Below are 57,208 nucleotides of genomic sequence, written 5' to 3'. Positions count from 1 at the left end.
TTGATGAAACTTGCTACAGATGTTGATCTGATAAATATCCAATTGTACTGAGAAGCATTGAGCAGTGTCAAGTTAATAATTAGCTCATTTGCATATTTCATGAAGTTTTACAATTAGTCATATAACTCCGAAATAACTGCATCAAATGTGATGAAAACTGCTGCATATACTGATCTGACAGATATCTAACTGTGTTGTAAAGCATTTAGTAGTGTGAAGTTAATTAAGGGTTCATTTGAATATTTTATAAACTATGTAATTAGTGATATTACTCTAAAAAAACAGTATTAAATTTAATGAAACGTGCTACAAATGTTGGTCTGATGGATATCTAATTGTCCCATGAAGCATTGAGCAGTGTCAAGTTAATTAACAGCTCATTTGCATATTAAATAAAGTTTTGTAATTAGTGATTAAAATCTGAGAGTACTGTGCAATGTTGAAAAAAACCTGCTTCATATAGTGATAACATATATCTTATTGTTCTGTGAAGCGTACTACTATTAATGAACCTGTTGTAAAACACGTGAGCATATTCAGTTCATATCTGGTTGGTCAAAAAATTGTTTCTCAAAAACAACTTGTCTGATATCTTTGGTATTTAGTAAATCGGAACCTAGGGGTATCTTAGTAAGATATATTGAAACTGTGATGAAATCTTCAATTTTGTTCTATCCATAGATTGACACTTTTAACACCTGTAACACAAACCAAATGTATGGAACTGGTGTGTACAATTCTTTCAGACTGTGTATTCGAAATATTTTCAGTATTATTCTTTAAAGTATTATTTTTGAAATAAACAGGTCATCCATGCATGCACTTACTTTGTGAAAGACAGGATGGTGAATTTGGATGAATCCTGGAGGAATGAAAGACAGGATGGTGAATTTGGATGAATCCTGGAAGAATGAAAGACAGGATGGTGAATTTGGATGAATCCTGGAAGAATGAAAGACAGGATGGTGAATTTGGATGAATCCTGGAAGAATGACTGAAGTCAAAATATTGTTGTCCACAGTGTTCGCCCAGGTAAAGTGTTGAATGAAATGTACCTAATCAAAATGAGTCAATTACTTCTGTCCGCCCAGAAAAATTGGCAAAAAAGTAATCAAATTTACAAAAAAGTTAAAGCACCAGTTATTAATGTGGTGGATTTGTATTATCCAAACTTCATCCACAGACATTATAATATGCATATCGATATATCCATAATTATATCATTTACATATATGATATGTATGTAATTATAATAATTTGAAAAACTGACATGTGCATGTTGACACTGACAGGCAAATGTTATCAAGTTTGTGTATCTTTGAATCCCTTGTTTTTTATCTGTCTGTCCTTCTAACAAATCCTGTGTGGAGTTTGAATTGCTTCAAGCTGAGAAATAAACTGTACGAACAAATGTGTTGCTTCCATGTTAATCCAAGATCTAGATGCTGCATGGAAATATCTGCTAGAAGATACAGACTTGCCATGCTCACGTTGGGTACTTTGTGAAGACTGAGACACAGTGTCTCTGGCTGTGCAAAGCGATACCCATGGCAACAGACCACTTGTAAGAATAGTGCAGCTTCTTTTCCAAATGCCCTGGACTAACAAAGACCAATGCTGTTTTCTACACACCATTGCTTCTACTGTGACTACTGGTTTTGTTTTGGTACAGTTGCCATGCAATGCACTGTAATACAATGCACTGCACCGCAATGCACTGCACTGCATTGCAGGTTGTTGACATGGATGTTTGGATGTATGACTATCATAGAATACATATGTACAGACCTGACAACATTACATCCTGTATCTACAGACCTGACAACATTACATCCTGTAACTACAGACTCTTTTATCAAGCACACAGTTCAACATCAATACCATACACCATCCATATCCTTGAATGCTCTGCTATATGTACATGTTACATTTATAAAGTTTCTGACCGAGGTTTTGAATCGATTCATTTTTATGTGAACCGGGTTGAAATTAATTTGGGATAATTGGATTTTCATATTTTTCAAATTTCTCAAAAATGTTAGGTGTCCCATACCTGAATGTTGCAATATTACAAATTATTCAGAAAAACAAGTGTATAACTTAAAAACAAAAGCTGATGAGCTTACATTTGCAGATTAAAGGTATACTGTCACCTGTTCCAATTTTGCTACAGTTACCATGGCACGAGAAAATCTAACCAATCACAGATTTTCAGCGGATGACAGCTTTTAAAAACAGCGCCGGCACATGGGCATTTTGAATATATGACCATTGACCAAATATGGGCTTATTTAGATTACAGGTGCCTGTATACCTTTAAACAAACAATACTTCACCATCCCATTATCCTAAATTAGTTCCAATCGTGTTTGTGACATCCAGTTAGACGAAAACAATATAAAAGACTATTCTATTAATTCAATATTGGATCTGAAGTACTTCAATTTTCCAGTAGAAAATGACTGCAACATATTTGATAATTTGAAGTTTAAAATGTTCAAACAGGTTAAAATATCATTACTTCGGATCAATAAAAGCCTTGGGATATCTAATTAATCCCAAGGGCAGCTAATTTCCGTTCATTTATCAAGGTGTTCGCATTTCATATTAGTACTGTAAAGAAGTCAACGCATGCAATCATACCATGGTTGTGAAAGAATACACTGCTCTCCTACAATGACTTGCTAGCCCTATCTACATAGAAACCTATCAGTCCTTAATTCAATCGACGTGAAATATTACTCTGAAAGGAAACTAATCCAATCTCAATCATAACTAGGTTCTTAGTCTAGAGAAGGGACATTTCGAACATCTTACAGATAACTATCATCAATGTCCCTTACTTTTGTTGGTTATTTATACTTGATACATCCAGACTTATGCCACTGTATTTTAACGTTAATTTGAGTTGTCTGTCTCCATATTTTTATAGCCATTCAGATTAGTACATGTCAATATATCTCTTCTGTCTAACCGTTTCAAGCTCTTCCATCATGCTGTCAACTCAACATGGAACTCCATGTCCAGTAACGTGTGATCCAAATCTGCAGATAGAAAATTTAAATGTTGTGTATTTAGAAGTAATTATTACTGTTACAAATAAAAGCACTTTAATGTAAGGCGTATTTTTCGGTTATAGTGGCATAAAAAGAGCATTTTGTCATTGGAATGAATGGAATTTCTGTACATAGCGTGAATCCCAGAACGACTGGATCAGACTAATGGTTCGTATCTATGAAACTCTATGATTACTACAGGAGGCTGTAAATTGATACTGTTTTCAGGAAGATATCCAACGTTATATGAGTCATGACTTTTATGAATTTTATAATAGATCATGACAAAGTATTATTTTATGCAATGAATATTTCATGGAAATTATGATTCCATTGTAGAAAAATTCGGATCTTTGGCCATGACCTCCTCAACGATCTCGCCGTTAGCAGTTACAAACGTTGCTGGGAGACAAATTCTGACAATATGGAACCCAGCGGATATATATAGAGTTTCAGCCGGTCTTCTTCTACGTATGAACGTAACAATGTTAAAAATATAATGATAACATTCATTAGTGAGTCTGTTAGTCTCAATAATCCAAAAGATATTTTCTTCTTCAATATTTATACCTTGCTTAGAAACCGAACAGAGTCATAGAATTATTCAATATGATCTGCAGGATTTGTAGTTGAGCGAGTACAATCGGATTATTTTGAATTTCTCATTATTGGATATTAAGATAATTCAAAGATATAAATTGTTACATTATCATATGCATATACCGAACGTCGCGCGTGCCCAATAAGATTCAATGGTAACTTGTTGATGACGTAGCGGACCGCATAGTCATCATTTAACTGAAAGTGAACCTGAACTGTTTTGAACTTGACAAGTTCGGGATTTATAAAATATGAAATTACATGTTTTACATAGAAAATTCTTTTTTTACGAAATTATGCATAAAACATTCGATAAACCGCATGACAGTGATTTTTATATCAATGCGCCGTTCTATGATGAAAATAGGTCTGCTTTTAACGGATTTTCGTCTATCATGAAAATAAATCATACATGTCATTTGCGTGTAAATCCAAGTTTGGAGTGAAAACTATGTAAAAGAGGTATCTAGCTAAGACATGGCCGAAACAAGACACTATGTACCCTCGAGGCCAAAGGTCACCTGCCCTCGTGCACATAGTCCCTTGTTTGGACTATAATATATATTGTATCAATAAATTAGTAATATATGTTCATAAGGAGAGGGTTCGTTGAAGTAGAGATGCATCGAAAACACGTCATTGTCATTTGCATAAATGTAAGACATTCTGTACTTGTGCCTGACAACGTACAGTATGTTCTTACAGAACCTAAGGTCAAACCATGATTATCTAAAATTTGAGAACTGGCACTAAACATTTTTGCTGGAGAAGGATTTCTAGAATTTCTTGTCGTCTTACCTTCCGTGCTTAATCATTTGACATTTGCCTCTGTTTGTTAATGGTAAGGTCGATAAAACGATCAACATTTTTACGAGATTCTTCGAATTTGTCAAGTTTATCTGAATTAAAAATAAAAAAGACATTATGTGTGGTACTTGAGGTACACAGATTGATCGGACACTGACATTCATCGGAAACAGAGAAGTTCCTAGAAGACAAATATATGTACGAGTATGTGTAAGCTTATCCTGCATGAGTAACACCTACACGAATACCTATTGATGCGCAAAGTGATGGAATCTAAAAATTTAAGGAAGTACCCTGGATGAGGTTCTTTGAATTGACCCGACAAAAGTAATTAATGAACTCGATCGGAACTAATTTGGGATAATTGGATCTTCATATTTTTCAAATTTCTCAAAAGCTGATTAGCTGAATGTTGCAATATAACAAATTACTCACAAAAACAAGTGTGTAACTTAAAAAGAAAAGCAGATGAGCTTACATTTGCAAGTGAAAACGACCTTATTTCACTATCCAATTATCCTAAATTAGTTCCAATCGTGTTAATGGTTTATGTACCTGACTTTCAGTGCATGACTAATAGCATATACCGTATATAATTTCAATTATATTATATCAATCCGCAGTCACAACAGTGCGTTGTTCTGATTGGACGAGGGCTCACTGCGGCCGTGGTGAAAAAACAAGTTTTAGCGGTGCTGAAACTGGTCCCTCAACTAGCACAGAAACTTAAAGGGAAGTGGTCGTCGGAATTGCCCATGTGCAAATTTCTTGTTTACAAACAATGTATTTCATGCACTATATATAGATGCATCATGTCAAAATAGCTGCAACATTTAAATTCTATGATGCACATTAAGACAAACATGTTTTAACTTTCATCAGTCGCCAACGTTTCTTGGATACAGCATTTATATCGGTCTTAGGGGTCCCTAGCGACCTTTGAGCGCCGTTCCGACGACCACCGCCCTTTAATACGGAAACAGCATTTTAATAGTAGGAAAATCAGCGTTAGAATGAGTTAAATGATTGAATACATGGAGATAATTGCAAGAGCAGAGTAAATGTTTAGAATGTCGCTATTACAACTGCCGTAATAGAGCATTTGGCTTACACTGAGCCAAATCAGCGATGTCCGTGTTTGTCATCTCCCGGTGGTGCGGCTCTTTCAGGGAACATGGTACCCTTGCGTACCGTGTTCCCGGAATCACGGAAAAGGGTTTTTTCTTCATCACGTAGGTCCGTGAAAACATGGAAAAGGGGTACTTTTTTGCAAAAGCTGGTCCGTGAAGAATAAGAATACTTTGACACCTGGTAAATAATTTCTTAGATGTACAGCCATGCCATCGCTAAGTTGAAAATGAGATATTTTTAATGAGGACGTCACCATGTAACTCTTCTCCCGAAAGTTACCATGTTACTCTAGCCAGTCCATCTACTGACTACCTTGCATACTGTAGACTGTATTGGGGGTAGGCTGGTACAGACAACAACGCTACACTACATTGATGTGACAGGCAATGTTGAAATGACAACAATAGGTACAAAAAAATCCGAATAATTCCTTGTCAAATATATAAACAGACTCAGCAAATATGTAGAACTGTAGGCGAGTTCCTACTTGCAAATTAGTAAAATCTAATAATGATGATAACCTGAATTCGTGATTAAGAACTTTTGTGCAAAATTGGCTGTTAATCTTTTCGCGTGATCATATTCATTACTATAACAAATACTTATCCTTGCCTTCAAAGCGATCTCATTGTCAAGTAAGTATCGTACCTTTTGGCCATGAATCATCCAACGACGTTTCAACACTTTCCCTTAGCGAAGGTTTCAACACTTTGCCGAACATTATGACTTTGAAGAGAGTACGGAAATATTTACTTCTCTGTGACGACGATCGCTCAGTATTTGATTCTGCTTGATCCTCTTTCCCTTCCTCCTTTTTCCCTGCCTTTGGCGGATTTATTAATGGCAAACAGATAACCCATGCCATTGGACGAATTATTAACCATTCTAGAACATTGAAGGGTATTGGCAATATTGGAAAAGCAAGACATTCTTCCACCAAAAAACATTCGATATATCCAGCAACTTCTGACGATTGTTTTGCTATTTCACTATATCCTTGGCTGTGGGGATAAAAACAAAGCAGAAATTCATGACATTCGTTGATTCAATTACAGTCACTCATTACATTGCCATGGTATAAAGTTTTCGACATAGCAAAGAGATGTATGTATATTTTTAAGGTCATCGTTCAAGCCAATAGTGATTTTCAATGTGCTTTTTGACGGCAAATGTATCTTTTAAATGTATGAAGCGCGTTCAGCAATAGCCCTCTACAATTTCTTTCAGAAAAATCCATGTTTATTTTTCAATGAGCATAGAAAATGTTTGACAGTATGATTAAACATTACTGGAAAAAATAGCCAAACTTAAGATTTGCCTACAACACAAACTTCCTATTGCAAGAGCGAGGTTTGATACCCTTCCATAATATATTCCATCATTAGTTTTGGTGTACAAATACTGGATCATTCATAATACTTGCATCTCTTCTCCTACTAAGTATACTTACTGTACACGGGAAACTTTACTTACTTGAAAACAGCAATTAAAAGATTTAACAGCAGGATATTGGAGATTAGCATATAGACAGCCGTTAGCATTGGAACCATATACGGATGTGTGCTTGTTGCTGGAAAAGATCAAATAATTCTTCGTATTTGCCATGAACATTTGCCGAATATGACTGGGCTAAAATGCAAAATTGTACAACTTCTAAGTTTCTTTTAGCTTCATTGGACATTGATGACATTTTCACCGATGGAGCACTTCTAAAACTTAAGTCTGAAGCAAAGCTACATAATCTATTTACAAGTAGGGCCTAATCCACGTCATTTGTCTTAAAAAGTAGGTGATGAATGATTTCAGAAAAAATCGATTATGTTTTATTAACCTTCAACATCAGTAATCTCTTCCAACTGTATTTCTCCGTATAATTGCCAATACGGAAGTGACAGCATATCAAGCGTACTATTTAAGGATAATGCCTCATTTGGATGCAGGAACGCATGGTACGTCACTCCAAATCCAACGACGAAGACAAAAAATATGAAGATAAATGGCGGCAGATCAGGAGCCTAAGTGTAAGATATTATACAGCAAATTTTAAAATGAAATTGATTCAAATTTTAGTCAGACTATGTGAAAACTTTTACCATAGTGAAAAGGCCAAGTAAAACATTTTGTGAGTTGAGAGAGACGACAGCATAACTTACTTTATATTCTTATATAATTTTATTAACTTTTTATCATTCGTCGACGAAAATCAAATACAATTATAAGTCAAAAAACAGACTTGTGCATTTTACAGTCATGATGTAATACCATCAGTGAAAAAATCTACGTTGTCCGAGAGCGCAGATCTGGATATTACTAAGAAGCACTAGTACTTATTACGGTATATTGAGAATTATATCATGCCAGTATATTGATGACGCAAATACAGCGATCTGATTGGTTGAGAGGTGATATTTAACCGTGCTATATTCGCGATTTATACCACTCTTGGCCACGTGACCCTTTGTTTTCGCCGTTTATTTAATTCCGTAAATCCAGCAGTCTTTATTGCAGTCAAAATCTCGTGGTATACCGTAGCTAGGTGTGGTTTATTGCTTAAACAGTAGACCAACTGATGTTAATGACAGTGCAGGTGTTCCTTATCATGTACGGGGTGTCACTTCTATCGCTGGCGTTTTGGCTGAGTTCACAAATCTCTGGATTTGGGGGGGGGAGGGTTGAAGGGGACTTGAAAATTCAAGGCTACATCATGGGGGGAACTTGAAAATATAATGGGGCTTGATAAATCTGCTGGTTAGAGAAATCATGAAGGACCACCCCTAATTTCTAAAGAAAATTGCAAGCGTCGGACCCTGGGCGCGGTAATTCTTCACATATTACAAACCGGTAATTTCTCTTACCCATGGAGAATAGCACAAATCACATAAAACTGCTCAGCCACTTTGTCAAGAGTGGGCTACATGCGTGTTTCTAAGTACAAACAAAGTGAAGATCTAGATTCCAGTAAACATCTTGTCTACCGCTTAATGTCCCGGAATTATAGTTGGAGTCTGTACGCGTTCTATAAGGTATATGATAAAACCTTTACGGCTTGGGTCCGCGTAGTCTGTTTCCGCATCACAGGGATAGCTCAATGGTTACCAGGTATGCCGCGAATCGACGAAGAAATTGCACATAAAAATAACGAAAATACATGAATATCTTTGAGGATGCCACTATCATATATCCAACTAACAACTGCATGAATGACTCACAGTTTTTACCATGTTTTGATACCTAAAGATGAGAATAAATTTACACGTTTACAAATTACGTGAAAACAGCTGTCTCCACATAAATACGCGACGTCGGCTCCCACTCTCAGAACCAGAGTTCTTATACGATATAAGGTTTTATAGGAAGAATTTTCAGAAGCGATGAAATGTATCTCTTCGATGTCCGTGCTATTTTGTATCGACTATGATGCTCTTAAACGGCTTGCACTTTTCTCTTGTTTCAGTGTTCTGCAATATTTTTATTACATTTTATTTTGTGTGTATGTGTAGAAATGGGAACAAATAAACTTACCAGCATCATTTGTATCATGCTAACTTTCTTGCCCATGTAACGATGAATGGCGGAAAATTGAATGAAACGTATGTACATGGCTATCAGAGCCAAGCAAAACACAAATTTTGTCCAGTGGAGATGATCAGCATCAAGGGTAAACCGTAAGATGACGCCCAAAGCGTAGAGAAATATTATTGTCCAGTCAAGTGTATTCCATTTTGAAAGATGACTACTGTATGAGAATGAGTACAGAAACTGAAACATGAAACATACAAAACTCAGTTTGGGCTAATATGTTCCGCGTTTCCCTTTACAATTACTGTTAATTGCTCAAATAAAGGTTGGGCAAGCCTACAGTTGAGATAAACTTAAAACCTATGTGGCTCTTTGGTGTTGCATTTACTTCCATCGTATAAAGTTTACCAAGGCTTTAATAACATTTTATTCGTAGCATTATTTTATTTTCAAATCACTGACTTCAGAAATCTGTAACATATCTCAGAGGCAGTATTGGGATAAGACTCGTAATCTTTAGACGAACAACCTTTTCGAATTTACATGTATGCTTGTCGTTAAAAGGTAATCTTTGATATCGTGAGCATTCTTTGTTTCTCTAAGAACGAAGGTAATTACCTGTCGTAGTTCTTCGACAGTTATGCCGACCATCATCAAAAAAGCGATTTTTTCTGGTAAACTGACTTGGGTCCAGTCTTTCACGTGATGAAAGTCTGTCATAAGAAAGTAACTGACCACCACTATGGTAAACAAATACACCAGCTACAAACATGAAATAGGATGAATTAATTAGTTTCGTTATGAGAATAAGTTATAATTATCTTGTTGCAATGCACAATTGCGGCCGATGGGATGAAATATGACATCGTACTTGTAACGTCAACATTATTGAACAAATGCGGATTGATGGATGGATGTAAGTTTGTATGTAACAAATACAACAACTTGCAAAAGTACAATACCGTGCTACACGTTTGATTACGATAGACTTGATCAGTAACTATACCACTCTATTAAACTAATTACAATGGATTCCACTGCACATCAGACTTTAATTACAGAAGTGTAATACTTTATAAAATTGTGTGCAATCATATTGATATTCCGATTCATCAGCATTTTACATTATCACCTGTTACAAGAACTAGACATGCTCATGATCTCTCTCTACAAATACCAAGAGCTAGATCAGATCTACTTAATTATTCATTCTTTAGGGACTGGTCAGTTTGTTCGGCCTGGGGGGTGGTGGTGGATTATTTTTGTCGACGTCAAAAAGTGGCTGACTCCCCCTACTCCAACTTTCGAAAACAGGGTGACCCCCCCCCCCTGCGCTATATATATAATATATATATATATATAATATATATATATATATATATATATATAATATATATATATATATATTTATTTATATATATATATATATATATATATATATATATATATATATATATATATATATATAATTTCGGGGTTTATTTAAAACATTCAGTCATTCTGTGTTTTAATGAAATTGTTGTCATGTCAATGAAATTGTTGTCATGTCAGTTGTAAGATAGGGACTTAAAAGTGTCAATTCTAAAGTTTGAATACAGTATTTTGAATGAGCTGTACGTATTCCAACTCTCTTTATGCATAACCAAATGTCCCAAAACTGTTATAAGAAAAATGCGATTGTGAAATTTTAGTGCATATTGCTTCCTAATTCTAATACTGAATTCTCATAGAGAAATCAGAAAAGTATCAGGAACTTGTCATGCTTTTCATATGAACTGCAGATTTCATAATAATCAGTACACTTTGCAAAACAGACTTTCAATTTACAGACATCAAGATAAATTCTGACATATATCTCTGATGTATTAAAATACTGCGCCCGAAGGGCGTGCAGAAAAATATTAAACATCCAGATATCTCTGATATATATATCTGATGTATGAAAGTCATGCAGATGAAGGGCATGCTGAAAAATATGTTTTATATTTTAAAGTAACGCACCCGAAGGGCGCGCCGACAAATTTAAAACATACAGATACTTCTGATATATATATATATGTCTGATATATCAAAGTTTCGCGCTTGGGGGCCTCTGAAAAATATGTCTTATTGTTATTAAAGTTACACGCTCGAAAGTCGCGCCGCAAAATGTGACTAAGTCATAAAATTTGTGGCTGGCAAGATGCATTCTAGGCAAGTATGAGCCCGTGTCGAAATTCAAAACACACTGACTCCATTGGGAATTTCAAAAACATGGTGAACCCCCCCCCCCCCTCACCAAAGTCAAAAAGAGGGTGACCCCCATGAATCCACCGCCCCCCCCCCCGGCTGAAGAAACTGACCAGTTCCTTAGCATGACAGTTTCTGAGTGGAACTCCATAGTTCAGTGGTCAGCTCACAATCGCTGTTGTCTTTTAAATATAATTAGCTCAACCATTACAATAGTTTGTCGATAGTCTCACACGCACAAGTCCAATTTGCATTTTTGTTGGTTTCATTAAAGGGACAAAATCGGCCATTTTTCATGAATTTTGTTTGATACGAGATACTACTTGTATTGTTTGACATGTTGAAAGATACTGATTGAATGGGTGACCATGCATATATTCGACCCCAGTTTTAGACACGATAAATGAAACCATCGCGAGAATGAATATATGGTCATGTCTATTTATTCTTTCTCGCGATTGTTTCAGGAACTAATCTGCCTGAGCTGGGTGTTGGCAACTCTACAAACATTTTGGACATGAAGTGAAATATTTAAGGTTCCACGACAAGAAATTGACCTTTTTAAGTTAACAATTACCTAGTGGTGAATAAGCTCAGAACCCCCGTAAATTATATATTTTCGGAAAGCCTAGATATAGGGGAACATTTTGGTTACCAGAGTGTCACAATTTTTTACATAAGTATCATGTGACGGGTAATTTGCATGACCTTTCTCAAATTGGTTTTCCCTATGTTTTGTTTCAATGCTTTGAGATATGTGGCTGAAATTTGTGTGAGTGCAAGCTGTCCATAGGATCTTCCAAAATGTCTCAGAATTTTTTTTTAAACCTTCTTAAACATTTTTTATGCCAGAAAAACTTCCAGAGCGGTGAATTTAATCTTAGTTTATTTCTTTAAAATTGTGCTCCAAAAAAACTAAGCAAGATATAAAAAATCTGAGACATACTTTGGAAGGGCGTTGTAACAGCTTGCATTCCAGAAAGTTTGAGTCAGATATTTTGAAGAATTGAGACAAAACATAAACCGATTTTTGAAAGGTTATGCAAATTACCTGTCACATGATAGTTATGTAAACAATGGTGACACTGTTGTAACCAAAATATTCCCCTATATCTAGGCTTTCAGAAAATGTACAATTTACGGGGGGTTCTGAGCTTATTAACCATCAAAGAATTGATAAATTAAAACGGTCAATTTCTTGTCTTGGAACCCAAAGTGACAATGAAAAGTGACACTAAGGTTTTTGACATTGCTAACCGATTGTATATGTGAATTCCCGACATGCACAGAAGTTGGAAGCGATTGTGAAGATAATCTTGGGGATTTGACTATCATTGCTTCAGTTTTGTTGTCATTTCACTGAAGTTTGTAGTGGATCATCCAAGTTTTGACATTAGTAATACAAGTTTGCACACCATCAATTGAAACCTGAATGAGATCAATTGTGCTGACTTTATATAGTTGGTTATCATCTGCAAAAGCATGGTGCTGAATTCCATGATTTCTGACAATTTCAAAGAGAGGTTCTGTATACATAACAAACAAGATAGATCCAAGTTCTGAACCTTGAGGAACTCTTAATGGGAGAGTGGACGAATCAGATCTAAAACCATTAATAGTAACAGTTTGAGTTCTATCAGAAAGAGAGGACTCGAACCAAGACAGAACAGATCTGGTTATTCCAAAAATGTGTTGGAGTTGTTGTAAGAGAATGCTATGATCTATAGTATAAAATGCAGCTGAAAGATCTAAAAGAGTTAGAATGCCAACATTGTCAAGGGCAGTCAAAAGATCGTTTACATTCTCAGGAGAGCAGTTTCGGTACTATGTTAATAGCAGATATCACTGCCATGTTGGATGTCGGTTAATAAATGAAGATAGAGATAATTACATTTGAACAACACGCGGCGCATTTACAGGCAATGGACAACACTACAAGATATTTAAATGAGGGACGCGTGCAGGTTGTGCGACGACTTGGCTAAATTAAGCTTTGAACTTTGACCAACCATACATTCTTGACTTGTTAAATGACAGCTGCCTGGACAGTTTGCATATTCTTTGTTGAAACAGAACAATAGACTCTGAATATATTTGTTTCATCCGTGTCTGAGTGTAAATGTTCCATCGAACCCATATTTGCAAAAAATCTACAAATGCTCGTAACTGTCACTCACAGTTTTTAAAACCATCGGTTTTACTTCACCGTGTCTTCCCAAAATTCAAACAAAACAAGTGAAACCATTTCAATAAATACTTTGAAAATTATTCCGTTATTATAAATTGTTAGATATTAATATTTGATGAGTTTGGCGGAATATGACACTATTAGAGAAAGTGAAATGTACTTTGAAAATTACATCCCTGGTGTACTATGCCGCAGGTTTTGCTTGGTAAGCTGCGACATGAACAAATCCTGAAACGGTCATTTGGAGAGAGATTTTATGATGCAAAAAAATTTATGAGAACAGCTAAATTTGATATTGGAATTTATAATTATACTGGAAAATCATTTCTACTGTTTCACATCGGATAGAAACAAGAACCATTAATGTGTAAACATAGTCACTTCCTACACAACGGAAAATGTCATTCATCAACGGTTGAGGAATATAAACACCCCGGATGCGAAATGATGATTATCCCTTAAAAGTGTCACAGTTACTTTTTCCCTCAAAAACCCTTTCACCGTTCCGAAGTAGACCAATTTTGACGGTTAGGCCAAAAGTGGCTGAGATGTCCATTTTCGGGCGTTTACACCTTATTGCAAGCTTATTCAAATTTCTACACTCGACAGCTGCCTTCGATTACATTTACATTGCTGATTTGTTGATGTTGGAAACAATTTTAGCGTCAAATAACCTGTAAATCGGTGAAATTTGGTCTTAATTTTCAAATATTTGGGTACAAATGATTGGCAGTGGGGGCGCACTCCATGCTGGTTCAAATTAAGGGACCGACAACATTATCACTTACTGCGGACAATCTCTACAACTTAGAGTATAGAGCCTCTACAGAGGGAATATGCAATGGCAGTCTTATACATGATCAGAGGTATTATAAAATAGATCAGCGCAACAATTTCTAGGACATCTGACCGTATATGTGGATAGTTAAAACTTTGTTACGTGCAGAGAAAACGAACAAAAGGGTGAACTCAGCAGTTAACGTTTAAACAAATTTATTACGAAAATAAAACTAATTGCTAAGTCAGGGATAGAGTACAAGCTTTAAAAGTGTACAGACTACTTATCTCAGCTGGGACGGCAAAGCTCCAGTCTCAGAGTTGTAACAGTCAGTTGGATGAATGAACAGTCCTTGCAGGCTTGAAGCTGCACAAAGTCCACAGTATAAATCCAGCGTTGGCAGTGAAGGTCTTGAAAGTCTTGAGAATGACTACTGCTGGAGTTTAGTAACACACAAGAGACACGATCCCAAAAGTCTGACTGGAAGCTGTGCACGTCCCTTTTATAAAGGCATATAAGAACAATCTAGAACTTTTATTGACATGCTAATTACTGTTCTAAAATTATCTCCCTTACACAACTAATCAACTTTCCAGAACATTCCAAACATGACTAATTGATTCAAGGTTGTGAGGTCATCAAGGGCAGTGACCTTGGGAATGTTCTAGACTAATTGAACTCAGGTCATGATGAGTGTGGGGGAAATGACCTACATAACACACCCCCTCTTCAAAAAAGAAAATTTTTCAAAGAAAAATCTTTCTTTTACAAATGTTATCTTGAAAAGGATTTAAGTACTCAAATTTTGTTTTACTTTAAAGTAAAATTTCTTGAAAGTGAACAACAATAAAATTTCTTGAAAGTGAATAACAATAATTTCTAAATACGAGAGAGACAGTCTGCAATTAAATTGTCTCTGCCTTTGATATGTCTAATGTCAAGATTAAACTCCTGTAACATTAAACTCCATCTTAGCAATCTCTGATTTTTGCCTTTAAATTTCTGCAGAAAAACAAGAGGGTTGTGATCAATATAAACCACTATTGGCTGATTTGAAGAAGTAACATAAACTTCAAAATGCTGTAAAGCTAATATCAAAGATAAACACTCTTTTTCAATTGTAGAGTAGTTTCTCTGGGATTTGTTAAATTTGTGTGAAAAGTAGCAAACAGGATGTCCCATGACTATCTTCTTGCAATTTGTTGTTGGAAAACTTGAAATGGCACTGAATTTGGCATAAAGTATGCATTGTAAAGTCCAGTTATTTTTATTGAGTTCGATAAAGTCATTGTTCGCAAATACTTGGCTTCCTCCTGGAGATATTCCGCTTTTGCAGGATTCAGTCCGTCTGGGTGTTGTTCCACTGGATTACTGTCGCAGACATCTTCGTTGTGATGGGTGATGTTTGTCCTCGTTGGAACATCTTGAAATAGGTGTTTATATTCGTGGAGCAGTTCTTTCACCTGTTGTTGTTGTTCTGGCTGGAGGTGTGCCAACTTTGTAGACTCCAGCTTCTCCAGGATTTCTGAGTTCTGAAGCTTGACCGAGCCCAGCTTTGAGTTTAGAGTATTTTCACTCAAGTCAGTTTCAGTATCACTATCTTCATAATGGTTTGAACTGACTGCACTGACAGGCTGAGTTATAGTAGGATTATCCCTATCAAAATATGGCTTAAGCATATTTATGTGACATAGCTGTTTTTGTTTTCGCCTGTCAGGTGTTATTATGATGTAATTTAAATCACTCAATTTCTTATCAATTAGGTATGGCCCAAAGTAACGAGCATGGAGTGGTTTGCCAGGAATTGGAAGTAGAACAAGAACTTTTTGACCTGGTTCAAACTTCCGTTTTGAGGTGCTTTTATCATATTTGGTTTTCATTGACTGCTGAGATGACTCAAGATTTTCTCTGGCTAATTCACATGCTTTAGAGAGTTTCGTACGAAAATCTGACACATATTGCAAAATATTCAGACAATCATCATCGTCTGATAGGAATTTCTCTTTAACGAGCTTAAGTGGGCCACGGACTGTATGTCCAAATACAAGCTCAAATGGGCTAAAACCAAGAGACTCTTGAATTGACTCTCTGACAGCAAAGAGCAGAAAATGAATTCCTTCATCCCACTGCTTCTCTGTGTCAAAACAGTAGGTCCTAATCATGTTTTTCAAAGTTTGATGAATCGCTCAAGAGCACCCTGACTTTCTGGATGATAGGCGGATGACCTATACTGTTTAATGCCTAGCTGATCCATTACTTGTTGAAAAATACCAGACATAAAGTTGGAGCCTTGATCGGACTGGACACATTTAGGGAGGCCAAATAAAGTGAAAATTTGACTAAAGCTCTCACTATAGTCTTTGTCTTTATATTTCTCAGTGGTATGGCTTCTGGAACCGAGTTGATGTACACATTATTGTCAGCATGTACTCATTTCCTGATCTTGTTTTTGGTAGGGGCCCAACACAGTCTATTAGTATCCTACTAAATGGTTCTTGAAATGCAGGAATTGGCTGTAAAGGGGCCTTTGAATAGTCTGATTTGGCTTTCCTACCATTTGACATGTGTGACAAGTTTTACAGAAATGTGCTACATCCTGCCTGAGGTTAGGCCAATAAAAGTGACTGAGAATTTTATGATAAGTTTTCCTGACTCCTAAGTGACCAGCCCAGGGCGTTTCATGGGCCAGGCGCAATATTTCAGCACGATAGGGCTTTGGAACCACAATTGATGTTTTATAGCCCAGTCGTCATCAACCAAGACATCTGGAGGTCTCCATTTACGCATGAGAATACCAGATTTTGTATAATAGGAAACAGAGCTATCTGAAGTTTTACCTTCATCATCTACCCTGTCAAACAAAGACAAAATATCTGGGTCTTTGTGTTGTTCTGCAATGAGATTTGATCTAGAAAATGTCTGACTTTGGTCAGCAGAAGTTTTACTGGAAGTTTCAAATCCACGAGGGATAACGGAATGATCCGTGTCAAACACCTGACTGAGAAAGGTGTCATTTAAGTCAACATCTGTGACATTATTTTTGAGAGTATTTTGATTCTCAGAAGTTTTCTTTGACATGGCTCGAGTAATGGCACATGAAGGAAATAAATCGGGTATCTCTTGTTCAATTGGCTCTGGATCCTGATCTAAACTAGGATTATCAGTCACAAGTGGATTAGTAATGACCTTGTCCCCAGCAAGGTCGTTTCCGAGAAGAAGGTGAATCCCTTCAAAAGGCAAAAAAGGCCTAATACCTAAAGCCACAGGTCCAGAAACAAAGTCCGAAGACAATAGACATTATGGAGAGGAACAGGAATAAAGTCATTGCAATCTACCCCCTTAATAAGAACTTTAGAACCTGAAAATGACTTTTCAGAAAACGGCAGGGTATCTGCCAACAAAAGAGACTGGGAAGCCCCGGTATCTCTTAAAATTTTGACAGGGGTAGCGGAAGAGAAATCACTAGAAAGTGATATAAAACCATCATGAATAAATGGTTCGAAAATACCCATAATGCTATCTTGATAAGAATTGACCTTGACCTCATTAATTGGGGATAAGAGGGGTTTAACCTCAGAAAATGTGTTGCACACATTATTAGACTCTAATTGAGTTGATGAAGAAATAAAGCCGGTTGGCTTAGATCCACTTTGACCACTTTGACCTTCACGTTTTCTTTTCAATTTGAAACACTCTGACATTAAATGGCCGTCTTTCTTGCAATAATTACAAGAAAGTGTACCGAACTGTTTGTCAGAAGGAGATTGAGACTTGGGATCTGATGATGTGGGAGTGTTACTTGAATTTGTGAACTGTTGTCATTTGATTTTCTACTGTCCTTTGAAAAATTCTTGGATGAAAAGGAGGAGTTAAATTTACCTGCATTGTTTCTGTAGGAAAGGACTGGGATGGTTTGCTGAGAAATGAAGATTTGTGGGTCAATGAATAATCATCGGCCAAACGTGCAGCAACCTCTAATGTATCTGCCTTTTGTTCATTGATAAACGTCTTGATGTCACTCCGGATGCACCTTTTAAATTCTTCAATCAAAACAAGCTGTCGTAATTTGTCATAATTCTGGCTGACCTTTTCAGAAGAGCACCAACGATCAAACAGTTGTTCTTTTGTTCGAGCAAATTCAACGTAAGTTTGATCTTTCACCTTCTCACAATCCCTAAATTTCTGACGGTAAGCTTCAGGCACCACTCATAGCCCTTGAGAATTAATTCCTTCACAGAATCATAATCTGAAGCCTGCTCTACTGACAACTGAATGTAAATTTCTCTGGCTTTACCCACCAAAGCACTCTGCAAAAGCATAGACCAGGACTCCTTAGGCCAATTCAGACTCTGAGCAATTTTCTCAAAATGGAGAAAATATTTATCAACATCCTTTTCTTGGAAAGGGGGAACTAACCTGAAATGCTTAGTGATGTCAAAATTGTCTGAAGGGAAGAATTTTCCTGACTTTCCAAGCTCTAAACGTCTCATTTCTAACTGCAGTCGGTGTTCAGCTAATTCTCTTTCCTTTTCTTTTTCCTCTCTTTCTTTCTCCCTTTGTCTTTCTTCCATTTGCAATTCTTTTTCTTTCATTTCCAATTCCCTCTCTTTCTGTCTTTCTTCCATTTCTAATCTTTCCTGCCTTTCTTTTTCTTTCTGTCTTTCTTCCATTTGCAATTCTTTTTCTTTCATTTGTAATTGCATTTGTATTTTTTCTTTTTCTAATGCCAATTTTTTAAGCTCCAAATCTGCCTGAATTTCTAATTCTAATTTTTTGAGTTCGAAGGAAGACTCAGGCTCATAATCTTTTAAGGCAGACTCTTCAAAATGGCCAGAATTAACTAAATGTTTTGCAATCTTGAATTGAATTTCTCGCTTGCGCATAGATCTTTTGACATCTACTTTAAGGAAATTTGCCAGTGCTATGAGGTTGTCTTTTCTGAGGGAATTAAATGTGTCCTGATCAAGGTCATCCATAAATTCGTCTGGCTTGAATTCCGCCATGATTGAATTTCGCTGAGTTCACAGTATACAGTAGTTTTGAAAAGGCTGTCAAAATGTTGTCAAACGGCTCAAAATATTCGTATCCCGGACAAGCCCCAATTTGTTACGTGCAGAGAAAACGAACAAAAGGGTGAACTCAGCAGTTAACGTTTAAACAAAATTTATTACGAAAATAAAACTAATTGCTAAGTCAGGGATAGAGTACAAGCTTAAAAGTGTACAGACTACTTATCTCAGCTGGGACGGCAAAGCTCCAGTCTCAGAGTTGTAACAGTCAGTTGGATGAATGAACAGTCCTTGCAGGCTTGAAGCTGCACAAAGTCCACAGTATAAATCCAGCGTTGGCAGTGAAGGTCTTGAAAAGTCTTGAGAATGACTACTGCTGGAGTTTAGTAACACACAAGAGACACGATCCCAAAAGTCTGACTGGAAGCTGTGCACGTCCCTTTTATAAAGGCATATAAGAACAATCTAGAACTTTTATTGACATGCTAATTACTGTTCTAAAATTATCTCCCTTACACAACTAATCAACTTTCCAGAACATTCCAAACATGACTAATTGAATTCAAGGTTGTGAGGTCATCAAGGGCAGTGACCTTGGGAATGTTCTAGACTAATTGAACTCAGGTCATGATGAGTGTGGGGGAAATGACCTACATAACAACTTAACCGATGCTGCATTAGTGTATAGGCCTACTATTACCGAAAACAAATAGCTATGAAATATTCCTCAATGCAATTGAGTTAAAAAGTTCATAAAATACAGTTCGGTTTTTTTCGGGGTATAAAAAAGGTGGGTAAACATTGACTTTTATAAAATACTGTAGGCTTATTTGTGTAGAATGGTCTGCAGACTCACCGAGTATCTGAGATGAAAATGAATAAACATGTTCTCGTTGAAAATCTAAATAAAAAGTATAGGAAGTGATATAACTGTCTGAAAAAAACAACTGTTCCCGATGAAGTGCGTACCTTTACACAAAAAACTCCGTACTAATATATTTATATGGTTATCCTATCCATCACAAAATATCTTTTAGTTGGTATTTGAATAAATGCAAGTTTGTTTGTTTCTCACTTTTGTGCAGTATAAACTGTGTTCTGTATACGGTGGTGCAGGGAGGCCTTGATTGATGCTGTGATCAGTAAATCTCTTTATAAGGCCAAAGAAAAAACATTGTGCTGTTCCAATTACCCGACCTACACTACTTTTTGCCTGCCGACCCTAAACATTTAGAGCTACGTAAACACGTAAGTAAAAAATGAAAGAAAACACCCGTAAAATCACGAGTTCGTTACTTGGCATTTGATTTTTGCTTGAACGAGGACGTCTTTTATGTTTTCATTCCTTTATACATGTATGATACGTTTTTCTTGAAATGTTGTGGCTAGTGTTTGATCGCCCTGAACTCCTGAAAAGTGCATATTTAAAAATAAATTTTAAAATATTTTTGGAAACAAAATCCCTGCCGACCTACCTACCCTACTTTTGAAAACCATGTTTTCGGAACATCACAATTTATTTATTTATTTATTTATTTATTTATTTATTTATTTATTTATTTATTTATTTATTTTTGTATTTATTTTGTATTTATTTTTGTATTTTTGTATTTTATTTATTTATTTATTTTTTATTTTTTGCCTTAGGTCGATAGGCAAATTGAATGGGACTAAGAAGCTTACTGGAGTAAAGGTGGTCGTTTAACGACTTTTTGTGAACAAAGGTTTTAAAAGCCCTTGATCTTCTAACTGCAGTTTACACATGTTTGTGGCCCAAACTCGGGTTTTCGTCCCGATGGAGTGGTCGAATACAGCACATTTGCCTAACCTTTGTTTGCTTTGCCATTAGAGATCTTGCCTCGTACCTGACGATATACTTACCACATGAACAGAGAATTTGAATATGGGGGCCGTATAATAGGCTTGCCATCTCTTGCCATATCTATACCATGGGGTGTCTTCTTTAAGTTTCAGGACACAAGCAAAGATCGGTAAGAGTGCTATTAATATCTGTAAGATAAAAGTGACAATATATTTCTATCATTCAGGTGGAAAAATTAAAGGTAATAATTAATACAAGTAACCAAATACCAGCCTGCCAGACATTACACATTTATATACTTACTCGAATATGAAAATAGCTTGCGTCATACTTCATACCGCCAGCCCATGTTTCATTCAGCAGTTGTACAAAAATATTCTTATGAGGAGTTTTCTCTGCTGTGAGGCAGCTTGATTTGACCATGGAACTCTCCTTTCCCCATTCATGACGATAACGAATCAACATAGACTGTGTGTGTACTGGCACTTTGTCAACACAAACTGTGGTCGTGTGGATGGCAATTGATTCATACTGGCTGAAACGAAATCAACAATATGTTAAGGTGAATGCACATTGGAGATGGACTCTCAAACGCATGTAATACATTTTTGGTCTACCATTTTTGGGGTACGTTTCGGAACTCACTAGGGAAATTGAACCATTAGAGTTTATTTTGTGGGAATCGAAAATTTTATTTTATTTAGCAGTGTTAATGCAGGGATGGTGGCCTGTTTGAATTTCATTTGTCGATTAATATTAGGTAATTTGTTTCTCTGCTACCAAATTTTGCACGTTAATCCCTGATTCTTCTTGCGCGTCCTACCTAAAATTTGTAATGTGTCCTTGTGGCCTTTTCCCCATTCCATTCATTTGAATTGATAATCTTGTCATTCTGAGCTGTCAAAATGGGTTCAATAGATTTAATTATCTTTCACATATAAAACCACAAAAAACTCGATGATTCTGTTTAATGAGATGTACTGAATACAGAAAGGTGTTGTTGTCGATTTCCTTTAAATTAAGGCTGCGTTCACAAATAACGATTGGGGCGAGAACTGGAGGAATCGCGATTGAAATCTTATTTTTTTCAGATCCCCCTCAATACCCTGAAACATTTCAAATCCCTCTCTATATGATCAAAATTTTTCAACCCCCCCCCCCCCCCACTATAACAAGCCCGTATATCAGTAAAGGATGTGCGGGCAGAAGAATAAACACGTATCGCACCGTTCTGCTCGCAGATGTTCAACACAACCTGTTATTAGCAGTTTGTAAAGTCACATTCCTAAGGCAAGTTCTTAATTGATTAATTTTTAAACGCGTCAGTGAACTTTTTAGATTTGTCGGTCTAAGCCAACTTGAGTTAATCCAACTCCAGCCAGGTCAATTGCTCCTGCCGAAGAGCACACAAAATGACGATCACATACAGAGTGGGCAAATCGTGAATTCTGGCTAAATGTCATATTGTAAAAAACTGAGCACAGTGACCTACCAAAAATTTGTTTCAAAAGTTACAAGTACAAGACATATATGAATTAGATGCTACTCAAAACTGATAATACTGGAAGGTTAAAATATTCCATCAAACAAATGTTTTAATCTTTAAAATTTTGGGTGTAATAATGGCAAATTTGGTTTAAAATAAATAATTCCATTAAGTCACATATTTTTTCATTTAGTCTTTACTGTTCAAAGTTTCGCTTTTGTATTATTTTATGATGAGAATGTGAAAATTTAGAAAATCAAGCATGGTGACCCTAATCTCATAAGTCAGAATTCAAAAATCCCCGACTTTTGAAGTCTCCTGGTCTTCCATGTGTTGCTCTCCAGCCTGATCTTGTGTGCAAGTATGTTTCACTATCAGGAACGTCATTTGAATGACATTTGACCCAAACTCTTCTTCAACTACCATGTACATCAGAGTCAGAGCTATCTCTTTCACTGCTCAGGTATGCAGTGACAGTGACACTACAGTAGCAGGGCTGTACCTGATAGTGACACTGCCCGTAGGGTAACTTTGATAATTTTGGACATCTGTGTTCTTGTCCTACTCCCTGCAACATGTTGTTGCAACTGTCCAGTATTCAGCTTACTAACACAGCCTGTGTATGCGTACCATGCATTTGTATCACTGACAATTGACTGTCAGTCTGGACTCTAATTAAATTATCAACTAATACATATTTATATGTACAGGTTTTATCGACAAACTGAATATTGTGTGTTTGAGGATGCTGTAGGGAAACAGCAAGAAATGGAGTTGATATATTGCACAGAAATATTGCAAAAATCATCAACAGTTGCAGCTTCTGCCGTGTTACTAGGCTCAAAGATAAAAGTTATGAAATGTGACAAAATTGTTCTAGATTTTGTTAAACTATTACAAACATTACAACAATCGGATGACATAAAAATGGTATTCATTTTTTCATGGAATTACCCACAAAAACTTGAAATTGGAAAATGTAAACCGTAAAAGGGAACTACAAAATTTTCAAGTCCCCCTACAGGCAGAGCGAAATTTTCAAATCCCCCCGTACTACCCCAAAATTTTCGAATACCCCCTGAATTCCTCCAGCCCCTCTAACAATTTTTTTTGAACGCAGCCTAATGGATAAAAAAAACGTCAATTGATTTTAATGATATGATGGACGTTTTCATACTCTCTTTATGCATCATGTGAAGATATTTGGACGACGCATTATGTTCATATGTGAGTTTGGTATAGACCGAGTCGTTCCTTGCCCGCGATGGATTTGGTCCAAGTTGGCATTTGCCCTGATAATTGCAATTCTTTCGAACATTGTTGACGATAAATCCCAACCAATGTGCAAAATATAGCTTTGACGTTGTATTCTATTGCCGTAAGCATAGAAAATTAATGAACTTTTTAAATTACAAACACATTTTGCAAAATGAATACATAATTTACATCACAGCAAACACTAGAATCATGTTAGTTATACATGTAACATTTAAAGGCCAGGGCCGGGTATAAATAGCTAGCTGCCCCCGTTGGAGTTAGTTCATGCAAAGCGTGGCTTGGGTGGCGTCATGCTCGATCGCTCCGTAAAAACCATGCCGAAATGGTCACAGGTGAAGAAATTCAGGCGTCCATGCACCTATACCTAACTATGAATGTCTAGTGATTGAATGTATCGATAAAATTTTATGATTTGAGCATAAATAAAGCTGATTTTGATCGATGAAGGTATTTCTCTTTGTCTTCAACTAGCGTGGCAAGCGGCCGTAACAAAGGTCTGCAAGCTGTCACTCAAAAAAGGACGCGATACAGGTGTGAATCGGTAAACGTTTGCGATGTCAATATGTTAGATACGGCACAGCATTGTAATTAGATGGAGCGACCGCAGTGCAGGCGCTATGTAGCTTGGGAGTCTGCTAATAGATCGATTTTCGGCTCGATCTATCGATCCCGTAGTCGATATGCCCACGACTGCAACCTAAACACTCATTTAGGTTGCAGTGCAGGCATGTCGACTACGGGATCGATAGACCGAGCCGAAAAGCGATCTATTTAGCAGACTACCCAGCTCGAGCGCCTGTGCCCGCTAGTATGTCACTCAAGCCATAGCGCGTTCTGGCGTAGACGCCGTACCACGACACGCCGCTATTTCCAATCGTTTCTTCCATAGAACTGTCATGTAAAGTTCAGATTCAAGTTCTTTTAGATTTTGCTGTCGTACGGTGAAAAGTATTATTATTATCGTCTTGCCGTATTAAAAGATTTCTGAGGACCTAAACGACATCGTGTGTTGCTCCATTGCCATGGAATCCGATGTCAAGGAAAAGCGGTGACTTTTTTCAAGTTGAATATAATTTCCTTTCTGTTTGCATTAGTCAATTCATCGAAATTCTTTTGTTCACAATTGAGTAAACTATAGACAGTGGACTCTCTCGATTCTCCCGACTATGATTCGATATTCACTGACTCATTCTTTCTCTTCTTTGTCGATCGATGAAAGTAATTTCATCTTCAATACTCTGTCCTAATATGACAGATGTAATATCCAAACCTATATTGTCATTTATTTTTGACCAACGTACAAAACTTGGTCCGTTCGCCAAAGCACATACGAGATGTTTGCGAAACTGTGAAAAATATATTGGATGAACAGCCGTACTCTATGATTAGGGGATATTCATGTTGCAGTCTCTTCGAAAAAAAAACCGGGGATGTTTAGGCGATAACAAAGGCGGTGACCCAGTATATAGTTGAATAAAAAAAATTTCGGACATCATATTTTTATCTATTAAAAGCGTAAGCTTACACTTGTCGGTTTGATGTGCGACCGTACGCAGATCGCCCATATTCCCCTAAAACTAGTCAAAACAATTCTGTGACAATGATAATGTCTCTTCGTTCTTCGTGAACGTCCTTGAACCCGTACCCGCGACCATTGTTTTTTATGTGTTTCGTGCATGGTTGATGATTGGTAGAATTCATGTATCAAAATTTGAAGACACACGTGATTGAATCCTGTGAATATTAGGCAACTGACGGTGTGTAGGGACAGCAACAGTTCACGGACCATGGGAGTATCAGCAGTACGCAGTACATTGCATGCTTTCTAAGAATGAACAGCGTGTTTCCATAGCTACCATGCGAAATCCGGCTTTGACCAATGTTCCTGTCCTGTCGTAGGATAACTTTCGAGCTGCGTAGTTACTGTTGAGGTTCAGATATCCGAATCTTTCGTGTTCGAAAGGCTTATCGATTTACAGAAAATGCTAAACTTTTGTTGTTAGTTTACATGTACGTAACCCAGCACACGGGGCAAAGCTAAATACTTACCAGGTTGGAAAATTTCTGCGAGTCGCTCTCACCAGCGGTCGCGTGGAAAAAATAAGTCGATATCATCGATCCGCCAAGTTTATTGTTGTTTGTACGTCTAGTTTGAAAGTCATAGACTTTCTCAACTGTGAAATTCATATTGCAATTCAATATTTTACGCACGAAGTCACCTGTGCATTTAAATACGTCCATTCGGGAGCAGAAACGTTTACAGACTGTCGATGGTGACAACTAGCTCCATGTCGTGACATGTCTCCAGTTAAGAAGTTTATCCGGTAAACTTCGTCAAATCGAAATCGACATTAACATTGAGCGGTGATCGTGAAGCGTTAAATAAATGTCGGCGAAATAAAACATCAGATGGCTAGACTTGGAAGAGAGAGAGAGAGAGAGAGAGAGAGAGAGAGAGAGAGAGAGAGAGAGAGAGAGAGAGAGAGAGAGAAGTGGTTTATGCACTCGCGAACTGATCATGGTCTATAGGATGGATGGATGCTGTGTCGGTTTACACATTTGCGCTGCACAGATATCGAAAATGTACAGATACTTTCCCGAAATTTGACTTATTTTATAACAAGAGTAGAACAAAACCAAAAGTGTTGAAGATACTCTTCAGATACTTGATTCGCAAGTTTGCTAAAGTTATAATATACTTACTGAAAATAGTCGCTACAGTCTTCTCTTCAAAGAAATATGTTCTTCAACACCACGTTTCTTATGATCGGTGATGTTACATTTTATTATTTCTGTTAATAATCTTTTATAGATTAATGCACCACGGTGTCAATTTCGGATTAATTCAACTATTTCAAACCGTAATTATTTTTTTAGTGAGAGGGCTTTTAGTAGTTCTGTGGACGAAACGATCGGTAATAGCAGAGTATCTTGGCAATGGCACGACGTCTACGCTATCGTTTAGCAGTGTTTAGCTGCAGCGATTGTACAGTTGCAGCCCGCGCCCGGGCCCCGGATAGGCCTAATTCGGAACGTAATAAAGCCGTCAGTTGAAGCGGCGTCGTGCTGTACCTTTGTCATTACTGTTGAAGTACACCTGTTATTGCTAAAAGCATCGCGGGCCGCTTCATGAAACGTTTCTCAGTCTGCTCAGTGTACTGGTCTCGCCGTTATATTCAGTTACGTATAATCTGTTGTTTGCATGTCAACACATTGGTCTGTTTACAACCTCCTGTGCACACTATAAATGGTGACCGTAATTTACAAAGACATACCTAAACATTCGATCCCGCCCGTGAATGTCAAAGGTGAACGGGATTAAGTTGATCCCGGGTATCAAGTCCCTGGCAAAGCTGTGGGGAATTGTGTTCAATGTGTACAAATTGCTCGAGAAATACATTAACACTAAATGTGGTTCTCAGATTCACATTAGAAACGGCTAGATCGCATCGGTTTTCGATGTGTTAGGTTTATACATGACGATGGAGTTCTAACTGAAAACGTGGTAGGTACGTTTTCTGTTTGGTGAAGTGATAAGATTTATTTGTGATAACATTCACGGAGAGAAGAAGCATATTTCAACTGTGTGCAATTTGTTGAATCGGTGTGTAATCTTACAATGATAATTTTATAATAAATCTTTTGCTGATAAAATTATCGAAACAAATGCATATCTCTTATTTATACAGTTTATGGTATGATACAAGGTAAACACTATTGTCTACATGTTGCCATGTAATTTATTGCTGAAATTTATTAATGTGTTATCAGCTTCCTGAAGTGATATAGGCCCTACCAACAATTATTTTGATTAATATCTTTGTTTGCATAATATATCGACCGTGAGTGATGACAGAGGTGAATAACCAATCGGAAAGATTGATCCAATGACCTGTATATCTATGTAAATATATGTAAATCATATGGATAGGCCTAATGCGTACAAATGTTGAGTCGTGTTGCTTATCAGTGTCCCGGGATCAGTGTTTGTGGACTTTCAGTGCAAAATGTCAACCTGTATTGATTGGTACGACAGTACATGTAGACGAATGCTGTCAAAACAGGGACAGGGACATGCTCAGTGAAGAGACCAGATTTTTGTTGCTGTATCATGACCGTAATAAAGATATTACGGTCCAACAACCAGTTTTACAACCAGATGTCCCCTTGACTACCTTGTACGCCGGATATATCCGGCGCCATTTTGAATAAACCATAATAATCCCTTTTCCTGCCAAGTCGGTGAAAATCCGCTTGAAATTCGGTGTAGCTAGAATCTGAGCAGCCACGGCCGTTATCCTGCCAAGGCGGTGGAAATCGGGCTACTTTTTGGTACCCCCTTTCCTGCCTAGTCGACGGAACTACGTGTAGCAAACCCTTGCTCGCGCTAGGGGTCGTTCGAGGACAGGTTTTGGGCGAGGAACGGCGTTTGCTCTCGAAATGGGTTCACAGAGAGTCCAACGACAGGGAAAGGTGCGGAAGCTACCCAGCCAGTCCCCCACCCCGTTGGGGGACTGGTTTTTTTTGGGGGGGACGAGTAGCGTACTTGGCAGGTTAGCACGGTGACGTATCCTAGCGGAGTTTGAGCTAACTTGGCTCTGAGGCACTACATAGATTGCGGCCGAAATTGACCGTCTCGGCAACGCTAATCTGTAAGGCAACCGCCTAAGACCGCCTCAGCAGGCGGTGCAATTTTTTGCCAATGGTGCGAGACGAAAATCACGGACTCAGTCCTGATTGACGGGAAGTGCGGACGGATTTGACGGACTCGGTTTGATTAGTCCCTGACATGGAACTGATCCGAACGGACTTGAGCGACATTTGTGAAGGGTAATCACCGCTTTTAACTGACTTGTTACCTTCTCGAAAAGACTACCCACTCAGATGTCGGACGTTGTCGGCTGCACTTGGCTCTAGACGTTCAAGCCGTGCAACGAAACACATCGCCTCAGCCTTGCCATTCACGAACATGGCCTCAAATTTGATACCATTGTTCACCGACTTGGCGGCTGCGGTTAGGTGCGTGAACCGTTGTTCACCGACTTGTTACGCCTATGTTGTCCCTGTGAAGTTCGGCTAACGGCCGAGTCTAACGGGAGTTGGCAGACCTGTGTTTGGTTTATACCGTAGTATGACCGACTCAGGTAGAGGTACCTGTCGGTATATTCCGAGTTTTACGCACTCGGGCGTCAATGACGGGTCGTCATCACCGCTGATGACGTAGTGCTGGCCACGTTATTTGAAGGAGCCATGTTTGCCCAACGGACGAGGCCGAGACAGCTGTTGACAATTTTGGCATCCTTCATCTTTGACCGCCTTAGTTGGGTAAGCCGCTCGGCAGGCGACGGTTATGACCTAAACAAGCCGCTGAAGCACTGTTCGTTGCCGTACAAGAACGAGACGGCCAGTCCATTACTGCTTAATGGGCGATCTGTCGGGTTGGCTTGTCACCGACTTGGATGACAATACGCCCTGCGCAGGCGTACTTAGAAGGGACATGAGGTTAAAGATACGGGTTTTCCACCCGTACTAAACATGGGCTTGGGCCAATGTCCTTGGGTGGCAGGTGCGCATGCCACGTACCCAGCTGGACGGAATGTCAAGTTGAGATGCTAATGACATTGACTATGTTATGCTAAGTGCTCGAGGGATTTGCATTGCAAATGAGTATTATTAGCATATCAAATGGTGCGGACAGGCAATTTACATGACGGGTAGGAATGTCAGCGCCGGTTGGTGGACTGATTGCCGTAGGTCCATTATAATAACAGGTGGCTGCATATATAAACACCCTGCGTCCAATCATGTCCAGGGCTTTGTTTCCCTGTGGCTTTAAAGGGTGGGACCTGCTAGTCTGTCAACACTGTTCCAGACATGAGCTTGACGGACCGCAAAAGTTTCTGAAGGCGAGCAGACGACTGAAGCTCAAAGATGCAGAGTCTCCGGGCGGTAGTGGTAGCGATCGTTGTGATGTCCCAAACGTTCTAAGAAGTCGGGCAAGAAACGCTCCCGTAAGGCGAAGCTATCTCCGGCTGAAAAACCCAGTGGTAAGCGTAAACGTAAGACTGATCGTTCTGCCGATGAGGATGATGATGGGTCACCGGTTGCCAGTGGTTCTCACCCGGCTGCTCCGGGAGAGACTACTTCACCTGCAGAGACTACATCTGCTCTTGTGGGAGATACTTCACCTGCACAGACTACGTCTGCTGCTGCTAGTGAGACAGTGAGTAACGAGACGGCTGATGCCATTGGTTCTCCCCCGGCTGCTCCGGGAGAGACACCACCTGTTGCGTGCACCATGAGCCCTCATCCTGCGTCAGGAGAGGTTCCTGTGCCCAGTGCGAAAGAGCTTGAGTCCTCGTCATCAGCAGAGGCTGCCCAGCCCGCTCCTGCCATAGTTTCGTGTGCTGCAATGTCCCCGCCGAAAAAGATAGTGCGGAGGGTTCGTTATCAGGATAGCCACCTGATTTTGAGCCAGATATGATCCTTGATGCCGCTACGGGCGAGTTCAGGCCCAGACGCCCAGACGACGGTGATATCACCGCTGAGTCCGACTCGGAGGTTGACGAGGATGCGGCAGAGGACGATGACTTTTATGACAGGCAGTATGTAGGTGAGGCAAGCTCTGACGACGATGATGACGTTGCTGCTGTGTTGGCGGAGGACGACACCCCTCCTGTCTGGCGTATGTCGGAAACTACCGATGCTAATATATTTGAGGAGACCGATTTTGACCATGAGAGAGGACCGACTTTCACCTTGCCCAGCCACTCCCGTGAGATCGATTACTTTTTTAAGTTTATTCCAGCTACACTGATCAGATTGGCAAAGGACGAGACTAATAAATACGCCAAATTCCACCAGCGATATATCGCTAGGAAGATAGATAAATACTGGCGTAACGCTGACTACCGAGAGGTGCAGGCGTTCATTGGCGTCTTAGTCTGTATGGGTATCGACCGTAAATCATCAGTGGAGGATTATTGGTCTAGCGATCCATTTCTGAGAACCAGGGTATTTGTACTGTGATTACCCGCAGTCGCTTTCAGCAGCTTATGCGATATTTTCATCTGGCAGACCCAGAGAACGATCCACGTCGTGATCCTGATGAGGCACGCCGCCAACGTCGGTGTCAGGAGGATCCCCTTTATAAAATCAATCCATGGATGGAGCCCATAGTTGACAGGTGCGTAAATAATTATAAGATGGGTAGAGAGATCTCCATCGACGAGGGCATGGTGCGATTTAAGGGCCGTTCTAAATTTAAGCAGAGATTACCGCATAAGCCTGATCGAGACGGTTTTAAGATATGGCAGCTGTGCGACTCCACCACTGCATACATCGCTAACTTTGCACCGTACCTCGGTGTGAAATTTCGGGATCGGACTGATGGGAGACGGCAGGAGCGAGGTGTGGTGAAAAGAATTACGATGGAGCTGGTCCAGCCATTTTGTGGATATAATCACAGCCTATTTTGTGATAGCCTGTTTAGCACGGTCGTTACTGCTAGAGAGCTGATGGAGACCGGATCTACATGGTCGGGAGTTTAACCGCCGTAATCGTCGCACCATGCCCCCTCAATTAATTCCGCCGGGTAAGAGGAAGCGCCTTCCTCTGTCTGTTGGGGATATGAAAGCCACGACCAGAACGGACTCTCGTCTTAACATCACTGCTTATCAGGATAGTAACGCTCAGGTGCTTATCTTGAATACGGTCTATCCACCCTTGGAGTGCGTGCCAGTGGGGGAGGGAGACGAGCAGCGACAAGTGCCTCTGTCGCTGTATAATTATCGCCGGTACATGGGAGGTGTCGACCGAGCCAACCAGAAGCGCAAGTACTTTCACACTGGGCGCAAGAATCACAGATGGTGGACATATCTGGCATGTTACCTGATTGATGTTGCCCTGGTAAATGCATATATATGCTTCAAGCATGTACACCCTGATAGTAAGCTGACCCATAAGATGTTTCATCTGCGTGTCGGGAAACAACTCATTGGCGGTTATTGTGGGCGATCGCAGCCCAGTGTGAGAGAGGTCGAGGCCACCGTTTCTCTTGCCTCGTACATAAATCCACAAAATCAGCCGATGCACGTTGTCAGCCGTTTGGAGGGGTGGCAGAAATGCTGTAAAGTGTGCAGCAGAGAGGGTAAGACCACTGCGAGCGGACGACTGTCTGAGACGTCCAAAGGATGTAGTCTGTGCGGGGTTCATCTTCACGAGGGCGAGTGTTTTGCGGCTTTTCATCATCGCATGATGCTACGAGGTAAGAGGAGCGTTGGCGTGCAGACCTCTACTCACACAGCCCCGACGACACCCATCAGCAAGAGAACCCGACGTAAATAACGGACAGGGGACAGCTTCGCCTAACAGTGGCTTGACTGTATTCTTAACACGGACCATGATCACATTTTGAGCACGGTTGTGCCGTTTGTTTGTGCTTTACGATCCCGCTGATTGTAAATTGAAACACGGATTATTTTGTACAATCCCCCCGATTGTAATCTTTGTAACACGGACCATGCACTCGGACGTCGAGACAGACTCTGAGATTTATTATTCGGCATAATGTAAATTATTCCCGAATAAAATACTATCTATGGATCACATATTTTCGTTTGTTTTGTTTAGACGGATTATTTTGTACAATTCCCCCTATTATAATTTTTGTAACACGGATCTGCCACCCCGATTGTAATTTTTGAAACACGGACCATGCACTCGGACGTCGAGACAGACTCCGAGATTTATTGTTCGGCATAATGTAAATTATTCCCGAATAAAATACTATCTATGATCGCATATTTTCGTTTGTTTTGTTTTTACACCCCACTTCCGTTTTTGGCTGATCCGTAAGGACGCTATAGTAATGGATGAACGTGCGTTGTATCATGTGGGAGGGGCACAGCCCAACGGAGGCTGTGCTCGTGCGACGTAGACGTTGTACCAACCATCTGTCGTTTGGGTTAGTGCATAGAGCAGTTGCACTGTCCAGAGCTAAGGTGGTACAAAACTGCACCTTAGTAACAACTGCACAACTAACCTGTTAGGAAACGGTAACACTAACGAGCTAAGTGTGCACTGAACTGGCCAAACTACGTACACGCCTTCCTTCAATGGCGAAGCTATGTCGTTGACACTACGTCAAAGCAGACTGCACTGTGCGACTCTTCCAAGTCGTTCAAAGTACGTGGCCAAGTGACACAACCCAGGGGGAACAGGACAGGTTTGACGGTGCTGCCGCACCCATAGCACTAACCCCTGGGTCTTCTACTAACCCACGAGCGAGGTGATGTTTCCCGGTGTGGACGTGCGTGCCGGCGAACGAGCTTTACTTCAGCAAAAGTAAGCTAGAAAAGGGCATAAAAGTGCACGTCCCCCGGGGCAAACAACGCCCGAGACCTCGTCATTTTCTCGACACAACCTCATCAGCAGTTGCCCCTCTATACGGGCATGCAAAAATTTTTGAAGTCTAACACGTATATGGTCGGTAATCGTACCCCGAAAATGCGGTATTTTCCCGCCAAATGCCTGGCAGGAAAGCGTGCAGGAGAGCCTATCTTCTGAAGACACGGAAAAGGGGGCCGGTTTTGACCGACTTGGCAGGATAACGGACAGGGGCGCTCGGCAGGAAAAGATATACCTAAGTGCCGGAAATATCCGGCACAGTTAAATAGGCGTATTTGCTTCGTTTTTGTCCCTAAAAATCCCGTAATTTCGGCATCGGCACGCAGCGCGACTAAGATAGATGTATTCCGACCTGGCCTGAATGTGATTGCGCCTCCGCACGTCCGAGTACGGCCAAAATCCGAAAGCAAATGTCGTGACCCATGACCTCGACCCTAAAAGGTCAAGCTGATCACAGAAGCATCGCGCTGATTGTTTAGTTTCCAGAAGCTTGTTGATGTCATTTACTTGCAAGATTTTTATGGTTTGTTGTTTTAAGGAAATGAAATGTTTATTTATTGAAAACAAATAATTCATATGTAAATATGTATTAGGGGTGGACCATTTGATATCCTGGGGGGGGTCTGGAAGATTTTTTGGGGGCATTATTTTTTTTCACATGTTCCACTGAATGTTTTATTTTTTCCTTGTGAATCCTGGCAATTTTTTTTTTTTGCATTCTTCCTTAAAAATTTTTTTTTTAATGCAGCGATGTTGCAAAATCAATCTGTTTTTCATACATCAACGGACTTGTACATAAGGGACTGGTGAGTTTCTTTGCCCTGAGGGGACGGTGGATTATTTTTTGCCGACGTCAAAAAGTGGCTGACCCCCCCCCCATTCCAACTTTCGAAAACAGGGTGACCCCCCCCCCTCTGGGCACAACAAAGGTAAAACAAAAAGTGGAATATAAATTGAATAATTCAGTATATATATATATATATATATATATATATATATATATATATATATATATATATATATTATATATATATATAATTTTAGGAGTACATTTTAAACATTCAGTCATTCAGTGTTTTAATGAAGTTGTTGTCATGTCAGTTGTAAGATAGGAACTTAAAAGTGTCAATTCTAAACTTTGAATACAGTATTTTGAACGAGCTGTGAATGTACACCACTCTTTTTATGCACAACCAGTTGTCCAGAACTGTTGTAAGATTGTGATTGTGAAGTATGTTGCTTTCTAATACTGAATTCTCATAGAGGAAACAGAAAAGTATCAGGAACTTGTCATGCTTTTCATATGAACTGCAGATTTCATAATGATTAGTACACTTGGCAAAACAGACTTTCAATTTACAGACATCAAGTTATTTCTGACATATATCTCTGATATATTAATTTACTGCGCCCGAAGGGCGCGCCGAAAAATATTAAACATCCAGATATCTCTGATATATATGAAAGTCATGCAGCTGAAGGGCATATATATTGTTTGATATTTTAAAGAAATGCGCCTGAAGGGCGCGCCGAAAAAAGTTAAACATACAGATATCTCAGATATAAGTATGTCTGATATATTAATTTTTTGCACTATGACGGGGCTCTGAAAAATATGTCTTATTATCATTAAAGTTGAATACTTGCCCGAAGGGTGCGCCAAAATGCAACTAAATAATGAAATTTGTGTCTGGCACAATGCATTTTATGCAAGTATGAGCCGTGTCGAAATTAAAAAACACACTGACCCCCCTATTCGGCATTTCAAAAACATGGTACCCCCTATCACCAAAGTCAAAAACAAGGTGACCCCCCATGAATCCTCCGCCCCCCCCCCCAGGCCGAAGAAGACTTTATGAATTGCACCCGTTACAACCTGATCCAAATCTTGACCTTGAAGGCGTTTGATATCATGTCTGACATAGCGTTCTACATTCGCACCATAAATCGGAAGAAAAAGTGTTGACATTGCACTAAAACGGTCACTACTCTGACAATTTGATGTCCCAGTCAAGAATGTAAGATGTATAATAATAAGATTATCAAAAAAATACCTCAAAGGATGCACTAGCGATACGCTGCGCAAATGTCCTGGTGCATCCTTTGCGCTATTTTCATAATTAATAACCTCATATTATTAAAGATACGCGCCCCAAGGGCGCGCCAAAAAATGAAACTGAATGATGAAAGTTACATCCCAAAAGGTTCTTGCGGATACTGTGATAGATTTTTTTTCTTCCACATTACCTTGCCAGTTTTTTATTCATAAGTCATCTAAGGCAGAATTTTTTTTCCCTTGTATCTGCTGGGAATTTTTTTTTCCAAAAATCTTCCAGACCCCCCAGGATATCAAATGGTCCACCCCTTATTAACAGCAACATTATGTTAATGAAATTGGAGGAAATATAATTTTTTTTACTATAACCCAGCGAAATTTTATAGCAGCCATATTGTCAATATAACTGGCCACATGACTGGACATGTGAATGGCCATGTGATATGTTGTTCCCTAAAATGTATTTTAAATATTGTGAATTATTTTTTGATTAATTATAACCATTTTAGATGCATGTTTCTGCAAAGAAGCATAAAGCAGGTATTTACAAATAAAATGTGTTGATTTTCAAATACAGAATTATGTCAGATGCTGATGTTTGTGGTTCATTTACTCTGCCTTATGTGAGAAAGGTCTCAAACAGGTACACCTATAAATAAAGTAAAGGGTAGTTATTATTACATATATGTAAAGACAATGCCATGAAAATTGCAACTGTATTCAAATTTGAGTCATTTTATGGATTCAAAACACATCCTGATGATTCAAATATTCTTTCCCAGCATATTCTTTGCCAACTCTGGTCACATGATGAGTCATGTGACCAGTCATGTGACCTGGAAATACAAAACTTATGTATGAGAAAGTGGGAAATTTCATGCTGATTCAGAAAATATATGGTTTATTGGTACTTACGTAATTTTTACTCTAAGCAATGTTGTTGCAATGACCACACCCTAGATTTTATCAATATTTACATAAGAGGCCTGGTATATAGGAATACATTGGCCTTGGTAGTCAAGGGGTTAAGTATTAAAGCACACCCAGCGATGGTATACCACGAGATTTTGACCAGTTCACGACATATATGCACGAGCGATAGCGAAAGCGAAGGGATAGTTACTTGCCATGGATGTAGAATGGGATAAGCTTACTTTCAGAAGAGTTACTGTGCAGCGCATTTGCGCTCCATTGAAATCAAGTCATCGCCTATTAGATAGTCCTCGTCGGTAATTTGAATTATCAGCCTCAAGATCAACATTTGAAGACATTAGTTCAAGGGTTTCTGAAGTCTGACTTTGAAACATTAATAATTAATGAATATACTGAATCGAACCATGAAACAAATTGAGAAGCGCATTTTATACAGCTGTTTAATTTTGGTTCATAAAGCATCACCGTGCGACATCAGTTAATTATACGGCCATATGCCGATTTCCATACGTCATGTTACCTGAGGTTCAATGCTGGATCCGTTTCAGCAAAAATTATTGTCCAAATATTAATCACAGTATACTTCCAGTGTTTAATTTAATCAAGTCAGTTCGTATACCTCTAAATAGTGGCTTGGTCCTGCAGTCGACTAGTCACTTTGGATAATATCACAAAAATGACAATGTTCATATGTCCGGGTACCCTGTCATTGTATTATTTAGAAAAATATCTGTCCCGGCACAATTCTGACATGATGACATGAAAACATCGTAACAAAATAGTCATCTGAGGGCACATCGTATCATGAAAAGACTAACAGAACTGGAATACAATGCATGCTGGGGATTACATCAGTTCCCATTATAAGTGAGAAAAAAAGATCTTCAATGATGATTTTGAAATAAAATTTTGGCCTGAATAGCTTTAAAGTAACGCAAACTCAGACACTGATCAGTTCTACTCCTTCCAAAAATGACTGTAGTTACCAAATTCTGTTTTTCTATATAACGAGGCATTCTCGCACAAGACTACCAATTCGCTTCCGGGTTCATTACCACGAAGAATTCGTTCGGGTGAAAAATAGTACGGACCTTAAAGTTTTGATATCTGCATGGATGCTGTTTGGTTTGAACTTTAATTTGAAGTATTTTTGTAAAGATATTTTTCTGACATCGACCTAACATCCGTCAAGAGGATTCGTGCCGCTGAATGTTCTAATATAGGAAAAATGAGCTCAACGCTACTGTGATGGCCTATGGAAATTCATTAAGGTCTTGTGCCTTCTTGGAATCTTCAACCAATATACAATATACCAGTCCAACAGACAGCTCTACACACCTACATACATGTTGTGACAATAGGTGATGTGTGAATGCTGGAGGTTAATTGAGATGTCAAAATAACTTACTGGGCAGTGTCTTCAAGTTCTGTTGACAGAGCTGGAGAGTCGTGTACTATTCTAGCGGCAAGTTGGTTAAGAAGTCCGTAACCCGTCAAGCAAGCACCTTTCAAACAAAAATAATACAAATCAACACAAATTAATGTTCTTCGGTGGATAGGATCGGTGAAGTAGAATTATTCTGTGGTTTCCTAATTTAGAATTCATTCAAAGAAATATAAAGGAAAAGTAATTAAAAGTAATTATTCATTAATGTTATGTCTTACCGATGACAGCCGCCATATCAGTTGGTTTCCAACCTGTTTTCAGTATTTCCAGGGCGATCACGTGTCGATTGCTTATCAACGCCCATAAAAATAGATCTCGTGCTGGATAAAATTTCTTCCTGTCAGGAAGGAAATACTCTTGCAACCGGGCACCTACTATTGAATGAAGATTTCAGATTTGTTAGAGGGGAAATACTGACTTCGTAGACAGATGCTTTATCAGTTCGATTAGCAAGAACCTGTGCATTTTCTTATTTGACTTATAACCAGACAGATGATACTGTGTGTCGGACAGAAATACCATTTAAGCTGTTATAACCATGTTAATATCATGTAAAAATTATTGCAATTACTGTTACCCGACGTTCCCTATCTTGGGTAGTAGTCCCGGTATCATAACATACATTATTACGACATATGTCTTCACGCGCTACTATTCGAATTGATATTGCATGCAGACCAGGCCTGCAAAACAACAAACACGATCTTGATTCTATATAGAGTATGTTCATGTGATTTTGAATATTTTGATAAAACATGATAACAAAACGATAAAAAGTTGAGGTATTGAAGTTACTCCATACCCTTTTTATATTCTACCGCGTAAACACACTGATTCTTTTCATTTAAAGGGACAAAGTCGGCCAATTTCCATGAATTTTGCTTGATACGAGATATTAATTATATTGTTTGACATGTTGAAAGATACTGAATAAATTGGTGACCATGCATAATTTCGACCCCGGTTTTAGACAAATTAAATGAAACCATCGCAAAAATGAATTAATGGTCATGACCATCAATTCATTTTTACGATGGTTTCATGAAAAATAAGCTGACTTTGTCCCTTAACCAAAACTTCATGTATAGATTTAAAAATGTGTCAAACCACAGTCTCTCCATCATGGAGGGACTCTGGTCAAATAAATGAAAACCAAGTACACGAAATCGATACTGTTGGCGTATGACTAGTCAAGATAAATTAAAACGACAGATCTGAGTATTCAATACGACTGTAAGTAATTTACCAGATGCCATTTCGCCATGACGTTTTCGAGCTGTTTCCCCGGAACGTAATTACATTCGACGGATATTGAAATGAATCCTGTGTATTCAGTTCTTCAACTAATCTAAATAATTTTAAAATGACGTTGAATATTTGCAACAGCCTAATGCTGTTTCATCTCTCCCGAGTCCAATTTACGGTTCAATGAAATGACATGATATCACACACACCCCCTCCCCTGGCTGTTCATACACTCAAACTTCAATAAATAAATACGCTAGAAAATTCGTCATAAAAAGGTGTCGAAACTTTCCACATTCACATGACATGCTCAGTAACAGTAATTCATCAAGTTCAACAAGTTTATATCATAAAACAGAAATTGTCAAAATGTTATTCGGGTGTATAGGATATTTAGGATATTAAGGTGGAGTTGCACGTTGCCAACACAATTTTTTTTCAAAGGAATATTTCTAATTTAAGATAACAAGGAAACCCCTCATACTATATATTTTCAAAAAGCAGAGAATCTAAAAATTAGTGTGATAGCAATAGTTTACCCGAAGAATGAAGTGGGTATATATTTGGGGTAAAAGACTTCAATTTTGGTATTAATGATACAAATCAAATTGAGTAAAAGATTTGGCACTATTTTCTGAAATCTTATATTTCACTTGAAAGAAAGAAGAGTATATGTAGAAAAAACGACTATTTTATTTTGCATTATCCACCCTCACTCTAAAATGGCATGCGTTGAAACACAGAGTATCATAGACAGAGTGGCAACACCTATGTTTAAGGCGTGAAGCGGTTACGTAAGCAATCCATGTTTGCCTCGCCTCACGAAGCTCTTGGCTCTCTTTTCCGAAGAGTGCCGACCATGCAACCTTCGGTAATTTTCGGATTTTCACCAATTGTTAAGCGAAAGTATGTTCGACAAAGTTTGTGTTGTTGTTGTCGTGTGGTGCTGATCGGAATTGATGTGCTGGCAAAAACGGGAGTGTTTTGAGCTTCAGGAAAGTGGGTTTTACCGTTTTAAAAATTCCTCTCATATTTTTATTGAATATATAATGAGTGTGTTTGAACCAAATTTGAAAGTCTTTTATCGATACTGTCTGGTTTTACTCAATGGTTTACGGTCAGTCATACCGTCTTTGACACGTGCGTCAAGAAAGGACATGTTTATGAAACTGCTGGCGTGTTATGTTTTGATTGGCGTGAAGCAGTGTTTCTGGCCTGAGAGCTCACAAAGTAACTATGGTTGCTACGCGACTGGCAGTACGATGCCATCTCGTCGTATGTTTCGCATAATCTCGTGTAATTATCAACCACAAACAAAGCCTCCAAAAAGTTTAACACCTTTGAAGCTCATTTTAATATGAAAAGCCAATAGTCTACCAAGACGACCATGGAACAAAAGGCATGCAAGTGTTGCCACTCTGTCTATGTTTCTCTGTGGTTGAAAGGAAAGGGAAGCCAGGAAAACGGGTGATTTGCATACGTTTGCATAAATTAACACTTCTTTATCACGCAACTTACGACAGCTTTACAAGCTAAAAGGTGAACCCAACTAATAATTTAATCTTCGATTGACAAATTAATTAAGGTTGAATGAATAGTTGCAAAATACAATCATGATTTTTGAGCAAAATACGCTGCGTTGGGTGCAGTGCCCCTTAACAAACAACTTTCAATTTTTAAATCATTTCAAATATTGCTTGAAGAAGTGACTTCCCAAAGATTTCAAGCAAAATTAATAATCCAATTTAAATGAAATAAAATATGGACACTCATTTTGCATCATATACTTTCCTCTTGAAAAGTCACTACTAATTCAAACAATATCTGGTAGATTTTACTTTATTTTATCTCCATCTTAGACGGCAAATAAACAAATCAAAATACGGGACAAAATCTACCGGCTGTTTTGGCATGATAACTTCCAAAACTTGCACATTTCTACATTGCGTCGCCATTAGTACCTATACAATGTTGGAAGCATAGTCTGTCTTCACATAGTGTTTAAGAAAGATTTCGAAATCTATACAAAGGAGAATAGACACATACCTGAAAGACGTTTACTTTCGTTATACTTATACAGCTGACCAAGGTCTTTTCGCTTTGGAAACTGTATTGGCAGTAATTTACAAATAAATTTCCCGATCCATTTGAGAATATGAATTTCTCTGTTCTTCTCTTCCTGTTTGTAGCGACACAGCATTTGAAGAAAGAAGAAGTAGCGATCTTTAAAAACGTGAATAATGTTGTGCTTTAGGAAAGAACGATATTGATTGTTTGCATTTGCTGATTATGTCCATGTAAGTTACTTAAAATAGGTCACGATACTTTTTCAAATCAAACTGAATTGGCATGTGTTCCTTGACGCAGACTCTGTAAGCTGACAAAGACTTCTGTAAAACGTGATCATTTCGCAGAACTCACCATTTGAATTGGTATTTGTAAAAATTCGAGCCATAGAGGACACTCCTGATGTAAAACCTACAATAAAATAAAAACACAATATTAATTGTCACAAATTATCATGTAAGTACAAATTACTGGACTTCTTGTAACAATGAAATGAAAGGTCATAGACATCAACGTCTACGTACGTAAGAGAAAGCGATATTGACAAATAATCCTAGGAACATAAACTGTACAGATATTTGAAAATGCTAATTCAGCTTGCCGACCTATCTTCTGTCTGACAATATTAACAATATAGCAGCACTCATGCAACTGTGATAGGCAAGAAAATGATAAGTATATTGCTTTTACATGAAAATTATTCTTTACAATGAATTTGAAGCCAAAGTGTTTTGGTGACCTGTACCTATTCGACAAAGTAGGTTATTAACAGTGGTAGTTACAAGTTACTAAAAAGTAATATTTACACGAGTTAAGTAATGCGTGCATGCATATTTGTAATGTGCTGTATTTGTACGATTCGTCAAATAAATCAGCGACGACCTGTGACGTGAGCAGTCGACATAAACAGTGCAATCACTGTACAATTGCAGGCGTTAATCGATGGTTCACAAAACAATGGGAGATACTTTAGTAAAATAAAAACTATGTGTTTCTTTTAACATGTATCAAAACCATAGGGTAGGTCACTCGACAGCAATTAGTTCGCTTTCAGTTTTTTGCCCAAATAGTACATTATGAATTCGGGCGCTATTTTGAAATGCAATTAAGGTACAAGGGTTGGGATACAATAGGTAGGTGAGGGTTACTTCAAAGGAATGGCTTTTATTCTGAACCTAGAATCTCATATATTTAATATGCTCTATACGCCGGGCTCTACGACATAGACATCTAGTCTTAATTATTTTAGTTTTTATAACACATAGCATACTCACGTAGCAGTATAGAGCTCCAAGGTTGTTTTGAAAGTCATGAAACTCAATCTTTTCCCAATCAATGTCAGACAGAATGCGGCCAAGTTTTTCAGCATCATTTTCTCGCAGAGACTTGCAACATTCCTAAAATATAAATATGGAAAATGTCAGAATACCGAGAAAGAAAGCTGCATGTTTGTGTCAAGATTGTGAGCATTTCGTACACGAAAACAGTAAATACACATTCCACATGGTGCAGAACACTTCAGTTTTACAAATACACCTTATACAGTTGCAAAATTAGTATTATTTTTAAAGATTTTTTCATATAGGTAACATTACTTCGGTATTTAAATATTTTATTTTCAACTTCATCCTACAAATACTGATCAATATGTTTTTAAAATTTGTAACGCTTTGATAGGAATCTTTGCTATCTTTCCTGTGAGTAAAGTTACATATACTTCTTAGGATTTTTAATCTGAACTTGAAGAAGGGGAACAGATGAAAGTGTCTGTTGAATCTATCAGAAAATAATGATGCATATGATTGTGAAGTAAATACGAATAGTCGGTTACTGGTATGTCGTACAAATAACAATACAAAGAGTACAATTACCTCTAATGACACTTCTGTATCACTTATTGAAACATTGATTTCGGACATCTAGAAGATTTAAAAATGGGGAAAATATCAGTCATTATTTATGACACAATTTGCGTTAGAACTTTGATAGTTCGACAGGTCAAATGGTAATCAAACAATGATATCAAATACAGGTGTAAGTCTTTCAGTGAAAAATAATAACACAAGGAAGTTTGAAGCATGTTGACTACACTGGAAAAGTACATTTCCTATAAATGCAAAATGAATCAAGCTCCCTGAGTTCATCAAAGTACAATTATGATCATTTGATACGATGTATATTCTATATTATATTAAAACGTTTGTACACGTAGACGTCGTCATCAAATTGGAGTACAGTACTAGGCTGTCTCCTTCTATTTTATATTCAAATCCATACATTTTGATATGAAGTCTGTTTGAATGATAAAAGTACTCATAACATACCTAAAAAAGTAACATAGATTGCCATGTTTTTATTTCGTCATATGACATTGTCATTATGCATTTTTTTAAAGAAATCGACTGAGATGTATTTATTGAAATTAAAGATACAAAGCATGAAAAATAGTAACAAACACAACACACATGCATATATACGTACGTACGTATGTACGTACATACGTACGTTCATACATACATACATACATACGTACATACATACATACATACATACATACATACATACATACATACATACATACATACATACATACACACACACGCGCGCACGGGTGTGTGGTTTCTCCAACCTACCAAAATTTCGTTCTTGTCTTCCTGGGTGGCATCCATCGTTCTATAAGTATTTAATTCAAAATACTCCAGTTGGAATCGATTGATATTGCTTTCCTGAAAAGATACATTTTCTTGGACAATGACTTCTATACCAAAGAGACTCTTGTTAGGGACCGTTCAGTTTTTACGGCCGGGGGGGCCGGCAAAATCCAGGGGGGTCATGATAATTTTGGAATCCGCGAAGGGGGGTCATCACTTTTTCACTGGTAGGAAAGGGGGGATCACCACATTTTCAAAAACATAATACCTACAATAAAGTTCACTTTATGCCATGGCCATGATCGACCCTCTTTACCGCCGGGCCGCCTTCGGCGGCCCACTACAATAAATATACTTTATGTATTACCCATGACCCTCTTAACGGGCAGACGCCTTTGGCGGCCCACTCCAATTAGGTTTACTTCATGCAACGGCCATGATCGACCCTCTTTACCGGCGGGCCGCCTGCGGCGGCCCACTACAATAAATTGACCATGGGCCATTACGTAAAGTCAACTTTATTCTAGTGGGCAACCAAAGGTGGCCCGCTGGTAAAACGAGGGTCGATCATTGCCATTGCACGAAGTAAACTTTACTGAACAGGGCCGCTGAAGGCGTCCGGCCGTTAAGATGGTAAGATAGTCATGGGGTATTACCCTCTTAACCGGAGGGCTGCCTTTGGTGAACCACTCCAATAAAGTTTACTTTATACAAAATCCATGGACATAAGTTGTCTATGGAAATGAAGTTAAAATTGCCTTACAGTCGTCCTAAGTAACAGACGTTTGCATGGATGTGGCTGAGAAGTTTGTGCACTGGCATCTCTGCTACACGAATAAAGTGCGCCGCGTACCGGAGTTCAAATCCAGACCGTGCGGGTAAATTTGACATATGGGTTTTGGTTATTTTTCAGCGGGGGGGGGGGGGGGGTTTCATCAATTTTTTTCGTCTGACAAAGGGGGGTCATCATTTTTTCACGAAAAATGCAGGGGGTCTATATTTTTTTGAACACCGGCGACAAGATTTTGCCGGCCCCCCCCCCCCGGCTGTAAAACTGAACGGTCCCTTATGGCATTATTGTTATTCTGCATAGCAAGAATACTACACACTGTTATGGTTTTAGAGCTTGGGAGCTCTTGGAAGCTTGCATGCGCCGGGCCGCCCATTCTGATTAAAATCAGATGTAGAGTACGGCGACGTCTTCTTATGCGTACGCGGTATTCTCTCGCTGTCGCCTCTCACTACGAGAGAATACCGCGAGAGAGAAGACGTCGCCGTACTCTACATCTGATTTTAATCAGATTGCGGGCCGCCATGCATCACAAGCGGCTAGACACACTGTTATGGCTTTAGACATGTTTCTGCAAGAATGCTACACATTGTTGTTGTTGCCTAAGTTTTCTTTTCTTTCACTAAATTGCAATCCCCTTCTCTTTTACCTTGCAAAATAAATATTCACATATACAGTAAAAACATTGCTGAATGAATTTGTGTAGAGCAAAATGCAAGTGATTTTTAATCGGAGTTGTCATTGGACCATAATTTCTACCCAGCGGGATGATTATCATTTTAATAGGAATTGAATGACAGGAACGTGTTTTGGCTTAAACTGGAGTAGAGCAGTTATGTTACTTTTTTTAAAAAATGAAATTCCGCAATACGATTCTATGGCGCCTCCACACTTGTGTGAGATTGACACTCTGCAGGTTTGCGCATGCGTGGAGTGAGCGCCGTCGGCAATTTAGTTTCTCCCGGAATCACTGATTTCATAAGTATCCGCTGACCTCCCGGGCTCCCTCCGAGCTCAGACATTATCTCCGTTCTGTGGCGGAGCAGGTCGTACAATTTGCATAGTTCATTGCGCATGCTAAGTAGACATCGCCAATATAACCTACAAGATTTTTCGCTTTACCTTGTATGTAAAAGAACCTTATTCTTGGGTACCAGTCAACTCGCACTTTTTCCAACCCGCCCGTAATCAACTCGCCCGATGCCAACTCGCCCGATACCAACTCGCCCGATATTATTTTGCAATTTTATGATTACCTGGTACGCTAGCTCTGCATGGCAGGGCTGTGTGTTTACCGGCCTTATGCGGAGGCCGTATAACGCCGGTAAACACACAGCCCTGCCATGCAGAGCTACTGGTACGCTTGCTGCGAATCCGTAGCCTTTGCCACTCGGGTAGCTTGGTCATTGGAGTGGAAGAACATGTCAAGGAGTGGCAGGGCTCGTTTTCGCAGCAACTGGTACGCATAAAACGTTATAGGCCTATTTCTAACATAGAGAACCACAGGTGCTGCTTGAAATATGTGCCAACACGGAAAACTTTTTATTTGCGAACTTCACGTTTTGCAAATCTCTTGAAAGAATAAATTTCGTTCGGCTTCTTTACGTATAGGGATAGTTACTGCGTACTGGCTCACTTCTTTAGGAACAGCAGGACCGTCTTTCACGAGTTACTGGCCTGGCATGACATGAAAATAGCTGGCCTTGGGCCATCGGGTTAGCTTACATGGAATCTACGCACAACACCCTATCTCAAAACAACGGGCGAGTTGGTATCGGGCGAGTTTGAATCGGGCGAGTTGGTTCTGGGCGAGTTGGAAAAAGTGCGAGTTGACTGTAATTCTGTTTTACTTTACCAACCCTTTAGGAAGCTGAGGAAAAACCCTGTCGCCAAATAGAAAACTTTCCCCTGAAAGGAATTTATTTATTTTCCTACAACCAAAATCAGTGATATTTGAAAAGTTGTACGTTACGGTCAAAAAGCAGAGAGAAAATTCTTCTGTACTGATTTCCTGTATTATTATTATTATTATTATTATTATTATTATTATTATTATTATTTTTATTATTATTTTTATTATTTTGTGGTTTCCAAAGCTTACATAAAACGAAAAGACTAACATTTTGAAAGGACAGGAAACGCCAGCTGAAAGCCATATTAGAGGTGTTGCTAAACACATATTTTCCGCTGCAAAAAGTTTTAATATTTTATTAAAGCTCGGCAGACAGACATTTTATGAAGTTCACAAGCTTAATTTTCAATTTTGATAAGAGGGTCAAAATTATCTCCATGGCAATTAAGCAAATGTTTACAACGAAAACATCACGAGATTTCTAAAAGTTAACAGAATTTGCGAATAGAGATCACTTTCGCAATTTCCGAAGTTATTTTGTGAACACTTGTCAAGGAAGTGTTCGAAGATTAAAGAAAACTCCTCCACGGCTTTCATTTCATTCTCTCCATTGTACAACATACATTGTGACGCAAATAGATACCAACTTTCCGATGCTGCTCGTCGAATTATGAGATAAAAAAGTTGACACAAGAATACCTTGAAAAGATTACAGTAGCGTGTAGTTGTGACACGAAAATAGTTTGCAGCAATCTGTACTATCTGACCGCACCAGCTATGCGTGTAACAAAATTATTTAATTATCTCAGAACTGAGTAACCTGCATTATAGCGTTAAACTCCTATTTTGTTAAGAAACGACGAAATCATCTCTATTCCAAGCATTCTTCAATATGCTCACGGCCATCTATTGTCTTCAGTTTCACTTTGCTGCAATCTGCAATATCTGACAATCTATGACTCGGCTCCGAGTAACCTTCACTAACGTTCAAACTCCGTCTAGGCTAAAAAAAATTACCAATCCGTCTCAGTCTGCAGCATCCTCCAATACACTCAGGACTCTATGAAAGTCCACACGTAAGAAAAGTCAATCACTTTGCAGCTATCTGCAATATCCAACATGTTAAGTGTAGGTACAAAAATTATTTAAGTCTCAGCTCGGAGCAAACTGCACTGACGTTAAACTCCGTCAAGGCTGAGAAATTACTGATCTATCTCAGGCCGTAGCATTCTCCAATACACTTAGGACTCTATCAAAGTCCACAGATATGAAAAGTCAATCACTTTGCTGCCCTCTGTGCAATATCTGACAAGCTATGTATAGTACAAAATGAAATAATGTCTCAGCTCAGAGCAAACTGCACCAAGGTTAAAACTCCGACAATGAAAACAAATTTCAAATCTATCGCAATCTGTTGCATCTACAATAAACTCAAAACTGTATCTACAGTCCATACATACAAAAAGTCAATAGTTTGAAGCCATCTGCAATATCTGACACGCTATGTATAGTACAGAAATTATAAAAGGTCTCAGCTCGGAGCCGCAAACTGCACCAAGGTAACAATTCCGACCATGTAAAGAAATTTCAAATCTATGTCAGTCCGTTACATCCACAATAAACTCAGAACTCTATCTACAGTCCATGGATACAAAAAGTAGTTTGCAGCAATCTGCAATATGCAATACGCAGTGTGTATGGAGAAACGGTCAAAATGTCTCAGCTCGAAGCAATTTGCAGTAACGTTAAAACTCCGTCCAGTCTACGATATTACAATTCGATCTCAGTCTGTAGCATTTTCCAATACACTCAGGACTCTATCAAAGTCCACAGATACGAAAAGTCATTCACTTTGCACCAATCTGCAATATCCGACACACTATGTATAGGTACAAAAATTAGTAAAGTCTCAGCTCGGAGCAAACTTCACTATTGTTAATACTGTCCAGATTAGGAAATTCCTAAAATATCTCGGTCCGAGCATTCTCTAATAAACTAAGGAATCTATTTAATGGGCACCGTTAAGAAAAATCTTTCACTTTGCAGCAATCTGCAATATCCGACACACTATGTATAGGTACAAAAATTAGTAAAGTCTCAGCTCGGAGCAAACTGCACTGACGTTAAACTCCGTCAAGGCCGAGAAATTACTGATCTATCTCAGTTCGTAGCATTCTCCAGATACACTCAGGACTCTATCAAAGTCCACAGATATGAAAAGTCAATCACTTTGCAGCAATCTGTAATATATGTGTAGTACAAAAATTATCAAATGTCTCAGCTCGGAGCAAACTGCACTGACACTAAAATTCCGTCAAGGCTGAGAAATCACTATGTATCTCATTCCGTAGCATTCTCCAATAACTCAGGACTCTGTCAAAGTCCACGGATACGAAAAGTCATTCACTTTGCAGCCAACTGCAATACCCAACACGCAAAGTGTAGGTACGAAAGTCTCAGCTCGGAGCAAACTGCACTGACGTTAAAACTCCGTCCAGGCAAGGACATGACTAATCTATCTCATTTCGTAGCATCTCCAATAAACTCAAGACTCTATCAAAGTCACAGTATGAAAAGTCAATCACTTTGCAGCCATCTGCAATATCCGACACACTATGTATAGTACAAAATTATCAATTGTCTCAGCTCGGAGCAAACTGCACTAAGGTAAAAACTCTGACAATGTTAACAAATTTCAAATCTATTTCAGTCCGTTCAACGGACTCCGTTGCATACACAATAAACTCAAAACTCTATCTACAGTCCATGGATACGTAAAGTCAATAGTTTGCAGCAATCTGTAATATGCAATACGCAATGTGTACGAGGAAACGGTCAGAATGTCTCAGCACGGAGCAAATTGCAGACTACGAAATTGCCATTCTATCTCAGTCTGCAGCATCCTCCAATACACTCAGGACTCTATCAAAATCCACAGATACGAAAAGTCATTCACTTTGCAGCCATCTGCAATATCCGACACATTATGTGTAGGTACAAAATTATCAAAGTCTCAGCTCGGAGCAAACTGCGCTAACATTAAAACTCTGTCCGGGTTAGGAAATTACTAATCTATTCCAGTCCGCAGCATTCTCTAATAAACTCAGGACTCTATTATATGTCCACCGTTACGAAAAATCTTTCACTTTGCAGCAATCTGCAATATCCGACACACTATGTATAGGTACAAAAAATATTAAAGTCTCAGCTCGGAGCAAAATGCACTTACGTTAAAACTCTGTCCAGGCTAAGAAATGACCAATCTATCTCAGTCCGTTGCATCTACAATAAATTCAGGACTCTATCGAAAGTCCACAGATACGAAAAGTCAATTGTTTGCAGCAATCTGCAACATGCAATACGCAGTGTGTATGAGGAACGGTCAAAATGTCTCAGCTCGGAGCAAAATTGCAGTAACGTTAAAACTCCGTACAGGCTACGAAATTACCATTCTATCTCGGTCTGCAACATCATTTAATAAACTCCGGACTCTATGAAATTCAACGGATACGAAAAGTCATTCACTTTGCAGCAATCTGCAATATCCGACACGCTATGAATAGTACAGAAACAATAAATTCAGGACAATCTAAAGTCAACGGATACGAAAAGTCAATTATTTGCAGTAATCTGCAACATGCAATACGCTATGCATATTACGAAACGGTCAAATGTCTCATCTCCGAACAAACTGCACTAACGTTAAAACTCCATCCATGTTAAGAAATTACTAATCTATCTCCGAGTCAGTAAGTAGCACCATCCAATATGCTCGGCACCCTATCTATAGTCAACATTTAAGAAAAATGCTAAGTTTCCAACAAACTGCAAAATCCAATACACTGTTAAAATGTCTCAGCTCCGAGTCGGAGCAAACTGCAGATAAAACTACGTCCAGGCTTCGAAATTTAAAATCTACCTCAGTCCGTTATATCCTCCAATAAGCTCACATCTCTCTCTACAGGCCAGTGATACGAAAGTCAACCATTATTGCAGCAATGTGCAAGATCCAATACGCTGTATATATGACGAAACGGTTATAATGTCTCAGCTCGGAGCATACTGCACTAACGTTAAAACTGTTAAAACTCCATCCAGGCCAAAAAAAAATTCACTCAATGCACGTTCGGTTGCATCAACAATAATCTCAGAACTATATCTAAAGTCCATGCTTACGAAAAATTTAATCACTTTGCCACAATATCCGACATGCTATGTGTAATACATAAATTATCAAAATGTCTCAGCTCGGAGCAAACTGCACTAGTGTAAAACTCCGTCCATGTCAAGAAATTACCAATCAATCTCAGTCCGTCGCATCCTCCAATATGCTCGAGTCGCCGTCTATAATCAACATTTAAGAAAAAACGCCGAGTTCCCAACAAACATAATATCCAATACGCTGTGAATATGACGAAACTTTTAAAATGTCTCAGCTCGGAGCAAACTGCACTCAGTAACGTTAAAATATTTCCATGATAAGACAATTCAAATCTATTTCAGTTCGTAGCATCCTCCATTTTGCTCGACACTCTATCTATAGTCAATATTTAAAGAAAAAAACGCTAAGTTTCTAACAAACTGCAATATCCGATACGCTGTGTAGGCCTATATGACAAGACTTTAAAATGTCTCAAATCGGAGCAAAATGCAGATGAAAACTACATCCAGGCTTCGAAATTTAAAATCTATCTCAGTTCGTTGTATCCTCCTACAAGCTCATAACTCTATCTTAAGGCCATGGATACGAAAAGTCAATCATTGGCAGCAATGTGCGCGTCCTATACGCTGTGTATATGACGAAACGGTTATAATGTCTCAGCTCAGAGCATACTGCACTAACGTTAAAACTCCGTCCACGCCAAAAAATGACCTATCACTCACGTTTGGTTGCATCCACAATAATCTCAGGACTATATCTTGGCCCAAATTTACAGAGCAACTCACAATCTACCCCTAATTGTGTAGCCAGTATGTTCAATAATTATATCCCTTCCAGATCACTTCGTTCTTCCAATCAGAACCTCCTTAAAGTTCCCAAAGCACGTACACTTCTTTATCAAAACACTTTGTCTGTTTCGGGTGTGGATGAATATAACAATCTCCCCAAATCAATCATAGCTTTAAGAAATCTTGTAACAACTTTCTGTATTCTATTTACTTGTCTAATATGGAAGACCGGTCACGACATGCGACATGCGAGTTTTTTTTAAAACTGCGACCTGGGAGTTCTTAAACTGCGACATGCGAGTTCTTAAACTGCGACATACAAGTTGCAAAACTAATATGGCGTTTGCATACATGTCATTTCGTTCTCCTCCTAACGATGGATTACAGAGGTAGAGACGAGCTTATTTCTGCATACTTCTAATACACCGTGGGAGAAATAGCGGCCACGTTAGGACTCAGACATAGTATGGAAGACCGGTCACGATCTGCGACATACGACCTGCGTCTTTAAACTGTGATCTGCGACCTAACCCTAACCCTAACCCTACCCTAACCCTAACCCTAACCCCTAACGCTAACTAACCCTAAGTTATGCCGTTACAATTTTTCCATCCCTTTGCCTAACCTCCAGGGTTGAGAGCGAAGTAAGGCTTTTTACCAGAGAAAACCTAACCTCTAACCCTAACCTAACCCTACCCTAACCCTAACCCGAACCCCTAAACCCAAACCCTAACCGCAGATCGCAGTTTTAAAAAGTCGCATGTCGCATGTCGTGACCGGTCTTCCATAGTCTGATGCTTCTTCGTAGTTTTTTGATATTTGTACTTCTGTGTTTTTCGTGTTTTCAAGTTGGTGCTGTAATATGATTTTCTTTTGTCTATTCGACCTCAATGAAAAGAGGTGTTTCATCTATGGAGTTATCGAGTTTAAATAAAGATTAATAATATTAATAATATCTAAAGTCCATGCTTACGAAAAATGTCATTACTTTGCCGGAATATCCGACACGCTATGTGTCTTAATTATCAAAATGTCTCAGCTCGGAGCAAACTGCAGTAAGATTAAAATTCCGTCCTTCTTAGATTAGTCCATAGTATCGTCCAATGTGCTCGAGTCTCCATCTATAGTCAACATTTAGAAAAAAAAACCGCCGAGTTTCCAACAAAATGCAATATCCAACACGATGTGCATATGACGAAACTTTCAAAATGTCCCAGCTCGAAGCAAACAGCACTACCGTTAAAACTGTCACGATAAGAAATTTCAAATCTATCTCAGTCCGTAGCGTCCTCTATCGGGTGTTGCCAATGACTGGCGACGAGATGGCTTCTGACTTTTTGTAGCCTGTTTGGCCGGAAATCGTAGGCCGGGCAGATTGGACAGTGAATAACATTATTTGTGTTAGTACAAGAGTCGCCACACAGTTTTAATTGGCTTGTCATATTGCCAAGACTGCGTCTTATATAGATCGTCATATTGCTAATGTCTACCTTGCATGCGCAATGATCTATGCAAATTTTGACCTGCTCCGCCACAGGACGGAGATAATGTCTGAGCTCGGAGGGAGGTCAGCGGACCCTTCTCACTGATTTGGGAAGCTTGCATGCGCCGCCATGCATCACAGGCGGCTAGACGGACTGTGTACTGAGTGACGCAAATACAAATAAGAATGAGTGACGTGCCCCTTTAGTCCAACCACAGGCGACCCAAGTATTACTGAGTTTTTCACACTGTTTTCTCTATCATTTTCTCTTCTTTCTTCATGCTCTGAATGATCGGAATAAATAAAATAAATGGTTTCTATAACCTAACCTAACCTGTGACTCTTTATTTATTTTACACTCCATTACAAGGACGTATATCTCTCATACACACATGCTGTAATTAATTAGTCAACACAACTAATTATGCTAATCCGTGAACTTATCAGGGATTTTACGGGTTGGTCAACATCGCGAAAGATAGGAATGGTTACTAAGCTCCTTTTTCATTAACATCACTATCTTTCCGATGTTGACCAACCTCTGATAAGTCCACGGATTAGCATAATTAGTTGTGTTGACTAATTAATTACAGCATGTGTGTATGAGAGATATACGTCCTTGTAATGGAGTGTAAAATAAATAAAGAGTCACAGGTTAGGTTAGGTTAGGTTAGGTTAGGTTATATAAACCATTTATTTTATTTATTCCGATCATTCAGAGCATGAAGAAAGAAGAGAAAATAATAGAGAAAACAGTGTGAAAAACTCAGTAATACTTGGGTCGCCTGTGGTCCAACCAATGAACAAAGTAGCATACTAACTAGCTTTGAACATATTTTAACTTTCTGCAGACATCATATGATCAGGCCGCGCCGTTAAACGCGAAATAACTGCAGCATTGCGCAATCTTTCAAATACTTGGTGTTTTTGGTCGCCATTCTCTCTTCGTATCTTATTTTCAAACCGCAGCATTTTATGACACAAGACTTCTATATCATTTTGTAACTCCTCGTTTTCCTGTTCTGGATGCTCGTTTCTTTGTTTTAAACTGCTCGTCTCCGAATGAACTACGTCCAATTTACAATTCATAGTATTGAATGTCTTTCACTTTTGTAGTCAGGTAACCTAAAGTTTTGTCAACCTCTTCGAGCTTATTATTCATTTCTTTCGTCATTTCTTCAAGCTGGTTGAGTATCTTGTTTCCAACGCTCATTTCTACCGGTGCCCTTGCTACAGGAGTACATTGGGGAGAATTTCCTGGAGACGACTGCGCTGAAGATGGCGTTGTATGAGCCACTTCGAAGTTTTCTCTCAAATTCCTTTTCTGTTGCTGGTCCTGGATTTGATTCTACGTTCCCAGTATATAACAATATCAAATTTAAGGCAGTCGCAACATGGAAAAAGATTGCTAGGGAAGGCCGGCCACAAACCTACTTTGTTGTCAGAGGCAGTGGATTTAGGAAACGAACAAAATTAATGGTGCGGAAACGAAAATGGCGGGGGGCATAAAAAACCTAATGTTATGGGGGGCTTGAAAATTCCAGAATACCATGAGGGGTCCTCCAACTTGCAATACCGATAAATCACACTGGACGGGGCAGAAAACAAATATTTTATAAACCAGTTTTGTGATTTCATCCGACGAATTAGCTGTGTGTGACTGATGGTCATAAGCAGTTCGTACTTGTGAACATTATAATGCTGGTTGTCAACGTGTTGGAAGGAGAAATGACAGCCACAGTTGACTATCATAGGGTACTTCAACGGCAGACAAGCGGCTTGGGAGAAAAAGATGTTCAGGCAAATTAGTTTTTGTTTTGTTTGGTTTTTTTTTGGGGGGGGGGTGTTAATTGTTAAAAGTTTGCCCCGAGTATCAACCATGTATAACGAAATGACACTATGCACTATGGGGTGAATTTCCAAATGCGCTTTCAATCACCGTACTCCATTCAAGTAGACTTAATTAATTTAAAATTAGATAAAAATAGTGGCTAATTTTACATGTGTATATAGCCTCTGTTAGTTCCTGATTTGTGTGTGTGTGCGTCGGGGGGGGGGGGGTACATACATAAGGTTATCTATATCAATTTATCTATATATAAATACACAATACTGATAAACGACAGGTTTCAGGGAAGGGGCGTAAGCTTTACCCGATACTTTTAACAACTCAAAAAATCCTCAAAGTCCCTCTATGCAGGAGTAAAACCACGGGACCGTGGTAAACAGAAGACTTAACAATAATAGAGCAGTTCATTGATGTCGAAACTACCGTATCAATGTCACAATGTACATAAACGTATTGCAATACGAGGGGCAGTCACGTGATAATGCGTAGCTTGGGTTTGTCCTGCATGCCACAGTCCCCGATTGTGTGTACGCTTTTCTCGAATTTTCGCTGTTTTTGGCTCTATTAAGTGTTCTCTGCGTCTATCTACGACACGAAGACAGAAATCACCATATCTTGAAACCGGTGTTTGTTTTTCGTGATCCTTCTCCCATCATAAATGATGATAGTGTGCGATAATTTCTGGGGTTGATCGCTGCGAGTGTGTTGACGTAGCACAAGCAACGGCTGGAATCAAACCGGAAAAATTGTCGTCGCTTTCTCTTGCAATGCTAGTATTCAGTGCCTCCAAATATGATAAAATATGTTTTCTGTGTAATATTCTGTGAAATCATGTCTGTTAACTGAGCAGAATAGGAAAGACAACTGCAGAAATGCATGGATAGAGGGACTGTGGGTCGACCGATATTGCAGTGTAAGCTTACTGTGTCACAATCGACTAATCGACTGCAGGTGTGTTGTACACATACGGTGTCGTACAGGTTGACGTTGGGTGTCGTCAATTTGGAATTTTATCAAACATGAACACTGGAATTTAGCTCTCTTTTTCAATTATATTCAACATCACCAAAAATCAATGGTAAGCTCGCGAATTCGTTTTATTGTGAAGTTAATACCGTGAATTAAATCACTGAAAATTGTGCCGTCCGCCGACCGGCCTAGTTAACTGCCTCTACTATTTCTCCTTTCTTATAATATGTACGAGTGGCCATACTGTTTACAGACAGATCCGGCTAGCAATTCATTGACTTAAATTCGCTCTATACGAGATGTAATGTCACAGGATATGCGCAGCTCTTGGAGTCCTTACTCACTCGTTACGTTGTTCACAAGTGCAAGAAAAATCTCGCCACATGGAAAGAACGTTCCATGCTGTTCTGATCATATTTGCATATATGATCAATGCGCGTAACTGAAGTGAAGCGTCCGAAAATAGGAAACTTGAATGAAAATGAACGAAGAACGATATTTTGTTTCACCATATTTCTAAAGCTTAGTTTATAGCCTAAATTAAAGAATAAACTAGATTACTTGCATTGAAAAAGGACAGTTCACTTTTTCCTGTCAACATAGTTCCATGTGCAAGCATATGTGTGTGCCCGTGGTATTGAGTGAGTCGTTACAGCCGTGACGTTCCTATCATAGCACCAGCTCGATAAGATAATCGCAACAATGGAAAATTAACACCTTGGGGATTAAAAGTCTTCTGTTTGTCACCCGAGTTGGCAGGCAGCAACACGGGTTTCAGGTACCATCAAAGTTAATGGAGCCTTCCCCTAATTATCAGTGGATTAATTACACCTAATTGTAATGTTAAGTAGTAGTCGCCTACTCAGAATACAGAAAGCCATAGATGACACTTTCTGTGATGTCACATATCGCTACTTTCGTGCATTAATACAAGGAACTTTTCTATTTCTGAAAGATTTAGAGATATGTTGGTTGATAGAGCTTTTTCAAACTGAGAAAACAGGTCATTAGGTGAAACATACATGACACGCGTCAATTGACGGCAGCCAAATACATCATTTTTTTACGCAGTATAGCTTAAATAAACTTGTCGAATGTCAGCACGACTAACATGAAGTTTCCTTCTCAGCGTCTACTACCAAACCAAGACACATCAGGCATTGTTGCATTCAGGAGACTTACCTTTCACTTTAGCTAAGCAACAGTAGTAGTCCTCTTCGACACAACCAGCGTACTATGACGTTGTTTGAACTTTTTGTCCTTTATAAGTACTAAGTTGTAACGTGAGGTCACAAGAGTTCAAACGATGACTATCAACCAAAACAGCCCTGATTTTCGTTTAGTCCAAATTGTTATCGATATTAGCAATTACCGGCTGTTTAAGCCCGTAAGGACAGAACTCTTGAACAGTGACAAGCGTTTATTTTTTCATGTACCATTTGCAAACAAAGGGATTGACCAAATAAACATCAGCAATATTTTGCATGATAAGAAAGTTGTGGAAAAAATACCTCCATATTTTAAATTTCAAGAACCACCAATAGTTTCATACTCATACACAAAACCATTGGTAGGAAACTTTTTAACTATAACAAAGTCTTGAAA

At 38.8% G+C, this 57,208-nt stretch overlaps 1 protein-coding gene across 1 annotated transcript; it reads right to left on the bottom strand.

Moving 5' to 3' along the window:
- Positions 1–2,248: 2,248 nt before the first annotated feature.
- On the bottom strand, positions 2,249–56,833 carry LOC139139801 (transient receptor potential cation channel subfamily M member 8-like). Its single transcript, XM_070708731.1, has 17 exons — positions 56,786–56,833; positions 43,693–43,785; positions 42,931–42,978; positions 42,334–42,456; positions 41,414–41,470; positions 41,039–41,171; positions 37,966–38,121; positions 37,709–37,805; positions 21,443–21,674; positions 21,199–21,327; positions 9,732–9,875; positions 9,117–9,353; positions 7,426–7,609; positions 7,068–7,164; positions 6,243–6,595; positions 4,455–4,555; positions 2,249–3,044 (listed from the first exon to the last, which is right to left on the bottom strand). Exons 2-16 carry the CDS (start codon positions 43,726–43,728, stop codon positions 4,464–4,466), a joined length of 2,118 nt encoding a protein of 705 aa, XP_070564832.1. The 5' UTR covers positions 43,729–43,785; positions 56,786–56,833; the 3' UTR covers positions 2,249–3,044; positions 4,455–4,463.
- Positions 56,834–57,208: the final 375 nt, after the last annotated feature.

The sequence above is a fragment of the Ptychodera flava genome, chromosome 9 (genome assembly GCF_041260155.1).
Source record: "Ptychodera flava strain L36383 chromosome 9, AS_Pfla_20210202, whole genome shotgun sequence".
Classification (NCBI taxonomy): domain Eukaryota; kingdom Metazoa; phylum Hemichordata; class Enteropneusta; family Ptychoderidae; genus Ptychodera; species Ptychodera flava.
This window is presented reverse-complemented; position numbering and strand designations above follow the sequence as displayed.

Coding starts and splice junctions, on each gene's coding strand:
- LOC139139801 (XM_070708731.1), bottom strand. CDS start 43,728: ATGGATGCCACCCAGGAAGACAAGAACGAAATTTTG. Junction 41,172..41,413: donor TACAAATACCAATTCAAATG/GTGAGTTCTGCG, acceptor CGCTACAAACAG/GAAGAGAAGAACAGAGAAAT. Junction 6,596..7,067: donor CTTTTAATTGCTGTTTTCAA/GTAAGTAAAGTT, acceptor TTATCCCCACAG/CCAAGGATATAGTGAAATAG.